This window comes from Peromyscus californicus, unplaced genomic scaffold (assembly GCF_007827085.1).
Source record: "Peromyscus californicus insignis strain IS unplaced genomic scaffold, ASM782708v3 Scaffold_7__1_contigs__length_154581171, whole genome shotgun sequence".
Classification (NCBI taxonomy): Eukaryota; Metazoa; Chordata; class Mammalia; order Rodentia; family Cricetidae; genus Peromyscus; species Peromyscus californicus.
This window is the reverse complement of record NW_026294595.1, coordinates 104,706,358-104,778,093: the sequence shown is the minus strand read 5'-3', so window position 1 is coordinate 104,778,093 and position 71,736 is coordinate 104,706,358. Positions and strand designations below refer to the sequence as shown.

The window sequence follows — 71,736 nt, the reverse complement described above, 5'->3', positions numbered from 1 at the left end:
TGGTGTTGTACTTGTTTAGGTCTTGGTTAGGCAGTCACATGGTGTAGCTTCCCCGTCATTTCTTGGAGACACAACTCACAGCAAACTTCCTGTTCTCCTAGCTCTCACAATCTCATTGCCTCCTCTTCCTTTATGTTCCCTGAGCCTTAGGTGTTGAGATTGTATTGCAAATGTACCAATTGGGGCTGGTCACTCCATGATTAGTTGTTCTCTGCAATTTTGCCAGTTGCAGCCTTCTGGAATGATCTGCATCTACTGCAAAGAGAAACTTCTTTGATGAGGGTTGAGGCTACACTTATCTGTGATCTAAGAATGAATATTTAGAATTTAGTTAGGAATTAGACTGGTTGTACCTTGTCATAGTGGTCATTGTGGTTCATAGGTGTCACAGCTGGGTAGGACTATTGATGGCTTCCTTTCCTTGGCAGCTCCGGCAGCACCTTCTGTAACTGTGAAACCTAGTCTTTAGGGAGGAGGCTTTCAGGTCAAATCCAGTTTGCATCCTCTGAGTCCTGTGTCCAAAGTGAACGGCATCTTCAGCAATAGGGACTTATCTTCAACTTCTTGTGGGCAAACAAGGGCAACAGTAATAGCCTATGTTGTTTTGGGAGTTTCTTAGACTCCCCTGACCAACAACTTAAAAAGAAGTTTCTCATGCTTAATACTGGAGTTTTGTTATTTTAGGAAGTACAAAAGAATGCTATTCTTTATGACTCAAATACCCTTAGTGTTATGTATCTCTCCTCCCTTCTCTTTCTATATTGACCTCCCTCTCACTCCCCCCATTTTCCTTGTGATGATTTGAATGAGAATATCCCCCATAGGCTCATGTATTTGAACACTTGGTTCCCTGTTGGTGGCACTATTTTGGGAGGTTTAGGAGGTGTGGCTTGGTTGGAGGAAGTGTGGTATTGTTGGAGGAGGTGTGTCCCTGGAGGTGGGCTTTGAGAGTGTAAATACACACTTTTCAGTTTGCTCTCTTTGTTTCATGTTTGTGTAATTGTGAAGGAGATTAATGCCAGTGAGATGAGGCCTGATTGCATTGGGAGGAAGGGACCGGTGCCCTCAGGGCAGAAGCTCACTCAGTTAAACTTCCAACTTGTGAAAAAGAGCCTAAGGTATTCTCTGCTCTTAGAAAGTCACCAAAAGCAAATGCTGCTGCTACCGTGATTCAGGGTGGACAGGGTTTGTCCCAAGCTGGCAGCTGAATGTGGCAGTGTTGTTCATGTCGGGCTGGCTTTACAGCCCTGGATGAGACTAGAGGAAAGGGATCATGGAATCTTCCTCTGTGGTTTTTGTGTTTATGGTTCCTCAGCTTGCTACTAAAACTATCATGTCTGCCTACTGCCCTCCTTCCCCACCATAATGGTGGTGGAATCTTATTACTCTGGAACCATCAGCCCAGATAAGCCCTCCTTTGCCATGGTGTCACGTAATAACAGCAATAGAAAAGTAACAAATACATTCCCCTTCATTTCACCTATGTCCTGCTATGCCCCTCTCTAGCACTCCTACCCTCTGCCCCGATGGTTTCTTTCTATGTTGTTCCTGGTTTCTGCAGTTCCTCCAGGATATGTACTCATACCTGATGATTTGGAGCTAAGGACCACAGATGAGAGAGAACATGTGACATTTGTCTTTATGGGTCTGGGTCATCTCACTTAATATAATATTTTCTAATTTTTTCTGTTTGCGTGCAAATTTTATGATTTTGGTTTTATTTGTTTGTTTGTTTGTCTTACAGCTGAAGAGTTTTCCATCATATGAATGTACCAATCTTCAAGACTGCTGTTTTTTCTTCCAGTGTATGCTTTTGCCATCATTGTCAAATACCAGGTGACTGTAGTTACTTGTACTCATGTTTTGTGGGGGTCTCTGCAAACACCAGGTTTGGAAGAGTAATGATCCATGTGAGGCAAGAAGGAAATCAGGTTCAACATGACTTAATTATCCATATATAAGTACAGTCCAATTTTGGAAAAAAGTTTCCTGATGACAATTATCACAATAAAGCTTAAGGTATGACTACATTGAAACTCTTTTGCAAAGTACACGTGTCCTCTTCCATAAGAATGAGTTCTATAGCTTAAGGGCCTAGCAGAGGATCTGGTGTAGTCTAGGTCATCATAGAGGTCACCATGCTACAAAGTACATGTAACATCTCCCCCAGGGATGGTGTACTGTCTGGTTTTGTGTGTCAACTGGATACAAGCTAGAGTCATCAGAGAGGAAGGAGCCTCAGTTGAGGAAATTCTTTCATGAGATTCAGGTGTAAGGCATTTTCTCAATTAGTGATCAATGGGGGAGCACCCAGCCCATGGTAGGTGGTGCCTTCCATGGGCTGGTGGTCCTGGGTTCGATAAGAAGTCAGGCTGAGCAAGCTAGGGGAAGCAAGCCAGTAAGCAGCACCCCTCCATGGCCTCTGCATCAGCTCCTGCCTCCAGGATCCTGCCCTGTTTGAATTCCTGTCCTGACTTCCTTCAGTGATGAACAGCAAGGCAGACGTGTAAGCCTAATAAACCCTTTCCTCCCCAACTTCTTTTTGGTCATGGTGTTTTGTCATAGCAATAGAAACCCTAGCTAAGACAGATAGGTTCTATTGATTGAGAAACAATCTTCAAGATAAAATTCTAGGGAGGAAAAGTCTGGCATAAAAATAATTGTCTGGGGGATTCAGGTGTGTCCTGGCCATGCAGATAGTATAGATCATCATTATATAGCTATTAACTACATATAATATAGCTATTAACTACATCCACTCCCAGCCTTCTGGATGGAAAATAGGCATACATCTCCTCCTCCATTGAGGAGACAACCCTGTGTGTTTAACATTCCTGGTTTCCCTGGTGCTTGTCTGTGAGCACTAGCGCCTTGGGCCTTCTACAAAGCTCGGGTCTTTGTGTCCCCCCCCCCCCGCCCCCGCCCCGTTAGTCTGTGTTTCTGCTTTTGTGCCAGTACTTCAGTAACACAGCTTCAAATCTGATGCTAATCCCTCCAGCACTGCTTTCTCTCTTTGTCTGCTCGCCCCCTCCACAGGGTTGTTTGAACATCCTTGGTCCTTTATGGTTTTATATGAATTTTTTTCTTCTATTTCTGTGTATGATTGGGATTGCATTGAATCTAAACTGCTTTTGATAGACTGGTCATCTCCTAATATTAATTCCATCGATCCATGACCATGAAAACCTTTCCATTTTCTAGTGTCTTTATCCTCAATTTCTCTCTTCAGAGATTGCATGTTTTCATTTTAGAGGTATTTATTTCACCTCCTTTGTTTGGCTTGTTCCCAGGTATTTGACCATCTTTGAGGGTATTGTAAGTGGGTGTATACCCATTACCTCTTTCACAGCAAGCTTGTTGGCGGTGCATACAGAGGCTGTTGATTTTTGTAATAGATGTATCCTGACACTTTGCTGAAATTGTTGGTTATTTGGAGATACTTTCCAGTGGAATTTTGGGGATCTCTTATATATAATATCCTACCATCAGCAAATAGAGATATTTTGGCTTTTTATTTTCCTAGTAGCATCCCTTTAATTTCTTTTCATGTAGTCAATTTTAAAATTTCAGTTAAATTTATGGAAAGTCATTATACTTTTCAGTTTTAATTTTAATTTCATGTATATGAGTATTTTACCTGCATCCATGTCTGTGTACTACTGTGTGCCTTGGAGGCCAGAAGAGGAAGTTGGATCTCCTGGAACTGGATTTACAGTTTTAAGTGGTCATGTGGATGCTGTGAATTGAACTGACGTCTACTGAAAGAGGAGCCAGTGCTCTTAACAACTGTACCAACTCTCCAGCCCTATACTTTTCAGCTTTACAACTTTTATTTGATTCTTGTTTATAATTTGTATTTCCATACTAATATTCTCTAGATGGTTAGACATTCTCCCTGTATTTTGCTTTAATTTTTCAGACATGCTTTCTTATATGTATAATATCTGATTAAAGCTCTTGTGCTGGTAGGTTGACTATCTCCTTTAGACTCATATTTACTGAATATTTTATTTCCTAGCAGGGTAAGTATTTTCCTGATTTACATGAATTTTATAATTTTTATCAAAAGCTGACTATTCCACTTAATCAGATTTATACCTTTTTTGACTGTGCTATTTTTACTTCTGCTCAGATGGCTTAGTGGTCAGCTAGTGATCAAAGATTTTCGTACATTTATTGAATAGTGTCTTAGTTGCCGTTCTGTTACTGTAAAGAGACACCATGATGAAGGCCACTTATAAAAGAAAGCATTTAATGGGGATTTGCTTACAGTTTCAGAGAGTTAGTTCATACCCATCACGGCAGGGAGCAAGGCAGCACTTAGGCAGACGTGGCACTGGAGAAGTAGCTGAAAGTTTCCATCTAATCCATAATCATGAAGTGTATGGAGAGAGAGAGAGAGAGAGAGAGAGAGAGAGAGAGAGAGAGAGAGAGAGAGAGGTCAAAGCTCACTCCCAGTGACACACCTCATCCAACAAGGCCACACCTCCTAATGCTTCAAAAACAGTTCCGCCAACTGGGGACCAAGTATTCAAATGTATGAGCACATGGGGGCCCTTCTCATTCAAACCATCACATATAGTAAGTCTTTCCATCTTTTGCTAAGAGGTTCACAGTTTTACAGCTCTGCTTTCACTTTTATGTCTGCTTGGATTTCAGATGGCAGAAGAAATAATCCGAGGCCTTGAAGAGAGTCCACTGAGATGATCCCATCAGAGAAACAAAAGGAAAAGACCAAAGAAAAATGTGACCATGTGACACTATTGAGCAGGGTGTCCAGGCCAGCCAGATGAGAGATACTGGGGATTGTTAGTTTTCTGTGCATATTCCCTCCCGTGTACATGCCACAGCCATAGATAGATGATATAGAAGATATATAGATAGATAAAGACACAGACACAGCTACAGATATATTTCCATTCTCAGGACTACGTTAGATCTTTGATTTCAGACATTTGATTTCTGAAATCCTACAGCTTTACCAGGCTCTTGTTTGAGTCAAGTGGCATCCCTGTCCCAGGCAGCTCCTGATGCTGAACAATTGCTGATGACTGTTGTGCGAACGTCCGGAGCATGGGGTGTTCCTGCAGAAAGAGCTCTGGCTCAGATCTGGTGAGGCCAGGGAACAGACGTTTCCAGATCAAACAAAACAATATCCTGCAGGGAACTTCCTTTCCACCCCTGCTCCCTTCTATGGCCGTGTTAGGAATTCTTGCTTGTGGTAAGCAAGCACTCTGCCACCGGGAAACTTTGTAACGCTCCACAATCTGGCTCCTCTAGTGGCCACAGGCTGCTGACTGTGGGTGTAACTACTGTGACTTCTGGGTTCTAAGGCTTCCATGGAGAATGGGGAAGAGAAATAGAGCAAGAAATAAAGCCACAAGTTCAGTTCTTTTATTGAGATTCAGCAAGATTTTTTTTTTTTGCTTGTTTGTTTGGTTATCAGGTTGTTACAACTTTGGTTAATTTCAAGAGTTTTGCGAATCTGATCCTGATGAAGTTTGACAGTGTTTCTATTGTAGAGGTCTTCATTACTGATTTCCATCTTCAGAGTGTGTGTTTTTATGGATGTGTATATTTCATTATGGAAAATTTCAAACATATATAAAGTAAGGGATAGGACAATACAGTCCTATGTACACATCTGTCTTAGTCAGTGTTTTATGGATGGGAAGAGACACCATGATCATGGCAACTCTTGTAAAAGAAAGCATTTAATTGGGTCTTGCTTACAGTTTCAGAGGTTTAGTTCATTATTGTCATGGTGAGAAGCATGGTGGCATACAGATAGACATGGTAACTGAGAGCTCTGTATCCAGATCCTAAGGCAGCAGGAAGAGGGAGCCACTAGGTCTGGCTTGGGCCCCTGGAACCTCAAAGCCCACCCCCAGGGACACACTTCCTCCAACAAAGCCATACCTCCTAAGCCCTGTTAAGTAGCTCCATGCCCTAATGACCAAGCATTCAAGTCTATGAGACTATGGAGGCCATTCCTATTCAAACCACCACACCATTTGTTTTAGGTTCTTTTCTGTTGCAAAAGCAAATGAAGGGCCAGGCGTGGTGGTACATGTCTTCAATCCCAGGACTTGGGAGTCAGAGACAGAGTTCCAGGCCAGCCTGGTCTATACAATGAGTTCTAGGCCAGCCAGGGCTACATAACAAGACCTTGTGAAAAGCATAAACTAAGCCAGGTGGTGGTGCCACCACCTTTAATTCCAGCACTTGGGAGGCAGAGGCAAGTGGGATCTCTGTGAGTTCAAGGCCAGCCTGGTCTACAGAGTGAGTTTCAGGATAGCCAGAACTAGGACTACACAGAGAAACCCTGTCTGGTAAAACCAAAAAAACAAAACCTAACCCAAACCAAACAAACAAATCTCCCCACCCTCAAAAAAACCTCAAGCCAAAATGAAAAAGCCCATCCCCGCCCCCCAGCATTGAAGGGAGAAAGGATTGATTTTGGCCACAGTCACATGTTACAGTCTCATTACTGTTGCCAGGAAGTCACCATGACAGGAGCGGAAGACAGCTGGTCACATTGCATTTATTGTCAAGAAGCAGAAAGCAATGGATGAGACCCTGTTGCTCACCTCTCTCTCCACTCATTGTCTGGAACTCAGTCAGGGAGTGCCACCACCTCAATTAACACAAGGTAACACCCCCCCCAATCATGCCCAGAGGTCCATCTCCAAGGGGATCCTAGATCCTCTCAAGTTGACCATGAACACTATCACAGCATCGAACCAGGGTCAACATGTATTAGTTATGATTGATTTTGTCTTGTTTTGCCTTATCCTGTGAATGCAGAGCCAGAGGCAATGGTATATGGAAACGTTACTAAGGATGACATGAGACAACCAGAGTGTGACACTGAGGTAGCTAGCCACTGGGAAGTCCTGCTGGTTGCCATGGAGAAGGCACCTTTCAGGATCTGACGAGGCTGTGTGTGCGTCCAATTGCATATGCTTGTGTGCCGTGCTGGGTCCTTGGCATTCTAACTAAAGTCACAGACAGGGAATGAGAGTCTAAAGCACGGGTACGAGGCTGTTGGGTACAAAAGCCTGTTCCTGCAGCAGTGACAGACAGAAGGACACCAAGAGAATTGGAGTGCTTGGTACCATCTGACTTCCACACCAACACCCAGCCCTTCCATGTTGGCATTGAGTGTGCAATTTAACAAGTTGCCAGTGTGCTTTTAGTTTATTCTTTCGGGCCTTGTGGGTCTCACTCTTGATTGCCCATTAAAGTCTGGTTTTGAGTCTAGCATTGGCTCCTTGTCAGGTTCTTCAGGGTAATTCTAGCCTGGCTCTCCCTCTGCTGGCTATCATGAATATGACAGTGGGCCGTCCCCTCTCCTTATCATCCTTGATCCTGGATACATTTTCTTGATGAATTCCCCCCTTTATTGATAATGTCGTGGCCTTCTTCATCTTCTGACTAATTTTGTTTGACGTCTACTCTATCAGATATCAGAATAGCTACAGCAGCTTCTTCTTTTTTCGTTTCTATTTGCTTGATAGATTATTTTACATGCTTTGACTCTTAGGCCCTGGGTGTCTATACCAGTAAGGTGTGTTTCTTGGTGAAAACAGAAAGTTGGATCCAGTTTTCTTTTTCAATCTGTTCAGGAAATCTGTGCCTCTTTATTAATGAGACGATCCATTTGCATTTAACAATGTTATTGACAGAAATTTACCAATTTCTGTAATTTTTACCTAATTTTTCTTTCTTTTGTTTTGTATTTATTTATCTATTTATTTGTGTATATGAGTCTTTCTCTTTTTGTCTCTGTCTGTCTTTCTGTCTGTCTGTCTGTCTCTCTGTATGTGTAAGAAGACCACAGGAGGATTATGTTGAAGGGAGGAAGGCTGGAAGGGTGGAGCCATCCAGGCCCTCTGACAACAGACAGAGAACTGCAGGATTTGGAGCTGCTCTCTAGGGTTTTGTTCTTGCTTTGGTCCAGTGTCTCCTCACTATTCCCTCACTGCTCCCTTTCGGAACGGTAATGTATATTCTGTGCCATTGTGTGTTGGAAGGTATGTAATTTACAAGGTGTTACAGTTAAGAGTTTGCCTGAGTCTCAGAAGAGATTTTGAACTTTAGATTTTAAACAGTGTTGAGACTGAAAGACTATGGGGACTTTTGAAGTTCAACTGAATACATTTTGCGTTATGATATGGCTGCAAGCCTATGGGCGCCAGGGAGTGGAATGTGGTGGTTTGAATGAGAATGGCCCCCATAGGCTCATAGGTTTGAATGCTTGGTCCCCAGTTGGTGAAACTGTTAGGGAAGGATTAGGAGGTGTGGTCTTGTAGGAGGAGGTGTGCCATTGGGGGTTGGTATTTGAGGTTTCAAAAGCTTGCCTCATTTCTAGTGTGCTACTCTGCCTCCTGCTTGGGGATCAAGATGTGAGCTCTCAGCTGTTCCTGTCACCATACCTTTGCTCTACCATCATGGACTCTGCCTTAGTTAGGGTTTTATTGCTATGAAGAGAAACCACAGCAACTCTTATAAAGGAAAACATTTAACTGGGGCTGGCTTGCAGTTCAGATGTTTAGTCCATTATCATCATGGCAGGAAGCATGGTGGCATGCAAGGCAGACATGGTGCTGGAGAGGTAGCTGAGAGTTCTACATCTGGATCGGCAGAAGCAGGAGAGACAGTGAGCCACTAGGCCTGGCTTGAGCTTGAGATCTCAAAGCCTACTCCCAATGACACACTTCCTCCAACAAAGCCACACCTACTCCAACAAGGTCATACCTCCCAATAGTGCCATTCCTTATGGGCCTGTGGGGGCCATTTTAAACCACCATAAACTCTAACCTCTGAAACTGTAAGCCCAATTAAATGCTTTATTTTATAAGTTGCCTTAGTCATGGTGTTTGTGATGGCAATAAAAAGTAACAAGACACCTTCCCACTCCTTCTGTGCCCCCCCCACTCCCTCTCAAATTCGTGACTTCTTCTTCTGTAAATATTATCGGTTTACTCTCTCTCTCTCTCTCTCTCTCTCTCTCTCTCTCTCCAGAGTCCCTTTAGTGTTGTTCATATGTACATGTGTTTAGAGCTGACCCCCTAGTGTTAGATAATCTATTTCAGGGCTAATCCCTGAAGAAAACTGATTCTCTCTCCTCTTAGCAATTATTGATTGCCTGTAGTTCTTCATCTATGGGGAGGGCCTTGGGAAATTTCCCTATCCATGCTGACTTGTCAACTGATGTTGTCATTATGCGGGTCTCTTTTAGGTGATTGAGTTGCTGAGATGTCGTGGCATTTCTAGCCTGTCTAGAAGACATTATTTCGCAGCAGGCACCCTGGTTCTCTGGTTCTTACAGTCTTTCTGTTTCATCTTCTATAATGCTCCCTGAGTCTTGGGTGTAGGGGTTGGACTGTAGATGTTTCAGTTGGAGCTGGGTACCCCCAAATCCCTTATTCTCTGCATTTGACCAGTTGTGGAGCTTTGTAATGATCTCTGTCTGCTGCAAAAAGAAGTTTCTTTGGTGTTTGGGGGTTCTGATGCCTGACTGGTTCCTGATTTTAGGGTTCCCCCTGAGAGGGGGGAGTGTTAGAGAAGAAATAAAGGCCCATTAAAAAAAAAAAGAACTCTTGTCAAGAGAATAGACACTTTGGCCTGGGTGGAAACCTAACGTTCCGCTTAGGCCAGGTCAGTCACCTGGCCAAGGGGCCACTCCTAGAAAGGTGGGCTCACCTTAAGCCATGCTAAAGAGATAGGCAGAATAATTTTCCTCTAATGAGATGATGTGCCTTTTCTTTCCTAAATTCCCACCCTCTCGCTCAGTCTTACAGAGCTCAGCCATGCCTCTTTGTAAGTCTGCCGACCTACCCGAATTACTCAGAAAAGTGTAACTTTTCCTTTCCTATCTCCGCATGACTTCTGCTTTCCCTGACCCTTGGGCTTCCCCAACATTTCAGACTTTCTTCTCTTTCTCTAAAGCTTCCTTCCCCACCATACCTGCTCGGCTGCCGTGAGCCTGACTTCCATGCTGACTCAAATGGCATGGCCTTTTCCCACATCTCCCCCGTTCTCCTCTGGGTAGCTGTCGAGACAGGTAGCTTGCTTCTCTTGTCTTGTTTGTTTCATTTAAATTCTAGCTGAAATGCCCTCAAGCTTAAAAAAAAAAGAAGAGGCTTCTTTGATAAGAGGTGACAGCTGTATTTTCCTGTGAGTATATTTAGAACATAGTTAGAAACCACATTGGTTTATAAAAACGACAGTAGTAGGTTCTCCTCTAGGGTCTATGACTTCTCCAGCCTTGGGTAGTTGGCTAGGTTTATGCCAGGCATGGATTCCCTCCTGTTGAGAGGGCGTCTAGTCCTATTAGACATCTGTTGGTTACCTCCAAGAGAAAGGCGCTACCGTCACACCATTGGGGATATCTTCCCTGGCCGGTCATTATTGTGGTTCATAGGCTTTGCAGCTGTGTAGAACTATTGATTACTTTTCTCCTTGGTATTGTGTGTAGCACTTTCCGATACTGTGGCAGCTAATCCTTAGGGCTTTGGGGTCGGTTCTAACTTTATTCCTCTAAGTCATGTGTCCGAAGTGTATGGTGTCTCCAGGAATAGAGTCTAAACTTCAGGATCTGGACAATGCAGCCACAGAGTTTTGAGTCGGTTTACCTTATCAGGTGTGATTTCCCACCTACAGACTTCAATCAGAAAGTGGTTTGTTTTCCCCAAACAGTAATGCCACTACTGCACTACTATCTGGTAGATCAGCATTTTAGCATGCATGGACCAGAGCTAGGGAAGGCTGCTGATGCATTTTCTCCTCCAGAAGTTCGCATAGCACCTTCAGGCACTATGTATGCCAGCCAGTCTTGTGGACATGTGTCTGGTTTTGATGGTGAAGAGTGTTTCTTTAAGGTAGTAGTCATAGGATCCTGTTTTCTTTTTTAAATTACATTGTATTTATTCATTTAGAGAACATGTATACATGTGTGCATACACCATGATACATGCAAGGAGGTCAGAGGGCAACTTGTGGGAGTCAGCTTTTTCCTTCACCACGGGAGTCTCGGGATTTGAACTCACATCCCCAGCCTTGGCAGCAAGTGTCTTTACCCACTGAGCCATCTTACCAGCCCCTGGATTCTGTTTTCTGATCCAATCTGCTGGTTTATATCTTTTGAATGAAGAACTGAGTCCATTCACTATTCAGGGTTCTTACTGAAAGGTGCATTAATTCCTCTCAGTTTTGATTTTATAGTGTGTACTGTTTTCTTAGTCCTTATTTGTTTAATAACTGTCCAGCCATCTTTTTTTCATTTCCTGTAGCCTCTTAGATGAGTTTATCGCCCTCTTCCATCTGTAGTATTTATCCCAACATCCTCCCAGTGCAGGCTTGGTCATAGACTGCTTTACGCTGCTTTTGTCTGTAAAGTGTTTCTTGCTCTTCAATTCTGACAGCTTTGATGGATACAGTAACATGGGTTTGCAGCTGTTGTCCTTTTTTTTTTTTTTTTTTTTTTTTTTTTTTTGGTTTTTCGAGACAGGGTTTCTCTGTGTAGCTTTGCGCCTTTCCTGGAACTCACTTGGTAGTCCAGGCTGGCCTCGAACTCACAGAGATCCGCCTGGCTCTGCCTCCCGAGTGCTGGGATTAAAGGCGTGCGCCACCACCGCCCGGCTTTTTTTTTTTTTTTTTTTGAGACAGGGTTTCTCTGTGTAGCTTTGGCGCCTTTCCTGGAACTCACTCTGTAGCCCAGACTGGCCTCGAACTCACAGAGATCCACCTGCCTCTGCCTCCTGAGTGCTGGGATTAAAGGCGTGCGCCGCCACCACCGCCCATCTTGACATCCAACTTTTTAAGTCCTGTTTACTTTTAGAGTTTCCACTGAGAAAGTTGCTTTTATTTTCACGGGACTTCCTATGTACATGACTTGGCCCACCTCCTGCCGCTTTAATATATTTCCTTTGTTCTGCATATTTAGGTCTCTTTCCTTCCTTTTTTTTTTTTTTTTTTTTTTTTTGGTCTTTTGAGACAGGGTTTCTCTGTGTAGCTTTGCGCCTTTCCTGGAACTCACTTGGTAGTCCAGGCTGGCCTCGAACTCACAGAGATCCGCCTGGCTCTGCCTCCCGAGTGCTGGGATTAAAGGCGTGTGCCACCATCGCCCGGCCTTTCCTTCCTTTTTTAAACTATAATATTACGCTGGGAGTCCTTTTCCTAGTTCTGTCTATTTGGTGTTCTCATACCTAGATGAACATTTCTTTCCACATATTGACTTTACCATCAGATATTTTTCTCCTTTGCCTATAATTTGCAGATATGGCCTCTCCATGCTGTTGCAAAGATCTTGTATATTCCATTCATACTTTAAAGTGTTTGCCACTGAATTTGACTGTACAATCTAATTCCTCTGCACTGTCTCCGGGCCTTGATATTCTGCCCCGAGGTTCTCCCCTGAGCTGCTTTTTTGACTTAGAGAATCTCCTTTCCGGTTTCATTTCAGCTTGGTTTTTCTTCAGTATTTCTGTCTCTGTCGAGTTCTATTTTCACATACTGAATTGATTCCCTTATTTAATTCAGCTGTTTGTGTTCCCTGGATTCCCTTCAGGAGATTATTCATATCATTTTCAAATCTTCCACAAGTTTATTCATGTCCTTTATGAATTCTTTGAACATGTTTGTATTAGTTCTTTCGGATTCTTTGTCTGGAATTTCATCTAAGTCACTCTATTGGGGAGCAATACTTTGGGGCTAGAAAAAATTGTTCTCAGGGGACACCCTGTCTTGGTTGCTTTTCATGTGACTTGTGTTTTGCACTGAGACTTGTCTGTCTCGGTGCATTAGTTTGCCGATTAAGTCTTTCTGGCACACCTACGTTGAATGAGTGTTCGGCTTGGTACTTGGTGTTTCCCTGGCTTGCTAGATCTTGATTCAGTTCCTGTTGCTTGAAGATCAAAGAGGTAGCTGAGGTGATCATGGCCAAGGGTGGGAGAACCACTGACCTCTTTCTGTGTGTTAGAAGGAGGTGCTCCATATAGCCTCTAACCTCACAAGCCAGAGTGCACCCAGGATGGTGGGGGAGACTGCATGGTGGGATGACGTCACGGGTCCTCCGAGTTCTTGAGCCTGGAGTACACAGAGCACAGGGAATGTGCACTGGGGACAGATAAGTTGCATGTCCTCTGACTTACCCCATTGGGGTGTGCTAGGAGCAGAGGGAATCAAACCTCCTCAAACCTCACCAGCCTGGATGCACTTGGTGCTGTACTAGTGTGCACCAGGGTAAAGGGGTACACTCACTCTTCTCACCCCATCAACTGGAGCATGTGGGGTACCGGAGCATACTGTAGGGACAGTGGGCTCTGAATCCTCTAACCTCATCAGCCAGGATGAACAGAGGGGCAGAATTGTACACAAGGTGTGATGAAGGAGCCACATCCCCTGGCTTCCCAGCTGGACTTTACATAAAGTGGCAGAAGTGTGTACTGGGGCAATGAGTGCCAAGCCCTCTACCCTCTCCAGCAGGGGTGTAGGTGGAGTGGTGAAATGTGTGTGGTCGGGGTGGGGGTCTGGAGTTCTCTAACTCTTCAGCTGAGATATACTCAGGCTGGAGGGATGGTCAAGGTTTCTCTTTAATGATATCCATTCCTTTAACAATTACGGTTGCTTTCTATGTCCTACACGTCTGCAGCCTTAAGCTCACACTCTTTCTCACCAAATGCATATATTCCATTTATCTGTACTCCCTGCATAGGGATCTAAGAGCAATACGCAACAACCATTTCACAGCCTGCAGAAAGCTCTGCCATGCATTTTCCTCCCCAGACAACTCGGCTTATCGCTTTTGAATTTATCCTCACTCAAATTTTCCAGACATGGGCAGAACGCAGCCAGAGCCTTTGTGAGAGTGTAGCATGGATGGTCCCTAGCCAGTTCCCAGGAGAGTCCTCGCTCTTCTCTGAAACGTCATAAGCCAGGCCTCTGCTGTCCCCATTTCTTTGTAGTGCTGAACTTCCACTAAATATCAGTTACTGTTCTTGTAGTGCATTAACAAATGAGTTTGTTTTAGCTTACGGTTTGAGGGTACAGTCTATCATGGCTGGGGAGGGAAGAAAAGGCAGCAAGAGCAGCTCTGGCTGTAATGGCAGGGATGTGGGACAGCTGGCCCTGTGTGTCCCTCATCAGGAACATCTCATCTCTCTACAGAGGTGTGCGGCGTGCTCTGTGCGGCTTTCCTTTTCTTTAGTCCGGGATCCCAGCCCATAGCTTGTGGCTGCCCGCACTCAGGGTGAGTCTTGACCCTTCAGTTAAACCTCTCTGGAAAGGCCCTCACAGACATGCTCAGAGGTGTGGTGTGTCTCTTAGGTGGTCCAAACACTGTGAAGTTACAGTGAAACGTAACCATCACACCCCCTTCCCGGCCGTTCCCCAGCACTAACCAGTATTTGGGTTTGTGGTTTGTGGTTGTTTAAGTACTCACAGTGTCATCTGTTTCCTACCTCTCTCCTACCACCCTCAAGACAGCTTCCCAATCGGCATGACCACAAGCTTGTAGAAAGCACGAAGTGTTGCTGCTGAAGCCCCAGAATCTGACTGTAAGCAGGGACTGACTTACCACTGTCATTCACAGAAGTCTTGTAATTTTATGGCCTGGTGATACCAGAAGGTCACATCATGCAGGATGAAATGTGCTGTTGTCACATTAAAAAAAAAATACCCAAATCCTTCTTTAGAGTTAAACCCTCTGCCCCACAGAATTCAAGCTGAAGCATAGGTCATCAGATTTACAGATGTATGTAATTATCCACTAGGAGGTGTCTCACTCCTATTTCTAAGGACTATAACATATTGGGAAGAACATGCTCCAATATATCCTCTGGGAGGAGTCGGAGAATGGAATGGTCTACTTTCAAACAACAGCAAATCCTCTTATATTTTCACATAGTTAAGCCGTTTTAATGTTAACATTCTTGCATGAAATACTTTAATGTGTCTGCATGTGTTCAAATATTGAAATTTTGTTAGAAAGAAAGATAATCTGTTATAGATTGGCTATAAATGACCCGGCCCAGCAGGTTCTTCTTCAGTGACAGGGTTCTGAGAGAGAGGACCAGGAGGGAGAAGGTAAAGAGGATAGAAGTTAGAGAAGATACAAAGCTTGGGACCGGGAGGTCTTGCATAAGCTTTGTCTTATGTCAAGCAAGTTTATTAAGAAGTATAGCATCTTCTATATTATTTCCAGGGGGGAAATGGGACCGAGACAGGGGAAACTATCATACAGTGGGACAAAGTCAGCATGAAGCTAATCAAACAGTGTTGCACAGGGAGACCACAGGGCATCTCCAGGACGTTGCAGACATGGACACAGTGGCTTGGGACTACGAACTCTAGCCCTGTATGGTGGGAAAGAGCAGAGAGGATTAAGGAAGCAGTCTGTCCTGGAGAAAGGCCTCTTCTTTACAAGGGATAATTCCTCCAATGCAAGTTTGAAGCTTCTCTTTGCCCCATGCAGGGTCAGGGGATGGGGACTTATCTGGTGGGTAATTTGGAAAGAACAAATAGATAGGAAGGGTTCCATTTTCTTTTGGTGTTCTTGGCTTCTCTGGGTTTCCTGCACGTCCTTGTCCGCATTGCCCATGTGTTGGGGGATAGAGTCATGGCAGCTAGTGGTTACCTTTTTTTGCTATTGTGATAGAAACTGTATGTATTACCTTAGTGAAAGTCCGTCTAGCTAACGGCCACACTTCCCAGCTGACCTGGTAGTTAACTGTGACCACGTCACTAAGTTCTAGCCAGTGGGATGTGAGCAGACATAAAAATGTATAATTTCAAATGTCAACTGCCGTACTATTTTCTCTAAAATTTTTATCTTATGTATATGGATGTTTTCTGTGTGTCTGTCTGTGAACCACATGTGTGCCTGGTACCTGTGGAGGCCTGAAGGGGGCGGTGGATCCCCTGGAACTGGAGTTGCAGATGATTGTGAGCTAGTATGCAGTGGCTGGAAATCAAACCCAGGTAGAAGAGCAGCAATTACTCCTGGCCACAGGGACATCTCTCCAGCCCTATTTTGTTCCTAAAATCATTCAGAACCCAAATAGGGCAAGAAGTTTTATATTCATTTCTTAAGACACCTGTGCTTGAGTTGGATAGACACCTGGCACAGATTTTTTTTTTAAATGCTATGTCCCACCTTGAGGGTGGGAAGCCAATCATCATACTGGTGCTGGTTTTGATGTCTCTGGCCCCTGTACAGTACAGAGTCTGGCTTAAAGTGTAATTGGAAAACACAGATCACCTGGCACTTGAGGAGTCAGTCTAGACAAGCCTCCTGTGGGTGGGTGGTAATGAAAATCTCTGGATTTTTTTTATCGCTGGGGCTGAGGCACAGTCTCTAAGGTGGAATGAATATCCCTGTCCCTAACTCCAGGTGAAGGGCAGGCCCCAGGAGTCACTGGAGAGAATGAGACAGAGTTTGCAGATAGAGATACAAACCTATCCTCCGCTGCTGAAGACCTGCTCTGCAGCAGAGACTTAGGGCTCCACTGCCCTAAGCCACCAGAGTCATGGCCAGGTGGAAGTCCTGGGGACAGCTTGGCTTGGGGAGCAAGTGTGGATACAGATTCTGTTGCTGGCCTTCCCCAAGGGAATCAGGGTGTGGGAGCAGCTGAATCAGTGGGACGAGGACAGTGTGGCTGAGCACAGCACGCTTGTTGATGTTTCCTCACTGGTAGGGCAGGGGATGTGAACCTCCTGGACAGTGGACCTGGACTGACGCCCTCAGGAAAGCACTTCTGTACTCTTCTGGGGACGTCAGAGACAGCGGGTGCACCTCTCGGACCAAAGCCACACTGCCTATGCCAGGCAGCATGCACTGCACAAAGTCTGCACTTCAACACCAGCTCACAAAGGAGGTTCATGGCCACGTGGTATCAGTGCCAGCAAAAGTGGACTTTTGTCGTGTTTTTATGACTTCTTCCCTGCTATAACTCTTCAAGATCAAATAACAAGAAGGAAAAGGAGGAAGGTGAGGATGGCTTCTCCTTCGCAAGGTTGGGAGAGGGGGAGCCCATGCTCACTGTAAAGGGAGCAGGCTTTGAACCAGATGTGAAGTGGCAGTTTCTGTTTAGAATGGACTGGTTCTTGAAATTTGGAAAAATAAAACAGAATGGCCTGAATGGGATTAGCCAGAACAATGATGGGAGAACTATGGGGTCTGCTTGGGATTATTTCTGTTGTTTGAGATAGGGTCTTACTATATAGCCCTGGCTGGCTTTGAACTCATGATCCCCGTCACAACTTCCCTAGAGCTGGGAATGCAGGCATGTGCTTAGTTGCTGGGGGTCATGTCAATGGGCAAATGCTGAGGTGTCATCTGAGTTTGTATGATCTGACTTGCTGACAACCCTGACCGCAGGCTAGCCCCAGGGGAGTGCTATAGTTCTGATGCAGGTTTTACTGAAGGCTCATGAACCAGACACCCAGTCCTCAGTGTGGCTATGTTAAGAGGTGAGGCAGAGCTTTGGGAAAGGGCTACTGGGCAGCCGTTAGGGGTGCTGCTTTCAGGAGGGATAAGCAGTTCTTAGGAGACCCTGAGTTATGAAAGTGGATTGCTACAACACAGAGGGACTGGCCTGGCCCCACTATCTGACTTCCTTTCTTACTATGTGACTTTTTCTTCTTGCCCTCTTGTTTGGGTATTGTCCAGCCTCAGGCATTTTGCTAGAGCAAGAGGAAGCAGACTAATGCAGCAGGGAAGAGCCCAGGGTGAGCAGAGCCTGCTCTACCTGAAGTTTACTGAAAGTGCTTACTTGGAAGTCCTTTCTCTCTCTGATGCATGCCCAAAGGTCCTATAGGAGTTTTCTAAGCACACACAGTAGGTTAGAGCCCGCCATGATGAGGACCTCCCTTCCAAGGCAACCTCATATAATTTGGACATTATATTAGGAAGTTTGAATTGGCTTGCAGTGTTTTTCTGTTTTTGCTCTTGAAGTCACCAAGACCAACACATTCCCTATGGACACCGATACACAGCAGACAAGGCCACCTCGTCCGGGCCCTTCTCTAGATGAGGTGACCTCAGCCCCTCCTCCTCCTTCACCACCCAAGGTAAAGAAGTCTGATGGAATTGGCATTGTATGATTGCACTCACTTAACATTTATTTTGACTGTAAGGATGGAATTGGCATTGTATGATTGCACTTGTTTAACATTTATTTTGACTGTAAGGATGGAATCGGCATTGTATGATTGCACTTGCTTAACATTTATTTTGACTGTAAGGATGTGAGTGCTGTGGTATGTGATAAACTACTCCTTGTATTCCATGGAGTCTGAGGGAGAGACAGCTATCCCAACTGCAGGCCGGGGATCAGCAAACAGTCCGGGCTGGCTTCTTTCCAATATATGTTGAGTTCCTAGGGTAGGTGCTGCTCTGTCCGCAGCATTGATGGGTGTGTGAGATCAACAGGGTTCAAGGGCTCACAGAATAGACATCTCCATGGGAAGCAATTGGGGAAATGTGCAAAAAAATGATCAAGTCCTAGACCAGGGTGGACCTGGCCTAGCTTGAGATAAAGGGGGTTTGGTAGGAGCTTGCTAGAAGTCCACGTCTGGCAGCCATGGGGACACAGAAGTCTTCTCAAGCTGGACAGTATAGTTTCACTCCCCAGGAGAGCCCTGTCTGGTCTGTGTTACCCAAGTTTGTGGGAGTGCCGCTGGGTCCTTCACTCGGCCACCTCAATGGACAGCATGGCTTTGATGGCAGGGAATCTGTCGCAGGAAAAGTCGGCGACCAGTTGCTTGATGCCACTCCGGGTGGGGAGAATCTCAAATCGGATCCGAGACTTCTCCTTGGGGCGCAGGGCTGGCACACTGATGGGGAAGGACACAGGTTAGTGTTGACGTGAGATCCAGAGGGCTCGGACTGCACGGGCCATATAGGACTCCAAGTTCTGTTCTCGTGGTGTCCGGCAAAGCTGCTGCTTCTTCACCTCCCTCTAGCTGCCTCTCTGATGACCTGGGTCCCTTCAGGTCTGTGACATCCAGTTGGGGAGGGGGCAGGGAGTCTTAGTGTCTCCCAAATACGCTAAGCCGTGAAGATCAGATTTTAGCACTGGCAATCAGGACTTTGATGTTTGCATTTGGTTTGATGAACTCCAAACCAAATGCAAATGCAGATCCTTGGGTACCAGGCCCCACAAAGAAGGAAGACTGGAGGCCAGAAGGTGCTCTGCCTGTCCTTTCTAAAGGCACACGGCAGGCCTTCCTGTCCCACTCCTGGCCATCCCCACAAAGCTACTTAGGCCTGGGAACTTACTCGATTTTGAGGTTGCCACGTAGCAGGCCGCTGCCCTCCACCATCAGCACACAGTTCTTCACTGGCTCATCCAGGGGGTTGGAGAAAAGCATCTGCACATTCAGAGGCTTCCGCACCTGAGCCTGCTCCAGCACCTGCAGGGAGGGTCCCTGAGTCAGCATGCTAGTGTGTGGCCCCCGCCTGCTACCCTGTGAGAGCTGGGTGTGATGATGGGGTGAGAGAGAAATATCGCCTAGGATGTAGGAGGGAAGGCCGTTTCATTCAGCCCCAAGTGTCAGGTGATCTCCTAACCCCCATGTGGGGCGCCAAGACATTACTATTATCCCTACACTGTGTATGGGAAACAGACCCAGAGGGAGACCTGTGCCGCCCTCTGTGACTGGAAGCAATGATGAGACAAATTCACAACCCAGCTCAGTTCATCCTGAATGGGCAGCTCCTGCTTCTGAAGACAGCCCACTGACAGTTACTGTTCTGTTCTTGAACCTCTGGGGTTTTTTTTTCCTTAAGAAAAAAAAATTATTTTATTTACTTTTAGTGTGTGTGTGTGTGTGTGTGTGTTTGTGTGTTTCTGGCCTTTCAGGAGGCTAGAAAAGGACCTCAGATCCCCAGAGCTAGAGTTAAAGGCCATTGTGAGCACCTGACATCATACTGGGAACCAAACATGGTAAGAACAGTATCTTTTAACTGCCATCTCTCCAGCCCCTTTATTGGTTGTTTCTTTTTATTTTTTATTTTTTTTAACCCTTAAAGCCATTCCTGGGCGATGCCACAGGTACTGAGGATAGACCGAAGACTCCTGAGGTGGCTCAGGTACAGGCTCACAGCCACGGTCCCTTGTGTGCTTGATCACAAGAATTGGGGCAAACAGGCCATTTTTCTGTGGTGACACCCAGGCTGCCAATTTCCTTCTCAGCTTTGGGAGCCCAGACAATTCCTATGTGCCACATTGTGGTCTTGGCAGGGCTCCAACAATGACCAGGCTGGAGTCACAGGGGATGACGGCACGATTTGGGGTCATATAAGCAACACAAACTACTTATTCACCTCAAAAGGTGGAGGCTGTCATTTATCCGATAAGCATCAGCCTTGAATCTGGGCAGATATAGCCAGCCAAGAGGGATAATTACTTATCTCTCCCCTTCTAGCTAGGAACAAATGTTATCATGGAAAAAGGAAGAGAGTGTTCTGGAAATGGATGTTGAAATTGTGTGACCGGCAGAAGCACACACCGGCTCTCTTTTCTTCTTTTGAGAGCCGATGGAGACTGCTGGGTTTGTGAATTTTGTTTTGTTTATTTTGTTTTGTTTCCCCTTGTCATTAGTGCTCATGGCTGCCACTGTATAGTGTCAAAGGCCAAGTTCAAACTCATTTGATAGCTTGGGAAACTCACGCACTGGGAAAAAGAAGGGCTTTCATGGTCCCAAAGCCTAGGCTATTTTTTGACAGACACTGTAACATATAATAATACATTGTGAGTAGGTGAAACATATTAAACACCACGATTACTGTAATTTCTCTCTTGGAACTCAAGGCATATGAAATAATTTGAAAAGAAAAGCATAGTTTTATGCTATTGGTGTATGATAATGCTACCTAAAAAGTACTTATTGCTGTTAAATTTATACATCTGTATATTTATTTATCTTTATTGTTGTTTATTGTTGTCTATAAATGCACTCATTTATATTTTCAAGTACCTGTTTCTTCATCTTCATGGTTATGTATTAACCCAGCTCTATAAATGCATCCAGCAGACTGGATATGGAACACTAGCCATGAGTTTGAAGGTTCTCACCCCTTTGGAAAAATATTCAGATTTTCTTTCTGATCCCATGCTCTAAGGTTCCATGTTAACCCATGTTAATTACCAATCAGTGTAAGATGAGACAATAGAATTTACCCAGAATATTATCTTTTTTATAGACTAGATTTCTTTTATGAGTTTAAAACTCTGATACTGCTCTGAGTGAACCACACATTGACTTATTTAGTGGACAAAATGTCCATGGTTCCTAGAAGCTCACAATAGGGGAAGATGTGTCTGAGAGAAGGAAACTTGGGTGTATCTTATAAAAAGACCCAAGGAAACTCGATATGGCCTACTTCTTGACTGCATGAAGTGGTAAAGATGTTATAGTTATCTTTAAAGATAAATTAGACATCATATGGAAATCTAAAAAATGTCGAGCAAAACTGAATATGATATATGAATAAAAGATGACTCTACGGATGTTTGAGGATTAGGGAGTGAAATGGGGAAAACTGACTTAATTTAAATGCTTATCGTTTTGGGGCAAAATGTTTTTATAGCTGAGCTGGTCACTGCCCAGCATTGTTGCCCAGCTTAGGGAGTTGGAGACAACACTCAGCTGTCCATCACATGGGCAGATGAACGGGGAGAGCTTCTTGGAAATGCCTTGTGAAGCAAGAGAGGCCGCACCATGCAGGGGTCATGCAGGGACTGACCACAGCTTCCCTCTGGAAGGGAGGAATGGCAGGGCCCAGTTCTGCTGCAGCTGTGGCCCCTGTTGGGCGCTGCTTCCGTTTTGTGACGGTTATGTGGTGAGATGACCCCAGAACTGCAGTAACACCTGCTCTCCCGGCATTGATTATCAGACAAGGGAACCAACTGTTACACAATGGTATGCTTTTAGCTGGGACAAATGTCTAGAATGTTCTGAGGGTGTGTCATTGGTGACCAGGCCTGACTGTGAAGACCTGTCAAGAGAGCCCACCCTGAGGAAGTGACACCCTGCAAGGGGAGTGTCTTCTCCTCCCTCTGACAGAGTTGGAACAGCCGACTCGGCGAAAGGACTTGCTCTCCTTCCATGCTGGTAAATAGTGGAGCCCAGATAGAAGGTCAAGGTTGGAACCACTGCCCCCCAATGACTGTCCAGCCCCTGAGGTGGGACCACCGCTGTCCTGAAGCACAGCTGGACCAAACAGGACAGCAAAAGGTTAGCTGCACAGGGAAATGGGGGCCTGCATCAGAGTGGACACCCCGGGTCCCCTGTCTTGACACCAGGGACCCTAGGAGCTATGGGCAACTTAGAAGAAATGGGACCAGGGCTGACACAGTTACCTGGATCCTATACAATGAGCATTTGGGAAACTGGCAGTGGGATTGTACAGGAAGAAACAAACACTATATACAGTACAGTAGGTGAAGGGTGGCCTGAGCCTTTTCTGCTTGCTTCCTGGTGTCTAATGGTGTTCCTAGGACAGGGCTGTCTGGGGGAGGCACCCCTCCCCATACTCTTACCTCCAGGGTCAGGGTGGGGTTGTCTAGGATGACATCCCTCTCCACCACCACCTCAGCCTCATCTGTCACCTTGCATACGGCTGTGATCCGGATCATGTTGTCTGCCTTCAAGTATCTCTCGTACTGAGAATATGCAATCTTCACAGGATGCTGTATTTCTGAAAGGAGGAGCGGGGAGTGCGTGGACTGAGGGTGAAGATGAGCTCTGAGCTTGTCCTTAGAACTGAGTTGGTGGTGGGTGGTGGACTGAGCTGGCAGGAGGGTCTGTATGTAGCCTATTTGCTTTCAAAGTCTTTATGGCTCAGGCCTTGTGGGGTTTGTGTATGTGTTTTTGTTGGTTTGGGTTTGGATTTTTAGCTGTGTGTGTGTGTGTGTGTGTGTGTGTGTGTGTTCAAGAATAGGGACCGAGGAGGTGCCAGGATGCAAGCCAACAAGCAGACTCCGAAAAGGGGGGACTTTGAAGGCTGAGGGACAGCTGCCCCTCCCAGACCTGGGAAATGCCAGAGGATGTTTCCTTTGAAGGGACGGGGAAGAACAGGGGTGCTGAGCTATTGCCCAATGGCAGCAGCAATAAGGGTGACAGCAGTGACTAGGAAGGGAGGCCCAGGCACTGGCACATACATGTCTCAGTTCCCCCAGTCGTCTAATAAGCTGCGGCTCTAGTGGGACAGTGTCGCCGACTTCCTTCCTGTCTGGGCGCCCCCTCTTCAAAGCTGTCCACACACTCGGAAGGCACAGCTTTAAAGACTGCGCCATGTTTCCTAAATCATCTCACTCCTCTAGTGCTTCCCAACAAAAACAACCTTCCATGGCTTCTTGCTGCCTTAGGGATGAAGTTCAGACCCTCAACTTGTCCCTGCCCCAACTGTGCCAAAAAAACACGTCACACTTTCTTATCACTCTACATATAAATCAGGGATGTTTCCAGCACACTTGGACTTGTAGATTTTCCCCTCAATGGAACTTCCTCTTCTGGCTTCTCTCTGGGCTCAAAGACCCTCTCTGTGGCGCTGGGGACAGGACCCAAGGCCTTGTGCATGCTAAGCTCACACCCTACCAGTGAGGCACGCTTTCACCCCACTCTTCCAACACTGCAGGTCGTGGGAATTTCTCCTTCTTCAGATGGTCTGGGCACTGACCTCCTTCCCACAGTTGCTCTTGGTGGCCTGGGGGGTAAGGCAGCTAGCTAACCAGGAGAGAGCTCCTTCTGCTTGTACTCCTAAGGGAGCTGGTTAGAGCTGGAGAAGGTATCCCTGGATCAGTTGACCCAGCCTTCTCAGTGGTCCAACTCTGAGGCTCAGGAAGGGAAGGAGACTTATCCAGAAAGAACCTGCGCATCGGGATTCCAGGACACCTCACCTGCCTCCTCCCTGCTTCCGTTCCACTCTGCTGTCTTTTCCAGAGGATTAAAATATTTTTTTCCTGAATATAGAATATTTCTGGCCTACAGAAACAGGTCCTCCTTGGCTAGAGACTGTATCTTTGGTAGAGATTTTGTCTAGCATTCAGGAGACCCCGAGTCCCATCCCTAGGTCTCCCTGCACCAAAACAAAAAGTCTCCTTTTTTAAGCATCAGAGGTAAATAATAGCAACAGTTTCTTCTGATATTGAAATTTCTGCTGGGAGACGAACTGTGAAGGGATGCTGCCTTTCAGTGGAGGTAACATAGATCAATTTCTCTTGGAGTTCTTTCAAGAGAGGCTGTATAATTAATCAGTTTCTATTAATTCCTGATGTGAAGCAAATAGCAACCCCACCCTTGTCAATCTGCTTTGTCAGCCTAAACTTTCCATAACAGCTCAAGGATTTTGCCAGTGTGGGCACACCTGTGTTCTAATCCCACAGAATCAACCTCCCTCTGCTCCACCTTGTTCCCATCCCATCTGTGCTGCCCTGGAGCAAAAATGAACCTCCCAAATGCTCAGATCTCCAAGAAAACCTGTCACTGTCATCGGGAGTCAAGAAACTACACTCAGACCTTGGAAGCTACAGGCAACACGGGGCAAGGAGTTAAGAGCCTGGGGTCTATCACAGGCCACCCAAGGCCGACCGACAAGGGGACTGGGGGACGAAATCAGGGTAGCAACAAGACCCAGCCAACGGGAGGTGGCATTGGGTTTAACATCAGGAAACCAAGGACCAAGATCTCATCATTGGCCCATAATCACTATGGCACAAGCAAGTCCCAAGTCTCTGAAGCCTTACGGCAGCCTCTGTAACACAGGTCTTGAAATCCACCCCGTTTAGAAGGTCAGATAAGGTTACACTCACTGTGGAAATTGTGCAGGGTAGCCCACACCTGCACAGGACATTGTTCTGTGGCTATGAACTACCAAAGCCTCTCTTCTTCCTTTTCGAGGGTGTAATAAATATGCAGTTAACACCACAATGCCTGGCTTTGCTCACAGGATTAGCAACTTCCAGACCATTAGAACTACGGCTTACCCATGGAGGCCATTCACTATTCTTCCCATAGTCACCTTGACTCACCCTGAGCCCAGCAGGGAACTTTCAGTTATCAGCCCCTTAGAGTTACTGAGTCCCACCAACGAGAGGCTGAGTTAGTTACCTTCCTCGGGATCCAAGGATATTGTGGCAGAGTCCTTCCATACTTCGTGGACAAGGGTGCCGTTGTAGACGATGGTCCAGGCCGTCATGTTCACTGTCACTGTCTTCCTATCTCTAGTCAGGTTTTTGAGTATCAAGGCCAGACTGACTTCTTTGCCCACAGCCAGCACACCGGTGACCTTGAACTTCCCGGAAATGCTGGGTGCCCCTTCCTCCCCTGCCAGATCTCTCACAGATGTTGGGTCCATAGATGCGTTAGGCTTAAGTTTGCTCAGAGCCTTTTGATGCACTCGTCTTTCCTCATCGGAACCTGTGTGTTGGCGAAAGAAAAACAGCTAAACAAGACAAGCTACCTCAGGGATGTGGCTGCGATTCAGACAGTGGACAGTACGACCCTCCTGGGAAGTGACCTAGAGCTAACACCAACACCCTTCTATATGCCCAAGCTGCTCCCAGCAAGTGTTGTAAGGTCTCCACTAACCCTTCTTAGTATGAGGCTTCTAGACCAGCCAGTCTCTGTTCCTTTTCCAATCAAGTCTACACTGTCAGGAAGCTGCAGGGAAAGCTGGGTCAGTTTCTGCAAACAAGTACTATGGGGTTTCATCATTTCTTTGTTTTAAGTTCGATTTCTTTTATTTATTTTCTCCCTCCCCCATCCCTCCCTCCCTCCCTCCCTCCTTCCTTCTTTCTTTCCCTCCCTCCCTTCCTTCTCCCTTCCTTCCTTCCATCTCTTTCTCTCTTTTCTCTGTCTTTGGATGAAAGCTCTTTTGTGAGACATGAAGAACAAACCGATCATTTAAGTACAAATGGCAAAACCAAGCTTAGGAGACTTCGAGTGACTCCATAAGCAAAACCAAAGTTACAAGAAAGAACTTCAGAATACTGCCCATGTTTCCCTGCCTTGTGTTCAGAGGCACTTTGGGAGTCAGGAGGCGACACTTTTGTCTGGGCAGGTCAACAAGAACTTCCTGTGGCTGATACGGTTCCCAGTCATGACTAGTCAGAAATTGCTGAGAAATTTGGAGTCGCAAAACTGCAAGGGCTAATATAAGAGGGTGCATTTCCTGACTCGGCCCCAGGCTACAGCGCTGCTGATTCCGCCAGCAGAGGCTGTGCATGGAGAGCGCTGGCGGCACCCTAAAGGCTGTGGCACACCAAGAACAGCACAAACAACTTCAAGCCCGGGCTAACTAAACAGTTCACCTCTGGCTCCCTGCCTTGACCTGAAGACATAGGTACCATAGGGCAGAAGATCCTGGCTTCCCAAGAAGATTGAAAAATGACCGTGCTGGCATTTGTGGGCCATGCTGGTGGCCTCGAGACTTTCCCCAACCAACTTGTGAAAATTTCAAGGTAAACCAGAAGGCTTAAGATGAGTGCTCTCCGAGTTAGTGAGTCCTTTCCATGAATTATGCAGAGTTCCTGGCAGGGACTTCAGAGGCGCATGCATCTAAGAGAAGCTGCTAACCAGGGGCTACTCTGGAGTTTGGATGAGGAAAGGGAGGGAGGGACTCATCTCTCGGGATCTGGAGCCTAGTCTGAGGATCCTCCCCTGTACCCTACTGCAAGAAGGTAGCTAGATTACCAGGCTTGGGAGCTCCTGGAGGGCCAGGTTCCTCTGGACGCCCTTCCATTCTCTAGCTGAGCTGTCAGTCCACACCCAGGGCTGAAGGCTGTGCGGAGCTGAACCTCTGCGCCTGGGACCTTGAAGCAGGCTTTTGCACAAGGATGTTCCCGAGCCTATATAGGTCACCCGCTGAGCTTACTCAAGACTATGCTTCCTGCTGCTGTTTTCCCACCACAGTATTGCTATTGTGTAAATGCTTAGCAACCCATTTTATGAGCTTTTCCTGCCTGGGGCCCTCTGAGACCAACTGGCATCATTAGGCAAGAAGATCTGGGTAACATCAGACAACTGCTCCATCCTGCTGTCATGTGTGAGCTGAGGTACAGCCAGGAGGAGGTTACTAGAACTCCAGACATGCAGGATCAAAGTCCGAGAGTAATATGGAATCTCACAGGCTCGTAAAGCCAGGTGAACGGCACCTGAACAAAACAGTCCGTGGAAAGGCATTATTCCAGACATCCAAATGATTGGAGATCACCATCCTAGTCATGAAGTCCTTACTGTGTGAGAAGCACTGTACTTTGCACTTCTGTGCATTTTTGTATTGCAATCCACCCCAAGAGAGGCACGGCTAGTCTCGTTTTACAGGCAAAGGGGCAAGAGAATCGGAGATCCTGCAAAGCTTGTTCTAAGTGGTAGGTAGGACTGAGAGTCATCCTTCTGTCCCGACTTATTTGTTTCCTGTTCTCCACACTTGTTTTACACCATGACATTGGAAATACCAGTCTGGCACCGTCCTCTCCAGTGATGCCATCTGCTGTGTTTTATGTACAGGGCACCTGGAGTAGGCATCCAGACGGTAGGCACCCAGAAAGTTGTCAGAGTCAAAATAGAGTCACCTGTTGTTGACCAGAACAAAAATAAATAGATAAATGAAGCTGGGAGGTTACAAATGGAGAGTCCTTTTGCATACATGCCTGATGGTTGCTCTGGCCAAAGACTGCCCAAGCCATGGGTTTCTACAGAGGCCACAAATGTAACTCAACACAAAAGAACCACAAGGACATCAGCCCAGCAATTTTCGGCTCACCCTTGCACCGCTACCACCTTAGTTATTAATCACCGTGGCCAAAAAGTTCCGTCTCACATCATCTGATGTGATCTTCTTCACTTCTGCCTCTGAAAACATTCTCTTTACCTCAAGCCCTTTGCACAGACTGACAGTTTTCTACGGTGCGTGTGTTCTTCCAGTGCTCTACCATTCTCAAATAAATGTGTTTCAGTTGTAGAGAATCTCACTGGGATGGTTTCGTTTTTTTATATTGACAGACTTAGGGTTTGGTGACTGAGGACAACTTCCAAAATGTCTATCTACCTGTATCAGGTGTGAATGCCCCTGGCTTTGGAGGATGTCTCCTGGAGTCAGTTTTCTCCTGTGAACTCTGGCCAACACCTACAGCCACTCACTAGTTGTCAGAGATCTGGTCTGGTTCTAGGAGCACTGTAGGCACATTTCCAAGGGCAATGTTTTTTTTTTTTTTGCTCCTCCTCCCAGAAATTGACTACGAAAATCAACCAAGTCAACTATTTCTAAGTACGCTGCAAAGAGTGAAATATCAACCCGCTAGAGAGCAGAGCACCTGTGGCCTGCTAGAGCAACTGCTAAATTACTCTGGGCTGTTTCTAAAGTTGAACTGCATCTTTAAACAGAGGGCTTTTGTTGTCATTGTGAACTCCTATACTCCTGCTTCCCAAAGCAACTTCTGAGTAACAAATCTAGGGGAGATAAGACAGCTTCAGAGCACATGGCCTTCCAAGGCAACTGTAGGAGACATCTGTACTACAGACTACTCCAGTGTGGTCCTGCTTCGGTGAACGGCATCCGAGAAGGTGATGTAAGGACCACACTGGAGTAGTACAGATGATGAAGATTTCAGGTACCATGGCATTAGCCTCCTCATATAATCGTACCTCTGGGCTTCTTAGGGGATGGGAACTGTAAATGTATATGGCACGAGCCTATATTCCTGAGTTTCTTTGTCTATTTCTTTGTTGAAATGGCATTTTCTGTCTTTGTTCTGGGAGATGAGGAAAAAGGACTGACAGAGAAATGTGTCCCAAAGCCCCGAGAACCATGCCTCTCTCGGTGATGTTCAATCATAGTGACATCAGTTCAGCTGTGCAGTTGAGAAAGGAACACATCTGGAGGGGGGGGGCTGGGCTTACAGCTGTCTGTGCTCTGTAGCTAACTGTCCTTGATGTTGCTGTCCCCATTGAAAAAAGCAGTTGAGCACTTGATGGTAGAGAGACCCCTGCCATTTGTGCAGAACTGACTGAGATGGGATGTAGGGGTGTTGGGTAGAGGCTTTTTTTTCCTTGCCACTCTCCAAGCTGTCCACCCATCACTGAGTTCCATGTGGCATTACTCTGTCAGCACCAATCTTACCTTCTGGATACTTATACTTGTCTGTGACATCCAAGCGAGAGTTGCTGCCCACAGCCTTGGTGCTGATGTATTTGCCGATGGAGTGAGTGTCCAAAGAATTCTGCTTCTGGCTGCCATTCCTGCTATTATAGATCCAAGTGATGCGGTCTGCATTCACCTCCGCGAAGATGAAGATCATGTCAAAATTCAGGTTTACATCACCTTCTCGGATGCCGTTCACCGAAGCAGGACCACACTGGAACACACCTGGTGGCCACGATGTAGAGTTTGGATGCAGCAGACCATGGCTGAGCTCATCCTCTCCAGCCTGCCTAGGAACTGACTCTGAGGGCCTGCTGCCGACATGTCAGTCCTCTGCCTCCACTCCAGCCAAGCTTCAGCCCTGACTGTGACCCTTCGGTATGGCACAGAACAGCTACCCATCACCATCATTCTGTTTCAAGTCCCTAGTCCAACTCCACTTAAGATGGGCTGAACTGTATGTCTGACACGTGTGTCACCTGAGCTGACCCCCTGATGTCAGCCCGTTCTGGCTGTGAAGTGCTGCTTTTCTAAATCACTGTAGCCCACAGGCTCACTGACCTTCTGTTTCTAGAAGTCTTTCCTGAACATCTAGTGCATGGGATCCCTTGCTCCTCTGAGTCCTAACCCCAACCTTCACTTTTCTCCTGCAGGGGTCAGCACAGGTAGATTATTTGGCTAGACAAAGATAGACATATAGAAACACACACACATACACACACAATCTATCTATCTATCTATCTATCTATCTATCTATCTATCTATCTATCTATCTAATCTCTATCCACATGTTTACAAAACTAACAAAAAGATGCACACATAACTTTTTATACACAGGGGACAGAGTGACCCAGATTTTTTTTAAACCATAAATCACAGAAAGTAAATTTGATATCCTGGCACAGTGGAGACATTCAGCGGGTCAACAGTTAGTCTTCTCAGTCCTGATATTTTACTTTATTCTCCTTTCTACTCTGTTTTGCTTTCACTTCTTGGTATGGTCACAATTCATTAACTCGATTTTATAACCACTTACAAGCTGCACTGAAAAGTCTGAAAAACAGTGGCTAGAAAATATCCGAAAGGTTCCCCTCCAGCCCCAAATGTCCAACATTCCACGTGTCTGTTAGAAAGGTCAGGTGTTATCAGGTAGGGTAAGGACATTAGGGGGACAGTAAGACTGAATTTTTATTCTGAGTCTTTTGATAACTATCTGAGCTACTCTGATACTTTCAATTATATATGTATATTGTTTATATATACAATATATATTAGCTTATACTTTTTCTTTACTCTGAAAGAAACAACTCAAAATGAAGGTAACAGACAAGACAGGCTTCTCTAGAGGTTAGAGGCAGAAGAAGAAAAACTCCAGGGAGCCTGAGATCCATCTTTGATGGGAGAGGAGGAGGTAAGAGACAAAAATGAGTTCACGGGTCTTGAGGAGGGGCGAGGCAGCTGGTCTAAAGGGGAGCCTAGCCAGCCAGAGGCATACAGGGGTGGAGGCAGCTGCTGCCATTGCCTTGGGCCCGTCACAGGAAGAATAACAGGACTGAATCCATGGGACTTCTACCCTGGGAGGGCCAGGCTGCTGGTGGCAGTGGGAGGAAGCAATGATTGACAAGGGATGGTGCCTTTTCCCTGTCGCCTAACACATGCCAGGGCTCCTCAGTGGTACCAACAGCTGGAAGGGCTGCAGAGCAGGTATCCATTTAAACAGCTGGAGGGGCTGCAGAGCAGGTATCCATTTAAACAGCTAGAGGGGCTGCAGAGCAGGTATCCATTTAAACAGCAGCGTGAGCAACACAAAATAAGGAGAACTCTATTTAAAAACAAACAAACAACCAAACAACAACACTTCATCCCACTGTGCATTATGGAGCTGGAGAGGGCTTTGGGTTACTTCTTCCTGTAAATGGCAGAGACAAGCTCCAGCAGTCCGGCAGGATTACCTTGGCTTCTCTCCTGGGGGGTGGCATCCAGCACCTGCCATCCACCGTATGAGGGGCCTAGGTCAGTCCGCACAAACCAGCCTTCATTCCAGACATGGAAATTCCTGCAGACAGAAGGGCATGTAACAAGTGAGCGGCAACACTACATCTCCAGCCGAACAACACAGCTCCCAGAGCCTCCCTGGAGGTGTGCACTCGGTGCTAGAGATTCCAATGATGTTGGTGGGCATCATCTCCCTGAAATCCTCCAAGGACTGTGAACTGAGGCACAGAGACACAGAGCTTGGGTTGACCAAGGAGAGTGAGGGGTCTGCTCTGAAAAGTAAGACTTCAGGGAAAGGAACCCAATTTCATGGATAAACTGCTCACATGACTGGGTGAGCCATGCGTGCATGAGGCAGACCAAGTAGCCCAGCAAAAATGATGGAATGGAACAGCTCCCGCTGTACTGAGGTCGTTTGCAATCCAGGTCCCCCAAGGCTTTTGCTAGCACAGAGCAAGAGAATACAGCCATATATCACATGTAGGGTAAAGTCAAAGTAACGAAACATACAAAGGACCAGCAATTACATGAATTTAGCCCCAACAGAGAAGACAGCCACATGATGGAGTTGTCAGGCAAGGACTTCAAGCGACTGCAACCAGAATCAACGACATAAAGGGAAATAAGTTCACAGAGAACAGAAAGAGGGGGACTTCTGGCAGATAAATAGAAATAGTTTAGAATAAACAAATGGAACATTTTAACTGCAACCTCCCTGATATCTGAAATTGAATAATTCAATGGACGAATTTATTAGGAGAATAGCTGTAACAGAGTAAGAATAAACATATGTGAAGAGAGATCTGAAGACCTCTTGGATTATCTAGTCTGGAAATGGGAGAGCAAAAAAGGTCACAAAAAAACCCAATAAAGTAGAAAAATAGGTACAGCATATATGCAGACAGAGACTTACCATATTAGTTTTAAAATATTTACACATTAATAAAAACAAAAAGAAAAGAAAAACATGCCAATAAAGAGCGATGAACACAGTTTTCATAAGCCGTATAAATGATGACTGGACATATGACAGTAGTTTTAACCTCAATGCTATTAAAAGAAGATTAAAATGACAAAGAGAAACGGTAACAGCCTTGCAGATTCTGCCTGCTAGCCTAGCAGAGATTCAAGTCTAGGCTGGGGGCCTTGTTCACTTCCAGTTAAGAAAGCAAGTGTTACTGCTTAATACTGGTGGGGACTTAAATCGGTCTGACCTTTGCAGAGGGCAATTTGGCAACAAGTATAAAAATCTCTAGAAATCTGCATACTCACTAAGCCAGTATTTCCACCCTGAGGGATTTCTCCAGGGGAAACACTTCTATGAATATGCACAGTTGTCCAGGCTAAGGTGCTGCATGCCAGCATTGCTTGTGAGAGAGCAAGAGTGTTGGAGAAAAAAGGCGCCAATAAAGGAATAACCAGATAAATGGTTGCACAGCTGTAAATAGAATATCACACAGCTGTGAAATAAATGACGAGCAATGTGAAGGTCGTACTTAGCAAGGAGAGGTTATCTGAAGTAGAGCATCAAGTAGGAAAATCAAATGAAAGCTCTGTGTGTGTGTGTGTGTGTGTGTGTGTGTGTGTGTGTGTGTGTGTGTGTGTTGCACAGCTGTAATCCTGAGATACCCAAGCAGGAGCCTATGAACTCCAGGCCTGACTGGGCTACACAGTTACACACACACACACACACACACACACACACACACACACACACACACACACACACACACAAACCCAGCAAACAAATACTGCCTCCAAAACCCAACCCAACCAACCAACAACAACAAAACAAACAAATCAACTGGCAATTAGATGTTCTAAAATAAAATGAAAGCAGAAAATTAGTTACAAAATCAAGTTAGATAACAGTGTGTACATCTACACACGTACATGTGTATGCATGGATCTTTTTCAATGAGAACTACTTGGGGCTGGCAAGATGTCTCAGTGGGTAAAGGTATTTGCTAGGCAGCCCTGTAGACCTGAGCTGGATCTTTGGGAGAGTCTAAAGGTGGAAGGAGACAGTAATTCATTGACCTACACATGTGCTCAGTGTCACGCACCCCATCCCCTATGAACATACACAGAGTAGTAATAAAATTACTAAAAAAAAAAAAAAATTGTAGAGGAATTAAGGACTTAGCTCAGAGGTAGAGCACTTGCTTAACAAGCCTGAAGTCTCGGTTTGGTCCCCATCATTGGAAAAAATTGGACCTAGTTAGTCTCTAATATTTCAATTGTGTTAGCCAAATTAACAGTTTATGGTATATACAATACATAGAAAACAAATTTTACATCATTTTTGTAGTGTTTCATTTTTTTAATCATGAAAATTGTTCATTACTTGCATGATTAGAAAAGAAATGAATATTTAAAAGATTATGTATACTATAAAAATGGCAATAGCCAAGATAGGGTGAACATAGAACGTTAAGTATTCTAACTGCCTTCAGTATATTTACTCTTTTTTTATGTGTGGTGGTAGGGATCGAACCCAGGACCTTGTGTATGTTAGGCAAGCACTCTACCATTGATATACAGCACCGCCCTGTATTAACTCCTTTAATTCATGTCTCTAAAAACTGGAAATAATTACCATCCCTTTTTGACAATTCATAAACTGTGGCACCAAGAAAAGTGATCCAACATCTTACATGGGGTAAATTTGAATTCAAGTATAAGGTAGAGAAAATGGGAAATAAATGCCATAGTATTAGTAGGAAAAGGGATAATAGTTTAAACATATGGTGGATTATATTACATTTAAAATAATTTTGATTTTGAAGGATATTCAATGGCAAGGAGAGTATGTTTATACGATACTATTTGCTCAAAACTCCATGATTAACTGGGGATGTAGCTCATGGCAGAGTGCTTGCCTAGCATGGGCATGATCCTGAGCTCAGGGCCGGAGAGACGGCTTGGTGGGTGAAGGCGATTGCCGCCATGCCTGATGACCTGAGTGCCATCCCTGGAAGCCACATGAGGAAAGATCTGATGCTCACAGGTGGTCCCTTGACTTTCACATGCTCACTGTGGCACACATATGCCCCCACATGTAAACATACATCCGTACATACACAGACACATGCTCTCACCAAGACGTCTTTCTAGATCTGGAGAATGTGCTGCTCAGAGGCTGGTGCTACCTCTGAGTCTTGCACATCACCCAGTGACTCCATTTTTACTCCCTAATCCCTGCTCTTTGCATGAGGTTATAACGACTCTAGTACAGTCCCTGCTTTGACCTCTTGGCACCCAGTGTCCCAGGGCAAGTGCTGAGTCAAGCTTGCTGATTTGAACTGCTTTGGAGACAAGGCCACTCTAGCAGCCTTGGTGACCTCTTTGCAGATCACGTGGTTAAGGGTTTTTAGGGGCAGGAATCCAAAGGCAGAGGTCTGTGTAGGAAGCCAGGGGATGGGCCACTGCAGAAGAGAGGAACCACCAGCTCTTTGGACACTCCACTCCCTAGGCAGGGCAGGCCAGGGCAGTCCCCACCTGCCTCCTACCTTGGAGCTCTGCAAAATCTACAGGTAGGGTCCTGTCTGTGACTACAGAAATTAAGAGGGAGAATGAATAGAGAAGAGAAGCTTGGTTCATCAAGAAACCTGGGGCAACTTTTCCTAATAATTTGATTGAGCAGTCTCCATAGTCCTCCCCTTCACAGTGGCCCAGCAGGAAACAGGGTTAAAAACAACAACAACCCATCAACATTAAGTTCCCTGGTAAGTAAGTATCCAGCCCCTGAAGAAAGCAAAGGCTCCTTGTAGACAAGAAAGCTTATCTCTCTTAGGCCAACAGCACCAGTGGGATGGCCTGGGGAAAGGGTGTATTCCACTGGAGGCTGAGTGTGATTAAAAGGAAACCCTGGAAGAAATTGCAGAGGATTCCTAACCCAGCCCTTCAATTTATAGGTGGGAAATTAAGTAAAAAAAAAAAAAAAAGAAAAGCCGAGACAATAAAAACAACACAAAGTAATTCAGCAACTTGTGGTCAGTGAGAGTGTCTGTCTGTCTCTAGCTGCTCATCTTTAGATAAGTTACAGGCCACAAGGGGCTGGCTCCAGGACCCCCTTGGGTACCACACTGAGGTGCTCAAATCCCTTCTATAAAAAGATATAATATTCAACATAATCTATATATAGCATCACATTCTTTATATCATTTCTAGGTGACTTATAATGCCTAATACAATGTAAGTGTGATATACAGGTATATGATATTGTTTAGAAAATAAAGAAAAGGCTTATTGTGTTCAGACAGACAAAATCACGGTAGGTCTAATTACACTTCCAGTTCATCCAGTTGAGTCTGTGAATGTGGAAGTCATAAATACAGAAGGGTTGGCTTTCATTCTTGGTGGGAATCTCTTCTCTCCTCTGTAAGATGACTAGGACCCTCCCTCAGATTCTAGTCCTAATGTTCTTTGTGTTAATAGAAACCTATTATATTTCAACTCTAGCTTAGCCACAAATTTACAGTGTGACTTTGGGCAAGTCATTTTTCTTTATGGCACCCCTGAGACATGTTTGGTCTTATTAGGAAGTGTCACTTACTGTTTCATGTGAGCCAAGGAACCCAGCTTTTCCACTCAAGTGGCTCAGACAGCACCCAACCTAACCAGACCCATGCCCCACAGCACGGCGTCCCGCCAACCTCCTTTGGAAAAGAGCCGGATAGGAGTGTTGGGTTTCGCAGACTTTAATGAGGGATAATAGCAACAGAATTTTCTGGCGCTCTGTAGTTTTCAAATCTGCCTGAGTTCAAATCCTATCTCTACCTTCTAGTTATGTCTTTTGGGAAAGCTATTCAATCCCCCTCAACTGTAAGCTGGATCTGAAAATAATAAAATAATAACAGCTACCTCATGATTTGTGAAGTGTCAATGTCAGAATACTCTCGGCATGCAGCCATGCATCAGCTGCCATTACTGTTGCTAAGCAACTCGAATTGATCCTCACCTTCTGTAACTCTAGGCTTGTATGGACAGAAGTTTAAATTTAAAGCTTCCAACATTCATGACGCAAAGATTTAGACCCAAGACTTTCTGCCTAAACTTAAGCAGTGCTTATTATAACAGGGAAGTAATTCTGCTCTCCCTGGGTGACCTTGATGTGCGGGTCTGTGGAGGGCACAGCTAGGTCTCATACCAAACTCATGGCCTGAGAATAAGAATATGGTTGAGACTTAGAAGAGCTGGCAAGAGGTTTGAATGATAATCGAGTCCTAGACTGACTCTTAGGCTTCACTGGTGGAGAAACTTGGGAACAGAAGGACAAGGGGGCGTGCACAAGCCCACAGCAGGTGGGTAGCAGAGCTGGAAACAAAGCTGGGGACTCCCTGTTCTAATACCATCCAGGCCTGGTTCTCCACACACAGCTGTCAGGGAGTGGGGTGGGGAGTGGATATCATTCCCATTGCCTTCTGGGAAGGGATCCATAAAAGTAGTTAGGAGAGTGCGGGCGACAGGACCCACAGGAATAGTCTGATTCTAGATCTGGAATTTTCCCTTGCAGCCAACGGAATGACGGTGGAGCCACCCAGCTCTGTCTCCATCAGGCCCTACTTGTCTTAAAGGTGATTATATTTGGAATAAATTACTAAGCTGGCAAGAAAATAAATGCAATGTAAAAGCCCCACCTTTTTGTTTTATTGAAGGCTCTCTGGAGGATTCCTTCCCTGGCTTCTCACATGGCTTAATCTGAATCACTGACCTGGCGATCACATACTGTGCTGGGTTGCTAAGTAGCCACACCTCATGCCCCACCCAGTCCCTTGTCCCCAACACTGCAGTTAATGCTTCCAGTAGAAGAACCAAGTCTTAGGCTTTCTGGTCTCTCTGCAGTTCCTGGTGTGCAGGGCCATCATGGATAGCCTAAAACAAGAGACCTTCCCCTAAAGATGAGTCAGACTGCCCTCCTTTGCCAGCTGTCCCCCTCCTGTAGCAGAGTGTGTCCCCCAATATCAAAACTGACCATGAGAAGATTCCAGACACAATAACAAAGCAAAATTAGGGAAGAAGAAAAAAAATTTTCATTTGTGGGAAACTAGAAAGCAAAATTCTTGTCATAAGTATTGATGTCTCTTGAGAGAATGCTGTATATCCGCAAAGCAAGGAACAAAATCCTAATATAAGCCCCTGGGAAACATCCTCAAGTCATGTGACTATAGGTGAACTATATGCACTCACTCTCCTGTAGAGGGGAGGGGGTAATTTGATTAGTTCGGCTGACGACACAGGGTTCTTTATTTGTATTAACAACTTTCCCCAGTTTTTTCTATTTTTTGTTTCATTTTATTCTATCAGACTAAAGACAGCTCAGAAAAGTTGGACCTTCTTATTCTGGAAATAATAAATAATACATTATATAAACAATCTCAAAAAAATGATATCTGCTATAAAGTTTATCTAGTCACGTGGATACTTGTGAACAATTATGCATATTTGTCCTTTGAAATTGATCTAAGCAATGGATTCTTGACTATGTGTGTGGTACCTTATATAGAGAGACTCACAGATATCCATGCATACATACACCATTTTCAATTGATAACAACTGATAATAACCTATCATGTGGTATAATCTTGAATGGTTATAATCATATGCATGTATTATACACACACTGCTATAAGTAGTTATACATTTTTAAGTTTTACATAACCTACTTCTAGCCAGCATCTATTATAAATTACATATATCTGTGTACATATGTGTACATATGGCTACATGTGACAATGGCATATTTATGATTAGAAATATATGATGCCTAAACATATATGTTTTCTTATTTTCACCTGCAACCCAGAAATACGTTTTCATTCTGTCAGCTAAGATGCATAATAAATGTATATAAGATATGAGAAAATGTATTGTTTTTTTGCCATCTTTAAGAAAATAAGCTAGGCATGGTGGCACATACTTATAAATTTAATACTCAAGAGCTGAGGTAGGAAGATCTTGAGTTGAGGTTATCCTTGGTTACAGAGTGGTTCTCTGTCTCAAATTAAAAAAAAGGAAATACAGCCGGGCGGTGGTGGCGCACGCCTTTAATCCCAGCACTCGGGAGGTAGAGCCAGGCGGATCTCTGTGAGTTCGAGGCCAGCCTGGTCTCCAAAGCGAGTTCCAGGAAAGGCGCAAAGCTACACAGAGAAACCCTGTCTCAAAAAAAAAAAAAAAAAAAAAAAACCAAAAAAAAAAAAAAGGAAATACAACAAACAAATAGCACTAACAGCAACCCCTCAAGAAGGAAAAAAAATCTTAAGTCATATGGGTTGCTTGAATTGAGATAAATTGGTATTTTTTTGAAAATCAGTAGCTTCAAGTTTTAACTTCTCAAGTGGAACCAGGCCTAATGGATGCTATAAACCCAAGATGAACTCCTGGAATTCCTGGCTCTGTTCTCCCCTGGCATCAGACCCTTACTAGAGCTGCATTGCAGGTCCTTCAAGGTACATGATCAGCATGGGAGGCGTTTCTGCTCTCAACGATGCTCTGGCTCACATGTCACTTTCCTTCCAGTTCCAGTGTGGAGCTGAGTTCCAGGGGAAGGTGGGAGAGGTGCTCAGACTTGGTGCTCTATGCCCATTGAAATGGTTGATTACATACCATACGCTGTCACTGCCTTTCTCCAGGGGATTTCCCATGGCATCGTAGTACACATCCACACTGAGGTTGCGATCTGTGTCATGAGCTGAGTTGAAGTTGGTGATCACCCGAGAGGGAACCCCCAAGCACCGAAGCACTACAAACCAAGGTCAGTGTGAGGATGCTGGTTGTGGTGAAGATGGCATGTTAACATACCCCATTACTACCCACTGACCCATAAAAGGCACACCACACCCGTATTACCTGTGTTGAGGGTCCCAGCAAAGACCCAGCACTGGCCATATTGGACTGGCCTGAAGCCAGATTTTTTCCAGTTCTTGAGGATCTCTACACTGCCATTCCAGGTCCTTGGGTCCAGGCCACCAGCATAATTGCCACTCCAGTTCCCAGAAAGAACACCGCTGTCGTCATTGCTATTGATCTGTGCAGAAACACCCCCCACATCAAGTGAATCAATACCATGTCTTTCCTACAGGAGTGACTCACAGGATTCAGAACACGGGTGGGAGGTGAGGAAGCCATGGAGTCTTGAGTGCACTTTTCTGTCATGAAAACTGTAGCAAATCTCTAAGGGGAAGTGGGCTTTATGAGTTTAGAAGTACTTTGTTTACTGGATCATGTCTGATCGCTCCTGAATGACATCAGCTCTGTACTGCAGGATGACACAGAAGGAGGAGATTCCACAGTTTGTCGGCAGCAAGACTGGGCCCGGAAGTCCTGTTTGCAGAAGACAATGGCTGTCTGCTTGGGGGTGTGGGTGGTGTCTGTTGTTTGAACTCTGTGTGTGTGTGTGTGTGTGTGTGTGTGTGTGTGTGTGTGTGTGTGTGTGTGTGTACCCGTCTTCTAAAAATTACTCTTGACCTTTAACATATAAATTCTTAGAAAAAAAAACGAAGATGAAATATTGTCATTCCTTTCTTCTTCACTCATTGATTAATTTGTTCATTTATCCATTCAGCTTAAGCATGGTTCTAGTCTAAGGAGTACAGCATTGACAGAACACTGGATGAGGACTCAGGAGGCCTGTGCTCTCTTTTCCCATTTCTTTCAGAGACATACATGAAGTACTCAGAGATGAAATGATTCAAAGGAGGCAATGTTGGGGTTCATCAAGTCATCTGTGGAGAAGGGGTCAGAGATGAAGTGAGACCGGCCTTCAGTGGACAGTTGTTGAAATTGATGACAGGTATGTAGGGACTTGTATATTCCTCTCTACTTTTGTACAGGCCTGGATTTCTTCAAAATAAAAGTTATAAAAGAGAGTTGGGGATGTAGCTCAGTAGTAGGTACTTGCCTAACCTGTGGTAGCTCAGTAGTAGGTGCTTGCCTAGCCTGTGGTAGCTCAGTAGTAGGGTACTTGGCCAGCATGTGTGCAGCCCTGGGTTCAGTCCTCAGCACTGCACAGACTCACATGCACGTTTCCACACCGCCAGGTGAGAGAGGAGAAACAGTTCATAAACACTACCTGTCTCTTGTGTCCTTGGGGATCTTGGGAGTCAGTTTGTCTCCCTGACCATTAGGCTTTCACATTCCAGTACAGGGAAAGGGAAAAGGAGATGCCCCAGAGGTACCTCTCCAGCTGTCCAGTTTTCAGAGTCCATTCAACTTTGCCATTTATCTCAACTATACAGTGAGAGGCTGAACTGAGACCTCACAGATTCCTCGACCCATCAGATCTGCCCCTGCTCTTCAGAGCCTATGAGTGTACCAAGGCTCAGGACAGTGGACAGCAGATGACACAGAAGACCCAGGACAAGCCACCAGCCTTCCCTAGCCCCCAGCCCAGAGGTGAGCTCTGTCTCACTTCTAGTGGTACCATGAAGCTAGGGTGTTCTTGAACGTGGAAGACCAGCAGCTCACCAGCTCCTGGGTCACAGGTGCTTCGGGGTAAGGTCACTGCTGGCTCAAAGCCGAGGACTTCAAAGCTCTGCATAAGCCATAATTAGCTCCCGGCCTGACCCAGCCCAACAGGAGGGTCTGGAGAGAGCATCAGGGAGGCACGTCTGGGGAAATGGGCTCTGAGATAGAGTGGGTTGGCCCTAGGCTGAGAGTGAGTCAGCAGCTGCCAAGCCAGCTGGCTTCAAGGCCAGACTCACGTACTCTTATTTGCTGGCAGGAAACTTGGCTTCTTAAGTGGCCCTGAACTCCAGTTTTACTTGCCTCCACTGACTACCCCTTTATCCAAGCTCCCTGCTTTGCAAGGTTCAGCCCAGTCCCCCTCCACTCCATTCTCTGTCTTGGCTATTCTAGGCCTTGTGGGTCTGGTTCTAAGCTTCTCTGGGTCCATCTCACTTCTTTCCTGCAAGTCTTTGTTCTAGAGAAGTCCTCCCTAATTAAGCTAAGGCTAGAGCATGCCATCCAAAGCCTGTTCAGATTTCTAGCAAAGTAACTGGGCAGCTTGGGGAATAGTCCAAGATGTGCCTAAACCATGGGCCAACAGAAAAAGACATTAAAGATATTTCTGGGTGATCATTTAGTTCAAGAAACTTAGAATGAAAGAACGCACTTTGATTGGCAGCCTTCTTTGGAGACAGAGCCCCACTGTGAAGCTCGGACTGATTGGGAACTCATGATCCTCTGGCTTCCTCAGGCTCTACCCCATCCAGTGAGCTTTACATTTTTAAGCAGGTAGATCCTCTGTCTGGTCACTTTTTGATGGAGACATTCTGTGTACACTGAGTACAGAGCCATGGATGCCTCCAGGATGTGTGTGTGTGTGTGTGTGTGTGTGTGTGTGTGTGTGTGTGTGTGTGTGTGCATACTATGGTGGGATAGATTTCTCATGGATAGTTCCATGAGAAAGGAAAGAGGCTCAAAACCTTGTTTGACTCACAGGGGCGCACCGTGAACAGGTCACATTAGCCCCTCTCTCTGTCTAGATAATGAGTAGGGTTATCTGCTATCCTCCTCTTGAGACAAATGGGGGTTCCATGCTTCCAAGGAGGTGCACATTCCAGTCTCACTGGGCACATACATCCCTTCCTAGGAGGCCTCACGATGGTGCAGGGGGCTAGCTTTTCATCACATTCTGGGGAACACCTAAAAGGTGTGTTCCCACCCCATCTACTACAGGCCTTGCCATATGGCAGAAAAAGCTTGGAAACTAGCTTGGGTCTGTTCTGTCTTTGCTTCTCAGTCACCACATAAATGTCAGGCAAACTCTTTAATGTACAGGAGTTCCATGTTCTCTATTGGCAAAATGGGCAAGGTCACAGGTACCAAACGCACTTGGCAAGGCTCACACGAGACAAGGAGTGCATGGGTCTGATATGCAGTCACATGGCAACATGGTAAGCAGTACTTGCTATCAATTCCTATTACTTACCATGGCACTCAGCACCCGGCAAACATATTTAGGGTCATTTCTGCGGGCCACATCAGTGACAGGGTCACGACGGAAATTCAGACTCCTATCCAAAATGGAGAGGCTGATGTTCAGAATGTCTTCTTCAAACTGTTTATAATGGGAAGATGAAAGAAATGACCCATTTTGTTGTTGTTGTTGTTGTTATGGTTGTCAATTATGGGAACAAGAAGCACAATGGTGAAGACCACAGGACTGACTCGGCCCTCTCGCTCTGTGGCCTTCAGAGCTAACAGCTATTGAGGGACAGCTACTGTGCCCAGTCTTTACCCAGCAACCTCACCAGATCTCTCACTCCACATGAGCCTGGACCCACTCCACTAATGTGATGGGAGATAACACAGCACAGTCCACTCCCAGCATACCCCACTAAGGTGAATGGGAGATAACACAGCACAGTCCACTTCCAGCATGCCTCTCTAAGGTGAATGGGAGATAGCACAGCACAGTCCACTCCCAGCATGCCCCACTAAGGTGAATGGGAGATAGCACAGCACAGTCCACTCTCAGCATGCCCCTCTAATGAGGGATAGCACAGCACAGTCCACTCCATGCCATGGACTCAGGAACAAGTCATCCTTTCTAGCCTTGGTTTCTCCATCTGTTTAATAATGGATCTAGTTTCCTTTGTGGCTCTGACTGTGATCTTGAGATCATTTAGATTCCTGGCAAACTAGGTATAAAGATAAAATGTGTGGCTGAAGACATTCTAAAGCTATTTTTATAAAATAAGACACACAAATTGTTTCACATGCTAGCTCTTGTTGCCTTAAGTCTTCAAATTGGTTTCTCCTTCTTCCTGGAATGTCCTTCTTGAAGACAGCTAGCAGCCTTCCTTACCTCGTCAGGTTCAAAAGCTCCTTCCTAAGAAAGGCTTTCACAAACTATCCCACCAAAGAGAGCCCTGCTCTCACCCTCGGGTGTATGATATGCTCTTACCCTCATTATTTTCTCCCTTTTAATGAAGTCAATACATAGAGTCAACTTTGACACTCGCTGAAGTCAGCTACACAATGGAACCTGAACCGGGCAAGAGTGCACCTCCCCACCAACTCCTGGGCTTCCAGGTACCCTGGCTGCCCAGATCTAATTCCTTTACTTACCACCTGGAAAAATTAAAAGAGAAAAGATACTCCTAAACATTTCCTAAGTTGAGAAAACCCGGGAACTCACTGAACTCAGGTGGTAATGCAAAAACCAAGGCCATGACTTTGAAAGGCCAAGTACACACAATGATGGAGCTTCACCACATTTTCCTGTGATGTGCAAAACAGAAGCTCTATTATGTCCTGAGATCCTTTGCTGGGCCTTTTGCTTATTTGTGTGTCGTGGCATCAGGAATATTTCACTTCATCAATTTAGTAATGAGTCCATCTTCCCTACTAGATTGTGACTCCTTTGAAGCAGAAAATGTATTCATCTGTATCCTTAGTGTTCGGCTTAGGGTCTAGCGCAGAGCCGATGGTCAACAAATGTGTTCCAAATGAATGAACAGGAAATGAAGGGCAGGAAAATGAGCAAGCCTGCTAGAAGCCCTGAGCATCTTGTGTATTATGGGCACAACCCTAGCCTTTTTATGGTCCTTTTACCTGTCCAAAGTTCCAGCCAACCATGCCAATCCGATTTGTGCTGCCCACGTAGATGATGCCAGAGTCCTCCTCAACATACTCTTGTCTTTCAGCATTGTTACTCATAAAAACATCATCCGCTGTTTGATACACACATACATACACACACACAAGGAAGAACACAAAAACAAAAAGTAGATACTGTAATGAACCAATGAAGTAAGTTTTCCTCCCACTCCTCAAGACTGGCTCTGGGGTTAGAGCAAGGGTCCCTTTGGGCCCATCCTCAAATCTATACTGGAGAATGCAGTCTTGAGCTATGGTGCTTGTAGCTCTCACTGTGGGGACTCAGGCCGTAAGGGGAGGTTAGCTAACCTAAAGTCTAAAACTTGGACTCAAGAATGAGATATTCGCTCCTTCAGATAGAAGGGTACTGCCTCATTATAGAATTTTACTGTAGCCATTGTCTATTATAATTTATCACACTGTACAGTACATAAAAGCTCACACAAACCCCCACAGGAGCTAGCCCCAGAAAAATAACAGCATGATGTACACTTAATGGGGACAAATTTGAGGCTGAGAGAGTGTAACCGCCTAGAGTCACACAGCTGGGTGAGTACAGACCTTCTGACCAGTAGCTTTTCTGCTCCTCCCACAGCCCACAACCTTTCTCCAATCAGATCTAAGCCTGTAAGGAGCACATCTCAACCATCCTTCTTTTCCACACCCACCGCTTCCATCAGGGCTGTGGGGAGTGTGGTGTTTAGAGACCTACCTTGCAGCCATGGGTTGAACAGCAGTATGAATGTTCCGAGTTTCTGAGAGGAGACCCTGCCGTTGGAGGAGATCTCAACATTCATTGTGTACCATCCAATGGGTGCATTGGCGGGGCTGGCGATCACAATGACCAGATTATTGCCTTCGTTGGCCTTGAGTGAAGCATTCCAGCCACTTCTACTTCCCCCAGAGACTGAAAAAACAGCCTTTGTCCTGGCTGACTCTGAGGGCTGGGGACCTGTCAAATAGAAAATGAAGAAGACAAAATTGTGTTGGGTAGGTCCTGTGGAGAAATCAGACTCTGATGACACTGTGAATTCCTTTAGGTCAGTGGTTCTCAACCTATGGGTTGTGAGTCACCTCTAAGACCATCAGAAAACACAGATATTTACATCATGATTCATAACAGTAGCAAAATTACAGTTATGAAGCAATGAAAATAATTTTATGGTTGGGGGTCACCACAACATGAGGAACTGTATTAAAGGTTCGCAGCATTAGGAAGGTTGAGAACCACGGATCTAGGACTTCATCCAGTAAAGCATCCCATCACAGGGCTTGAGGGAACATGTAGGCCACATCCTTCTTGATTTGAAGATGATAAGTCTCATGCTTAGAGCTACATAGCCACCAAAGTCAACCAATCAATGACATAACCCAAAGCCCTATGACTCTCAAGGACAACTCAGCTGTATGCATGTGCGGAGGGGGCAGAGCATCGTTACCTGTGGAAACGATGAAGTTCAGATCATCTCCAGACTGAAGACTTCGGTTGCAGAATATTACCATCTCCCAAGGTTGTCCTCTCCGAACAATGAAATCCTGGCTGGAGAACTTGTCTGTGTGATGTGCTCTTCGATTCATGGGCATCTGCCAGTTGACATTTTGGACCACTAAAGCTGCAAGACAGAAATCAGAAGCTGAAGTCTTGAGGGGTAGGGGAGAAGTGTGCAGCATACCAAAAGGGCATCCATGGGTGGAGGAGGCAGGGTAGAGCTGAACTTCTAGAAGGAGTCACATTAAAACACAAAAAGCTTTGGTTCTGCATAGCAGGATGATCACCACTTGTTTCCACCCAACCTTTCTGTATTCAAATACTCCAACGATGCACATGACCCAAGATCGCATAAATGCTCTGCCTTTCAGATGCCCAGGCTGCTCCACACACTGTTCCCTCTGCTTGGAATCCCTCCATCCACATGGTGACTTGTCATCAGGCCTTGAGGAGTAGGCCTAACGCTCAGGGAACTGTCACTTAACCAGCTAGAACTGTGTCAGGAGAGACTGAGAAGACAGCATGGTGGGTGAGGTCCTTGCTGTGAAAGCATGAGGACCTGGGTCCAGATCCTTGGCACCCACAGAAACAGTTGGGAATGTTGGTGTGCAGCTCTAACCCCAGCTAGGGATGGAGTCAGGCAGATCTCCAGGGCTTGCTGACCAGGCAATCTAGACAAAACAGCAGCTCCAGGTGCAGGGAAAGACCTTCCTTGGGAAATACGGTAGGGAGCCTTGAGGAAGGCATCCCAACATCAGCATTTGGTGTCCACAGACAACACATTCCTGAGCACAATCTCAAACACAGTGCACTCCCTGGCATGTACAGGAAAGATAGAAAATAGAGGCGATTTCTCCAGCACCCGAATGCATTTTGCCACTCTCATATCCAGCCAGCATTGGCTTCTATATGCTTTACCCCTACATTTGCAAAATCCTTGGTGTTGGCCTTGGATGCTAGAAAGACCAATCAGGACTTTAAGCAGCATTGAGAGGCCTGGGGACTGGGGAGTACTAGCGGGAGTGACTTTCAAATGCTCCTGGAAAAAGTGCTCCTTAGGACAAATATCTCAAAGGCCACCCTCCTCCACTTCTTCTCAGATGATTGTGGAAGCAATGGAATGAAACTACATAAGGCTTAGGAGAGATAGCCCGATAAAGGAGGCATTTAGTTCAGACAAACCTGTGGAGAAATCTTATTCTTTTGAGTTATGACTGGGATGCTATATCACTCATTCCCCTGCAAACCAAACTGGTCTCTGTTTTCATGATGAAATACAATTTTGATGAGCATATGATGGAATATCCCAGTGTCAGAAATCATCCCAATTTATATGTGTTGACAGACTGTCCATCAGGATAATACATCTTCTTGATCTTTATATTCTGATGTCTAGCACATCACTTGAATGATTAGGCACACAAGTGAATGAAGTAGTATGTAAACAACAAGAAAAACTAACATCAAAAAATAACTGTCTTGGGGCCTAGAGAGATGGCTCAGTGGTTAAGAGCATTGGCTGTTCTTTCAGAGGACCCAGGTTTGAGTCCCAGAACCCACATGGAGGTTAAGAACTGTCTGTAACTCTAGTTCCAGGGGATCCTATACCCTTCTCTGGCTTCTGCAGGCACTGAACACACAGGTAATACACAGACATGCACACAGGCAAAGCATTCACACACATAAAATAAAAAGAAATAAGCACAAAAACCCCAAACAAACCCAACAATCCTGTTTTGAATATAGCTCAAAATGGAATCCATACAACAAAGTACATTTGAAGTATTCCAAGTGTGTGTGTGTGTGTGTGTGTGTGTGACCTATTATTTGTAAGGCACTGTTAGACACATTGGAGTAGAAACATGTGAAATGTAGTTTGACTTTTCAAAGGTCTTCACTAGTGAAGAAGTGAGGCAAGGAAAAGCTGTAGTGAATGATGGCATGAGAAGCATCCATTCCCTTTCAACTAAAGGGGCGTGGGAAATGCAGTCAAGAGGGTTTTTTTTTTTTTTTTTTTTTTTTTTTTGTTTTGGTTCTTTTTTGGTCTGTAGAGACTAGAAAAAGCTTTCCTGAAAATGATTGACCTTAAAAGAAAACATAAAAATGGCACAAAGGTATATGAAGGTATACCGGTACTCAGCATATCTAATCACCAGGGAAATGTGAATCAAAACCACAGTGAGATGCTCTTACTGTGGTAGGAATCATTCCTATCAAAAAGACAGAGGACATGATATGAGACGAAAGACAAAGAGGTTCCAGAGGCTCGAGAAAGTGAGGCACATTGTCTGTCCAGAGCAGAGCTCCTGCCCTGAAGGGAGAAGGAGAGCTGGAGAGAATGGGGGGCCTGGGATAGGGGCTTCTGCCGAAGCAGCTCAGGCAGATGCTCCCTTTCTCTGGTATGGTGAGCCAAACGCTGCTTTCAGAGAAAAGAGTTTTACAGTGTGGTCTTGCCAGTGGATCAGGGTGCTAAATACTCTTTCATTCATATATTCTCTCATTCATTCATTGATTCATTCAATAAATATTTATTGAAAGAATACGTTAAAGCATTTTGCACAAAGGGACATTCCTGCAGTGTAGTGTCATATGGAGACAGTTCAGATCCGGGACATTGTCTGGCAGATGTTGAGATGTACAGAACTTTACACAGCCAGGGACTAAGGACTAGTCTGTTTAGGGCAAGGGTCTCTGATTTTTAAAAACCCTGCCTCCTACAATTTTGCTCACTACCTCTTGAGCATCCCAGATTCTGAGAAGTGGTAGAGCTTTGCTTTTTCTCTTGTTCCCAAGAAAAGAAGGGCTTTTGCCAGGCAGTGGTGGCGCACACCTTTAATCCCAGCACCCAGGAGGCAGAGGCAGGTGGATCTCCCAAGTTTGAGGCCAGCCTGGTCTACAAAGCAAGTTCTAGGACAGCCAAGGCTACACACACAAAGAAATCCTGCCTCAAAAAACAAAAAAAAAAAAAAAAAAACAAACAAAGAAAGAAAGAAAAGAGAAGGAAAGAATGACTTTGTGGGATAGGTAATCAGACCTCTTGAGCCTCCCTGGGTTTCTTCATTCCCCAAACGATGCATGACCAAAAGGTAAGGCTCACTCTGCTAGACCATGAGCTGTTTGGGAGCAGAAAGTGTATTCCAGATGGCCCTCTGCTGAGGACAGGGGTAAGGAAAAGGTGTGGAGCTCCACATTTATGGAACATCTGCTCCCCTCCAACAGGTCTACCCTCTTCTATGTTCTACTAATGGTTATGTGCTCTGTTGTAGCTGTGCCTTCCTCATTCATTCACTAGAGTCCAGTGCCTTGTGTTTGGAAGGTAAGATCAAGACGAGACTGAACTTCAGGGCTCCTGGGCTGTAAGGACCCCATCCTTCCCACCAGGGATGCAGCAGATGGGTCAGATCCAGGGTGATTGTGGTGACGAGGATCAGAGCATTAGCTGAAGCTTACTGGACTTTGATGTGCTTGCCGTCATCCCAGGTCTTTACATGCCTTGGCCCATTAATGCTGTGAGTTGTACTCAGAGTCACCTGTTTTACAGATGAAAGAGCCAAGATGTGGGGAAGCCTTGATCATAGTTACTTCATTCCTGAGAGGGTACTGTAGGTACACAGTCCTGAGAGTCATCCTCTCTGCCTTTCTTGACTCCGAGTATCTGCTCCCCATGGGGGTGTGGTGAGACACTCGAGGCTTCCCTCAGCTCAAGGAAGAAGGAAAGGTGGACTCATATTTGTCACGAGCATGCAGTGTGTCAACTGTTGACAGCACCCACGATGTCTACCATCTGACAACTGAAAACAAGCTCAGGAGGCGGAGCATCTTACCCTGCACCTAGAAGTCAGCAGAACCCGGGCTAGGCTGTGTGACACCATCAGAAAGGCAGATCTGGTCTCTGCCTTTTCCTGGCATAAATCTTCTAAAATATTTGGAATCTTGGAAAGGGTGGGTGTCTTTTTAAACTAATAAGATGACTGGGAGCTTCCGACAGCCTCAGGATAGTGGCTGGTTGCCTAGGAAACCAACCACGTGGTCAGAGGGCTGGAGCTTTCAGTGCCATGACCTGATCTGATGGAACCATCAATGACCGTGGTCATCATTAATCATTAATCGACTCTGTAATCAATCAATGTTTATGTAACGAGGCCTTCATAAAACCAGAAAAGAGAGCTTGGAGAGCTTCTACGCTGGAGAATATCAGAGCTGCTGGGTGTGTGTGTGTGTGAAGACATACCCTGCCCTTCGCATCTCTCCATCTGCCTGGTCCTGAGTTGTGTCCTTTGATAATAAAGTGGCAATCTAGTAAATACACCATTTTCCCGAGTTCTATGGGATATTCTACCTTTGATCATGAGTGAACGATCCCCCTCCCAATTTTGTAGCTGGTTGGTCAAAAGCAAGGTTGTAGAGGCAGCTGAGAAACCAGCCAGTCTCCACTTTGTTCCTAGGAGCCATTTTGAGTCTGTAGCCAGATTAAGTCTCTGTCCCTCAGAGCTGGGCAGCGTCCTACCCCGTAACCATGAAGTGTTCTGTAACAAACGCTCCAGAAAGATTTCCCCACCTGCTTCATAAAATCTTAACTGCCTGGCATATCTTCTGTAACCATGCTTATGCGCAAAATCTCCCACCTTTTAGGTTTGCCCTGTAAGGGGCGGGGGCTTAGGAAACTGGCTCCGGGCTGGTCTCACGAACCCCACCTTATGGGGAGACAGCTGCCGATCCAGCTCTGATGTGTACAGGAATAAAGCTTTCTTTAATTTGGCAATAATCTGGGTCAGTGTCTTTCTTCTTGAGTCTGTGGGATTAACACAGCCCAGTGAAACTGAGCCCTTAACCCACAGAGTCTGTGCTAACTCCAAACAGTGTCAGGATTGAATTGAGTCCAGCCACAGGGCACCGAGGTGGTGCTGGGAGAGAACTGGCTGGTGTGGAAACTTCTTTTGGTAACTAGAAGCCTCAAAAGCAGTCTAGAAGGAAGCAGTATTTCCTTTCCACCAGATCTTACTGACTCTACCCTGTCACTGTGTCCCAAGTTTTTCTCTTGGGAATAGGTCCCATGTAAGACTCAGAATCCAGAAGCAAGTGAGGGTAAGAGGTCCTCAGGGTGCACTGTCTACCCCCACCCCGACATTGTATCCTAACACACAGGGGACAGTGAGTATCTGCAGGGGAAGAAACATGTTCTTAAAGGGCAATCTTCAGGGGGAAGTGAATGAACAGGAGCGGTCTGCTTTGCTGTCCCCGAGGGAGCTGCACAGGAAGGCTATGTGTTCACAAAGCCTCCTCCCACTGGCTGCCTCTCTCAGACCTTGTCCCACCCATGAACCTCTGAATCATGGGTACCAAGGGCCCTTGTATGCCCATCTCGTTGCTCTCAACAGAGCACTTTGTCTATCTTGCCAGAGGAGTAGGAAGGGAAAGGAGAAGATGTCAGCCATCTCAGGGTCTCCTCAAGCTGGAAGCTCGTGAATACGTTTTAGTCTCAGGGCTGTTCCCTAAACCAGTTTGGGTGAAGGGAAGAGATGAAGGGTGAGTCTCATTGGCCTGAAACTGACACATCAAGTCACACATGTAAACATCATTGCAGGAAAAAAGGAAGGCTGGGGGTATAGCTTGGTTCAGGGCACTAACTAGAAAGCCCCGGGTTAGAGTCCTGGCACTGGAAAATGGGGAAAAGAACCCGAGAAACAACTCACAAGCTTCTAAGCTGCATGAAGATGGGGAGGGCCGGAGAAGGCAGCTGCCTCCAAGCAAGTGCCCTGGTGTCCCACTCTGGGCCACCTCACAATCCGCACTAGGCTGGGTTACTGCTTGGCTCCAGTGTCTCAGCTCTCCCCTCCCACCCCCCAGAAGTATGTCACCAGCGTCCCTAATGGGGAGACTGCTAAATTCTATCCCAGTGTTCACTTCTTCCTCCTCTTCTACAATGAAACCCCCAATTTAATAGGCTGTGCATTTCACAGGTCACTTCGGCTGGATGCTCATGAATCATGTCTGACCAGTGAGTGACTTGTAGGTCAGAAGTGCCAATGAGTCTTAAAAAAAATTTTAATTGCAGTAATATGCATACAACATACAAACTAACATTGTAAGCATTTTAAGATACATTTCTGTGGATTTTAGTATATTCGTATGTTGTGTGACCTCTATCTAGCTTCCAAAAGAGGCCTGTGGCCTGTTATAGTCACGCCTCACTTCCCGCTGTCTCCTGACAGCTAGGCTGGTTCCTCCTCTGGTTTTGTCTGTTCTGGACATCCGATATAAATGGAATCACACAGCATGTGGCAGTCGTTAGGTCTGCCTTCTCTCGCTTGTTACAAGGCTTTCAAGGCTCCTTCATGCTGTAGGGTGTATGGACAGCTTATTCTCTTATGGCTGAACCATATTCCATTACAGGAATACATCACATTTTCTTTACCTTTTACTCAGCTGATGGACACAGGTTGTTTCTTCATTTTGGCTGTTGTGAAAAGTGCTATTATGAAGCAAGCATTTCTTTGAAGTTCTATCTTCAATTCTTTTGAAGAAGACTTTGGGTTCTGAGATAGTCTCACTACATAGTCTAGGAGGGCCTTGAAGGTACGACCCTATTCTACGTCCACAGCCCTTTGAACACGCCCCATCTCGCCTGAACTTTTGATCCCCCTGCCTCAGCCTCCCAGCACTGAGATGATGTCACCTCACCCTTACCATCACACCCAGCCACAAAACCTCTTTAACAGCAGTTGGCAAATGTGCTTGGCCTATTTTCCTCCCCCTTCTTCCACCCTGCTGTCTGGGGTGTAGAGTGATGTGGATCGGGCTTGCAATAGCCATCTCAGATTACACAGGGTCACACGTGAGGGACAGATAGCAGGATGTGAGGGCTGGGCAGAGCCTGCGCTCTGAGCACTGTGAAGTTCCCACCCCTTCCCGGGTCTACCTACACTCAGATCTCCTGGAAAGAGGAAATGAACTTCTGCGTTGTTTATTTTTCTAAGTTGTTGCTTTTGGGGAGGGGGGTCTCACTATCATTTACAAGTAAGTCTAACCCTGAGACCCTGTGATTAGATCCTTTGCCCATCTATTCTGTGGCTCACACTTGGCAGGGCAGCATGAGAAGAGGCCAGACTGTGGAAAGAGATTGCTATCAGCTGCACCGACCCTTATCAGCCTAGCTCTAAAGGAATTGCTGGCAGCAGACAGGTGAGAATGTCTCGGGTGCTAAATGTTGGGCTGAGAAAGGGAGCTGGCAGGATGCCAATGCAGCAGGACTGACAGTTATGGGGCTGCCCGCCCCCCACACACTTGTCTGGACTCTACTCCCTATTATGCCTTCTTTAGACAAAGATGTATTTTTATATTATAGATTTCTAGAGTTAATGGGAATTATAGTTGTCTTATTTTTTTTTGTTTATGTGTATGAGTGATTTGCCTGTATGTATGTACGTCTGTGTACCATTTGGGTGCCTGGTGCCCTCAGAGGCCCAAAGAAGTCATCGAGTCCCCTGGAACTGGAGTTATGAATGGCTGGGACACCGTATGAGTGCTAGGAAGTGAACCTGGGTCCTTTGCAAGAACAAGTGCACTAGACTTCTGAGCCAGCTCTGCAGCCCCAAGTAATGGGAATTCTAAAAGTTATTTAGCTGAGTAGATTTCAGTATAGAGACTGCACTAAGAAATACATTTTAGTGTTCTCTTACATTGATCTGTAACTGAATACCATTACGCACTCTAATATTTTCTCGATTACTTCACCTTACAAAAATATGCTGATCACAATCCATTAAACTGATGTCACAACTTGAAATGGATTGCAATGGACATCTTGGAAAATAGTGATAAAATTCAATACAATTCCCATATTACATTTCAGAAAACTGAGTCCCTCACCCCCACCCCCAAATAGCAGAAGTGACCTACTAAAATCACAGAGCAGTCTAGAAGCTGGGCTAGGCCTGGAAGCCAGGTCTCGGATACAAGTCACCAAAGCACTGAGTCACTCCTGGTGCCACTCCCCCAGGCTCCAGGGCCTGGCAGCCACACCTCTGGCCCCCAGGACTCTCTGCCCAGCCACATTCTCCTCCTTTCTTTGCAGTCTGTGTCCATTACTTTAAGCTTCTCCCGACGTTCAGATACCTTCAAGTTCGGTGCAGCAACATGGCAACATTTCCCGGCATTCAAGGCCAGGGTCTGTTAGCAGACAGAGGAAGGGGCTGGCAAAGTTCCTTGGGGTGAAAAGTAATCAACCCTGGACAGGCTGAGAGGCCTTGGGTAAGGACCTCAACGTCTCTGAATTGCGCCTCAACAGTGAAAAAGGAGCAGTGAGACCCCATCCCCCCCTCTTCTAAGGGGACCTCTACAGGCTGGAGAGCACAGGTGCCTCAGGACTTCACATGTAACAGCAAACCAGCGCAAGGTAGGGGCAGCTTCAGCTTTCTCCGGGCCAAGCACCGAGCACCGGGCTTGCATCTTTTAACACTCACAAAACCCTGCGGCGTTGTACCAATTTACAGATGAGGGGATTTGTAAATTCAGCTGGGTGAACTCATTTCTCTCACATCACAAGCTCAGACAGAACCTAGACCCAAGTCCAAGCTGGAATCCAATTTTCCTTGACAAAAATCTGACTCCAGGCTGCTAGCTGCAGCCAACCACCGTGGTGCTGTGGAGGCTGGCGGAGGAAAAAGCACCAATCACTAACCGCAAGCCACTCCATGCCCACACATCATGCTGACGGGAGACTCCCCACTTTTCCTTTCCGAAGAGCGAAGAGCGAGCTTGTAATCTCTCCTGACAGGGACTTCAAGCCTCCACACACAGGGGAGTCACCAGGAGAGTGATGTCTTGATCCAAGAGTTTCCCAAACCAACCAAGCCAGGATCTCCGGATTAGAAGCATCCCTGGCATTTAAAAGCAGCTTTCTTGCTGATTCTAAATGTGTAGCCGGGGCTGAGAATAGTTACCTTTCCTGCTTGTCAAAGCTCCTTCGCACTAATGAGTGGTGCAGCTGCTCCATGGGGGAGGCAGGGGAGAAGGTCCTCCCTTCTCCCAACGGAGAGAGGCTCAGGAAGGGGAATACAGTCTCTTTTGGAGTCCATCTCTCAGCCCAAGAGACCCATCTCATTTTTCCTTTCCTCCCAAGCGACAGAGAAAGAATTTCTGAACTCCTGCACACACCCAAGCCTGGCATGTGGGCCCCGGGGAGGGGAATGACTGCCCCATGTGCACATCACAGCCCTGCAGGGTAGAGGCAACGTAGAGAAACCACTGTAGGTGAACAAGAAGAGTGCATGGACCCAAGGACCCTGGGAACACGGGTCAGAGCTGAGGAGGAGGCTGGAGGGACACGTGCTAGGGAGGCACCTGACAGAGCGGGTCCTCTGGAAATCACCTGGGAGTAGAAAACCGATTGCGTCTCATGGGGGGTTTCGTCTTTTTAAAACATAGAATATCCTTTATTTATTCTTTGATGACTCCATACATGGAAACAATGTGTCTTGATCATACGCACACCCAGTATCCCCCTCCCTCTCTCCCTTGGCATCCCCAACATGTCTCTCTTTCTCATAAGGTTTTCTGAAGATTCCAAGGCAAAGAGGAAAGAGGCTCACTACAGAAGCTCCAAGTACTAAGAAGCTGTGCTAATGAGCACTGCCTAGGCGAGGATAATCCATTTTAGAGGTGAGGAAAGAGACTGACGGGGTAAGGAATCTGTCCAAGATCACTAGAAGGGACAGGGCTGAAAGCCAATCCCTTCAACAGTTTGAGCGGCCTGGAGGCCAAGTGAGCTCTGCCTCCGATGAGGAGGGAGCAGACGCTAAGAGAGGTGAGGGAGGCCGTTGAGCCAGGGCGCGGGGGTGGGGTGGGGTGGGGTGCGGTGGGGAGGTGGGGGTGGGGTGGGGTGGGAGCTGGTCTTCAGCGCCAACACTGGGTGGGCTGGAGTCTCCAGAGAGGGAGCCCAGAGGGATGGTCTGCTTTTCAGGGGGCACAGATATTTCTCTGGTCTAAGTAACTGGAAGAAGGATGTGAAAAGAGTCTTGGGAGTTTGTAGATGTATCCAAAGAAGTCAGGAGCCGAGGAGGAATCCCTGACTCTTCCTTGGAAAAAAGTGACCGAAGTCCTGGTTCAAGAGAAAGGTCTGGGGGCTCACCTTCAGAGAATTGTGTATGAGCTCAGATCTGGACACAGACATAGGAGAAAGGCACCATGGTGCTGGGGATTTGGTTCATTTTTGCTACCAACTTGCTGTTTGACCTTAGTAAGGCTCTACCTCTTCCCAGGTTTCAGTCTCTTCCTGGCAGAAGATCCGTGTACTAGATGACAACTACCATTCCCTTTTAGTTTTTAGTCCCAGAGCTCCTTTTACTAGCATTCCAACCATGCCTGCATTCCTGAGAGGGAATGGGTGGCAAGACGTGAACATCCTCATCTGGAGATTTTCTCAAGTGGCCATGTCCACCTTCCACATCTGGATTGGTACTCTCCTGGGCTCCTAACCACCATTCACTGTACTTTACAGGTCTGACTCATCCCTTGTTTGGGTTTGGCATTGCTGGCCGTCAAGGTCCAAGGCCGCTCACCATGACAGGCAGTAATTAACAGGGCCCAAATCCTCGACAGTAACCACGGAGTCAAAAAACCTGCACGTCTTGTTCCTTTTGGGGTGCCTTCCCTGGTGCTGTTGGTAGGGACAGCCAGGATCTCGCAATATGCTTGCTGTGCCTGCTACCGGGCTTCCGCACAGCAAGTCAAACCGGGCAGTACACCAGAGCTGCAGGACCTGTAGTTTACTTAGGAGCATTCCAGCCCATGGTTCTCAATGCTCAGCTTCCACGTGTGTCTCTCATGTGCTGTGAAATTTGCTTTTCTTTGTCCCTGCTGCTGACAACTGGTAAAAGTGTACGGAGAAATGCAGAATGCTATCTGGCTTGATTTTATCTGTAGCAACCAATGTGTGAAAGCAGTACTAATAAGACAGAGCTTGCCCTCAAAGGGAATGTGACCCCCAGCCACGTTGCACATCCTGCCCATCACTCCATACATTCTGGTCATGTTCCATCACTGGAATATTCCTGAGGAACCCAGCAGGTACTCTAGAATAAAGTCACCTCTGAACATAACCCAAAACACTGAAGCCCGGCTTTCAGAGTCCCCACGACAGACAGCTGTCCCAACTGGCTACTCTGCCAGACCCAGAGGGCAGCATGGGTTTCCCACAAGGACCTGCTGGAGAGACACCACACTCACCACTCATGTTCGGCTTCTTCTGCCTTTCCTGGGGCTCCTCTGGGAAGGACAGAGATGGTGTGGGGAGACAGGCGCCAAGGATTGCCTTACCATTTATAGGAGCCTCTCCTACACACCCCAATTAGAATTCTAATGAGGTGGGCGAGGCACCAGGTCATTCCTGTGGTGCCTGTAAACGTTTCACTTACAACATACCCGTCACCCAATGGAAGGTCATCACGCTTATGCAAGACAGGCTTGGAAAGAAGAAAGGAGATGAAAGAAAGTCGGATGGTTTGCTCTCATGATTCTTTGGTTCATTCACAAAGGTGAGTGACTTCCTGGACCACAGCGTTTAGGAAACCTGTCTGGAGCCGATGCCGGGAAGTCTTGTGTATTAAGGACGTGTCTAGAACTTAGCGACGTCCTTTCTCGCTGTACACATATGTTAGGAGGGCTGTCTGCCTCCACATGCCACAGTTCATGTGCTCAGGGTTGTGCATAACAGAAAGGACATTTTGAGGCTGAAAGCCCCCAGTTCCACTGCTGTCTGGGCCGTAGGTCGTCCTTCAAATTTGAAGCTTGGAAGCTTTGTTTAGGTTTGAGGATCATCATACCCACACTCTCACCTCACAAGGATGAATTAATTCAACATGATTAGTCCAGTGGAAAGTGAATGTATGTGTCTCACCATGAACTAAACCAAAGGTCGTTTGGAATCAGAAAGCAGTTAGAATCCAGGTCAGGGGGACCACAGTCTTTTTTCATGAAGCACCAGAAATAGCCATTGACTTTCCAGTTCCGCCACACGCTCTCTCTAGGACTGTAGGAGGAGTCATTGGCCTGTTTTTTGGCTCCAGCTCGTACATCAGTTTTAAAATGGAGATTAATTGCTGGAGAGATGGTTCAATGGTTAAGAGCTTTTGCTGCTCTTCCAGAAGAGCAGAGTTTTGTTCCCATCACCCATATCAAGTGGCTCACAACCACCTCCAGATGTAGTTGGCTGTGGTGGGGCACAGCTGTAATCACAGTTCTTGAGAAGTTGAGGCAGGCAGATCACAAGTAACAGGCTAGCTTGGAAAAAGGTGTGTGTGTGGAGTAGAGCTCATTTACTGGGTATCAGCACAAAGGACCTGGGTTCAATTCTTAGCAATGCCCCCCCCCCAAAAAAAAGAAAGAAAGGAAAAAGTATTGAGGGTTTTAAGATATGGCATTTAAACACTATCCTGTCCTTTAACTATCTACTGCATGTGTCTCCACCCCTAGACTGGAGGTACAGGCTATATGTTATTAATCTTCTCCTTAAAACCTAGATGAGTACTTCATACATGGTGACAGCACATACCTGTTTCAATAAAAATAAAATAGATCATTTTTATGAGTGTGTGTGTGTGTGCCATGCACATGTGTGCATGCATGTACGTGCATGCACATGTGGAGATCAGAAAACAGCTTTGGGGAGTCTGTTCTCTCCTTCTGCTTTGCTGAAGCAGGGTCTCTCTTGTTTTTGCCATGCTGCCGCTCTAGGCTAGCTGGTCCTCCAGGTTCTGGACAATTCTCTGGCCTCTGCCTCCATCTTCCTGGGATTGCTGATATGTGCCTTCATGTCCAACCTTTAATGTCAGTTCCAGGGATGTGCCAAGTACTCTAATCTATTGGGCTATCTCACTGGCCCCTGTTTGAAAACACCTGTCAGTCAATCATTAAAGGATGACAGCAAGTACCATCCTTGTAGTGGTTCCTGTGGCCAAGCACTGGCCGGTGCCTTCATATGTATTACCTTTTTCCGTTTTCACGTAAGTACCCGACATGTGTTCTATTATTGTCGCTATAGAAGAGGGGGGCAAGCAGATGATGAACTCAAGGCTATGCAACTGTAGGACTGCGACCCACATTCAAGTGACTCCAGACCTGGTTTGCTCAGCCTCTGAAGTCACTGCCTAGATGATGAGAAAGCTTGGCCTTTTTAGGGTCCCGATGGTTTTTGGAGAGGTAGCCTGGCACTTATTCCTGGACGGCCAAGAAGAGAGCAGAGGTTTCAGAGGTATCTGGCAAAGAGCCTTGAATCCTGTGTAGAGGATTGAGGCAGTCTCCAGCTGTGGCACCAGCTGTGACTCTCAGGGAGGCCTTACTTATTCAGGATCCATCCTACCAGGAGCCCTGAAAGTTGCTGTGTGAGCCACTGTAGCGAACAGATGCGGAAGCACTCCACGTACTCTTGAGTGTGGTACAAGGAGAAGGAAGAGTTTACTTACTAGTACTAGGATTTTTGTTGGCCCTGAGAACCAGGAGGAATTGGACCCCAGGTATGCCTTTGAATAACATGACAAAGTAACCTGCAGAGATGATAAGCAGGCGGCACTGCCCTTGGGGAAGAGCCTGAGGTGATACAGACCCGGGTCCATATTCTGGTTCTGTCAAGTCACCTCACCATTCAGAGCTTCCGTTTCCTCGTCTGTAAAACTGAGGCAGAATTGTTGGGAGAATTAAAGGAGTCATAAAGAGCTTAATTGGCATGTCCTCTGGCACAGCCCAGTACAAGAAGTCAGCGCTGAGATTATCAGAATTATTATTATCCTTAAAGAATTGCACGGTTCCGAGTGTCACGAGTTTTGCAAGGGGGCCCGCAAGTGTCTATTCTGACGTCTGGTCATAAGGTCTTCCCTTGGACCAGCCTTTACCCCAGTGTGGCAGATGAAGACACTGGACTCAGAGACCCAGCTGCAAATCCGGGCTCTAGAGCGTTCCTGCTGTGTGGCCTTGGAACACTTTCAAGCTAACTTCCGCAGCCCGACCACACATCCTGCTGAGCTGCAGCGAAACCCAGAACCACCGTGTAGTCACTGCTATGAATCTTCCCTGAGACATTGTTTGGGCCAGTTTCCCCCTGTCCCCTCTGCTGCTGGCCAGCCAGCCAGCAGCCCGGTAACTCACCAGCAGCCAGCTGGAGCAGGGAGTCTGCCCGAACCTACTGCTGCCTTGTTGGAGGATTGCATCATGGCCACCGCCACAGCCCCAACCTGCAGGCAAACTGTAATTGCTAGCTGTGTCACAATTTCAGCTAAATGATTTTCAATTCAGGGTTGAGTCAGTCAGCTCTGCGCAGGATGAAATTCCTGCTTGACCACACTCGGCAGCTCAGACACCAGGTAAGACGGGGCACGCAAATGGAGGCTTTTAAAAAGAGGAGTTCATTGATCACTTGCCTTTTTTCTCCCTCTAATTAAGGGATTTGGGGTGCTGAAGATTTCACAACCCACAAAGCACAGGCTCTGAGAAGTTGTCCAGCCCAGATGCATCTTTAACACAAACTACACACCTAAGGCCCTGGGAATATCACGGTGGACAGAAAGACTTGAACAGCCAGGAGACCTGGACATATGTGTGTATCTTCTCTATCAGAGAGGGGAGCTGCACCCTGAAATCTCATTAATGTGGCTGCACCAACAAGAGCCGAACCACGACACCACCAGTCGGCATGCTGACTGGGATGGAGGAGCTTTCACCGGCCTTACCCCTAGAAGAAGAGCTATAGGCAATTTATTCCTGATGAGAGGGAGAATTCGTTTCCTCCAGAGACGTGCCTCCTAATTGATTATCCAGTAGAGGTGGTCAAACCTAAACACACACACACACACACACACACACACACACACACACACACACACAAAATGAATAAGTATATAAATTCAACTTGCTGAGTTTATTCAGTGCTCTCTCTCTCGCGCGCTCTCTCTCTCTCTCTCTGTAAATATAAGAATTTAAGAGGGAACATAAGGTGGGGACATGGGAGGAGAAGAAGGGGAAGAATGATATAAACACAATATACATTTATTAAAAAATTAAAATAAATTAAGAAAATGAAAAATAATATTTTTAAAAGAAAGAACTTTTGGAGTTCATTATTATTAGTTACTACCCATGCTTTCAAACCCCTTTCACACAGAGCTTGGCTGCTTCTCTGCTGGGACTTGGTGCTGGGACTGATGGCGCCTCTATTGCCTGTAGCCCTGTGAGTTCCCTGTGGGTCTGTTTCCACATCCGGGATGCTGGCCACAGACACACTCACGTGAATACATAGTACATAAAGAGCCGTCATCCACAAGTCTTGGGGATAATATGGGGTGACTGGTTTCCCTTCCCGTGACGAGGAAGAACAGAGTGAGGATGACTAGACAAATGAATTCCCCTGTGGCTGCTGTGGCCACCACCAGGATCTATACCTGTTCTGTCCCCACATCACTAAAGTGGGGGTCCTGAAAATCAAGGGAAATCAGACCAGCAAGCGGGCGCGCAAACAGGTCTGTGCTCTCTAGGGAATGCGACACTCCACTCCATCTCTCTCTCAGCCTCTTCCTTCCTTCTCCCCTTGAATTAGAATCCCACCCTGCGGTTTAAAATAGCCAGTGAAATCATACATCACCATGTATGGGAGACAAAGAAGCAAAAAATCTAAAAGGCTCCTTCTCACTGTATTTGGGGCCTGGTTCTTTGAAACAGAAGTTTGGCTGAATCTGCTAGCACGATTAAAAGCTGTTTTCCTGAAGAAGCTCCGGGGTCCCCACTCATTGATCAGAATCCTACACTGGAAGCTGAAACGGACACAGATTAAAGTTGTCCTGGCGATACTTCATGGTCAAAGTTATGTTGGCACATAGTGCCTATTTGAACTATGGTAATGGACATCACACAAAGCCAGCTGATTTAACCTTTATTTCAGTTGCCTAACCAACTCAACTGAGATTTATATAAGGGCTGCAGAGTTCATCACACAGAGTATAAACCTTTCTTCTTTCTTAAGAACATAAAAAGCATATGGACTCTTAATGTTTCCTTTGACTGAGCATTGACAAATGACAAAAAGAAGCAGTCCTCCCCAGATGGTCCCCCCGCACACTGCCCTGCCCTGCTGCACATCTCATGACAACTCTAGTCCTGGCCCTCACACCTTTGAAAGCAGTCTATGTGGGGAGTCTCTGGAGCGGCCCCAGGGCTGACCCAACATCCCTTAGGAGCTAGCTCCCCGAGGGCTGGTGCCTACACCAGCACAGATCCTTCCCAGTGTGGAGGCGATGCTGCTGCTGCTATGAACTGGAGCTAAAGTGTATCGAAAGGAACAGAAAATTCATCCTCAGTATTACTGAGATTTGTCTCCTTAGAACAGTGCTTCTCAACCTTCCTAATGCTGCCATCCTTTAACATAGTTCATGTTGTGGTGACCCCCAAGCCACACAATTATTTTTGTTGCTAATTCCTAACTGTAAGTTTGCTACTGTTACGAATTGTAAAATGTAAATATCTGTATTTTCTGATGGCCTTAGGTGACTCTTGTGAAAATGTTGTTTGACCCCCCCAAGGGGTCCTGACCCACAGGTTGAGAAGCACTGACTCAGAACCTCTGCTTCAGGTCTCAGAGGTTCTTACCACTCCTCGACTGCTCCTCAGTTGCTCATGAAGACAATGAAATGAGGGTGCTTTTTCCTTTGTCTAATAGTAACCACATCCCTCCACGTGTCTGGAAAACATTCTTCTCCCATCCCAGACTCTTCTCTTTTCTACGTTTCCTCACTCATTCCTGAAGATGAGTCGTGTAACCCCTGCAGATCACGATACATGCCTTCCGAGCCTTTGTGTCTCTCCTAATGTCTGAGTTCCATAGTTTGGAAGCCAGGCCTTCTAGAATATCTTCATATAAATTCCTTCACTTTCTGCTATTCTCACCTTCAAAGTTTGGTGTGGAATCAAATGACTTATACCACAGTCCTTGTAAATGTCAAGGATCATTATTTGTTCTCGTCCTTTAGAAGTTGCCCTGTGTCATGTCAGGTACCCAAGAACATATACTTTAAATCTGTTAGTGCCATTTCTGGGAGAATGATTGGCATACAAGATACTTCTCCAAGAGGGGGACAATATACATAAACACACACAGAGAGAGAGACACACACACACCACTGTTCCTGATGTCTAGTTCTGTGCTAAGAGTTCCATATTTGTTAGCTTCCAATGCTCCCTGGGAAGCACTAATCCATTTCACAGCTAAGAAAGCAAAGGCTTACAGAAGCTAACTGCTTTGGTAAGGTAAGGTGGGCCCATCAGAATCTGCCTATCCTGGGTCCTCCCGTTCAGTGAAGCCTGAACCTTAGAAAGGCTCCCACCTGGCCCTCCATCCCAGAGACTGATGCTACTGATCTTGGTGACAACATTAACTTTCCAGGGATAAACAGGAAGGTAGAGGTCCTTGGGATTTGATTCCCAAAATATCAACTTTAATATTTGCATCCCAATTTTCCACTTCTGCTCAAACAAACACAATTAAACAAAATCTTGTAGGAAGAGTAGGTCTCTGATAATCCTTTCTAAAATAACCATGTCTATGCATATTTCTTTGCCTGCTGCCATGAATTTTAAACAATGTCTTTACTTGAAAAGTCAGGCAAGAAGCAACAGAAATTTTGAAGAGGAGGTGTGTACCACTTGTAAGGAATTTCCAGAAAGAGCAATAGAAACCGGTTATGGAGATAAGGGAGAGTCAATTATTAACGGGGATGCATTTGAGACAAACCACGAAGGAGAAGACCATGGAGGCATCCATGCCAGGTCAGTGAGGGAGCATCAGAACTGCACTGGCCGCACAGGACTTTGTGTGGAGCACACCGTGCTTGGGGTCAGTGAGGAAGGCTGGAGAGGCTTGGCTCCACTTTCTGTCCCAACGGTCCCCCTAAGTTTTTAGACCTAGAGAGTAAAGCAATGTATGGAGCTCAGCTCACTGCAAGTCTCTGTCGGAAAGACTGACTTCTTGTGGGTTGGCTCCATTTGTGAGCATGGGCAGGAAAACCAAACAGAAAAGGAACTGCAACCCACAATGGGGGACCAAGTTGTATCTTAAGAGCACACTAGAAAAGCCAGGCAATGGTGGTGCACACCTTTAATCCCAGCACTTGGGAAGCAGAGGCAGGCAGGTCTCTGAGTTCCAGGCCAGCCTGGTCTACAGAGTGAGTTCCAGGACAGCCAGGACTACACAGTGAAACCTTGTCTCAAAAAAAAATCAAACCCAAACAAAACCAACCCTTCAACCCCCCACCAAAAAAAGAAAAGAAAGGAAAAGAAAAAGTGTACACCATAAAATGATGATGACAGGGGACAGCTCACTGGATTATGCTGATTTTCAGGAAGAAAACAGACTAGAGGCCATCAAGCTCAGCCTTTCACTTTTCTGATAAAGGACCAAAGCCTGCAGATAAGCGATTCGCCTAAGATCCCAGAATGGTGACCTGCTGGCAGAGCCAAAGCGAATCTGTGCAGGGCTGTTCCCTTTGCTGGTCCCTTCACTTCAGCACCGACACTAAGACCAGCGCACCCGGAACCAACTGCGAGAACTGCGTCTGCTATGCCCCTTCAGTTACTTCCTGCTTCCGGCCAGAAACTCCCAGGCACCTTCACATATGTAGTATGAAATGAGACATGTTTTCATTACATTTATTCTTTGACAGTTTTGTGCATGTAGATAAAGCAATCTGATGATGCTCACTCCACCTTCTCTTAGCCCCTTCCCACCCCTCCATCTCCTCCTTCCACCTCCTCCCTCCTCCGTCCTCCTCCACCTTCTCCCTTCTCCCTCCACTTCCTCCTTCCCCCTCCACCTCTTCCCTCTACCTCCTCCTTCCTCTTTCCAACTCAGCTCCCCACATTTGTGTCTTCTAATTTTGTTCTGTTAGCCACTGAGTTTAACTAAGACAGTCTGTGTGACCATGGATTTGGAGACATCCGATTTTGATGTATCTTTAACAAATAGAGAAAATTTTAGAGTCTAGAATTTGTGTAACCAAGTACAAATATTTTATATTCCCTCTTGCTTTGCTGTGTCTACAACATTTCTGGTGTCTACAAGAAATATGCATAAATTATGTATACGTGGAGAGAAGTAAGGTTTCAGTCCTCTTTTTCTGAGGAATGATGAATGAAATAGGGTCCCGCCTTTACTGAAATGATGACCTGCAAGAGGAAGGCGAGTGGAACGCACAGAACACAAATATACAGCAGGGCAGAGTGAGGTTTGCCTACTGAATGTAGTAAAGACTCACAAGAAAGAGAACATTTCACCAGGACGTAAAAGATGTACGCTAGCAGGAATTGGAAGAAAGAGCCGTCTCGTTAGCATAAAGGTAGGAAGAAAAATCTGAGTGCATCCGTGGAATGACACGTGGAAGGGGCCCTACAGCACATGACCAGCTCCGTCAGCCGCCTTCCAGACCTAGCATGCCATAATACTTAATTTTCAGTAGCTTTTGAAATAAGGCACCATGACCAAAGGCACAGTGTCTGTATTCGATCTCATCACCCAGGAGATGAGTTAAGTAAAAGTCAGTTCCTCTGCCGCACCACTCTTGGGTACAGACCCGAAGAATTCCAAGTTGGCACACAGTAGAGACACCCTTCCCGCTCATGTTCACTCAGCACTACTCACAGAAGCCACATCACACAAGCAGCCTCGGTGACCATTTCTAGGCACAGGAGACACATATCATATACATGAATTTTAGTTAGCCATAAGTAAGAATGAGATTATGTTATTTGCAAGAGAATGGATGGGAAAACATGTTAAGTACAATAAACCAGAGTCCAAAAGGCAAACACAGCATATTTTTCTCATATGCAGAATCTAGATTATTTGAAAAAGACATGCATAAAAGCAGAAGGGGGCCTCTTTGGGAGGAAGGACAGAGAAGAGGAAAGGAGACAGAGAAGGTAAAAAGGAATATGATCAAAGTACATTGTGTACATATACAAAATGTCATTGCAGGACCCGTTATTTTCTACCATATTTGCTATTAATTTCTTTAAAGAGTTTAGCACTAAAGAAGTTTGGGCAGTGAACTTGGTGCTAGGAGCGGTTCTTGCCTCACTGGACAAGTTCTCTACCACTGAGCTGATTTGCCAGACAGTGCGTTAATTTATGGTTGGGAAATCTATTGTCCGCTGGATGCATTTAACTGGGAGTCTTCGTCTTCATCAGATTAACCCAATACTACTTTGAATACTAGTTCAAAGCAGGGATTCCCAGGCTTGTTTAGGTCTTAGTTTCTTTCATTGGTAAAGAGAACCATAAAATAATGGAGTCATAAAATTTAAAGGGCTGAAGCTTGTTCTGGCACAACATGGATCTTCCTGACAGGATGACAATAACTTCAAACCAGAGAAGTAATGTGTGAGTGAGGCTACAACCTTGTCCACTGGACTAGATCGCAGGAAGTAAGGAGATGTTTGGAGAGTTAGCTTTGTCCCCTTCTCTGACATGAAAAAGGTCTAGAAAATCCAAACAAGGCTTGCTCCTCACAATATGGCAACATTCACGGGGCCTTTGCTGAAGGAACAAGAGAGGAAACAGAATTATTAATTTAAGTCAATTACAACTCAGAATAAATAAGCTCCTGTCTTCTCCCAGCAAGCCCCCAGCACCCAGCTTTTTATTATTATTATTATTATTATTATTATTATTATTATTATTATTATTTATTTATTTATTTATTTTCCCAGTACACTCTCTGGCCCAGATTCTGCTCAACATTTGGGGAACACAGAAGCCTTGCATTAGTTACCTGGGGATTTGGGGTCTAGTCAAGGCTTGTCTTTAACACACCTGGAGGCCTTGGGAGATGCAGGGTTCAGTTTAATTCAGAAGGTGTCAACCTTTTCCTCAGCCATTATCTCATCTACAAACCCGCAGCAGTATCTCTCATCAGACACAGTGATCATCAGTAAACATGGCCACCTCTATCCAGTCCCAGTTCTTAGTGAGAATCTCTGAACAAGATGATCATAATGTATTTTGTATCCCCACCCCACCCCACTCCTAAGTTTTAGGATTCTACATTTAAATAAGAGCCTTGAAAAATAGACATAGATGCAGTTATCCTTGTATACGATTTGATAATACCTGGACAGACTTAAAAGAAGATGCTTAGTTTTCTCCGGGGAGAGGATCTAGGAACCTGATGATGAAGAAAACTATAGTCACTGGTTTTGTTGTTTGTGTTTGTGGTACTGGGGATTGAGCCCAGGACTCCACACAGGCTAGCCAAGTACTCTAACACTGACATATGCTGCTAATTCTTTGCTATTTGAGGTAGAGTTTCACTATGTGGCCCAAGCTGGAGTACGACTTTTGATCTGCCTGTCTCGGTGTCCCAAGAACTGAGAGTACAGGTATGTGCCATTATGCCCAGAGTGCTTGGGGAATTTCATATGACTGCATATCAGAGTCACAAAGAGTGGATCTTAATCATGCAAGCATTTTTATCTCTCTTCTAAATGAAACATTCAGACAGGCTACCCAGGGCTGGTATGTGGGTATAGGGATTGCTTCCAGTTCTAGCTGGCTTTACCTGGCCTCAAGCTCATGGTTAGTGCACCTCTGGGTGACACCCTGTGTTCCTGGCAGGAAGGAAGAAAGGCAAAGAGCATTGCCATCTGGTTATGTAACGAGCTATCTGGAAGGATGCCTCGGCCTCCTCCGGTGAAGTTCACAGCTTTGCTGCGGCTGAATGCTGCTGCTCCCCCTCAGATGCGAGGGGCTGGGAAAGAGAGTTGTCTTGCTGGATTGCCGCCATGCATGCCATGCATGTCCAGTGCAAAATTAGAGTCTTATTAGTACTAATAGAGAGACGGGGCATAGACCTGGTGGTCCATAGTGTCTATCATACATACGTTGTCATTTCAAACAGTGATGTGGACAGAAGAAAGCCTTGAGAACAAAACTCACAGCATGAGAGGTGACCATGGGAACAACAAAATGGAAAACTCACCAGGTTCCCAGCACAACCACCATGAAGTAACCTGAAATGCCTTCTAAGGCCATACAGCAAGCACATGAGAACAAACACATATATCTAAGGATCTAAGGAGATCTACTAAGCCTTGGAGGGAACAGCAAGCGCTGTACCTTTTAGTCCTGTCCTGTCCTGTTCTCCCTCTGCTCAGCTGACAAAGCTCCGCTCCAGGCAGCAGGCTCTCCTCCACTGTTCATTGCTCTGTGTCATGCGAGGGCTAAATGACACTCTCCATCTCCAGCATGTCTTCAGCTAACAGGGTCTGGAGTTTTGGAGCTCTTTGGCCCATGGCTTTTGCTTTAGTTTCGTTCTCACAGATGAACCTGTTTTTAAAGGAGACCTACTTGGTTCTTCTAGGGCTGGGAATCCCCTCTAGGGCTGGAAATCCCTGCTACGACAGAAAACAGAATTGGACGAATAACTGAGACATCCAAGATTAGGTACTCTGTTCTCTGGGGGAAGTCACTGTCCCTCTCTGGATATCCATTCCTCCACAGGACAAAGAGACGGAGGATCTTAGCAAATAAAGACATCCCACACTGTGCCGAGAGCTGTGATCGACCTGCTGCCCCTAGACCCCTCCTCTCTCTTCTTCTCTTACTCCTTTTCCCTCCCTCGCTCTTGTTCTTTCTAACTCTTTCCTCCTCTCCCTCCCTTTTCCTGTGAAGAGTATTAACCACCTGAAACTCTCCAGAAGACATGCTGGAGATGGAGGGTGTCATTTGGTACAAGCTGTTAGAGTTTACAATGCCCCCATCAAAGCAAGAGAACTTGGGGCAAGAACGTCTCGATGGGGACCAAAGACCTATGCCTGGGAGAAAATGGAAGCAACAGGGGTAATTTATACACACACGAGGGCTTCAGCCAGAAGAGCAAGGACTCGCACACACTGAAAACTTTGGTTTTCTCCCCGGCTTCTCTCCCTTTCCCGGGAATGGAAGCACAGGAGGGGTTGTGACCTCCTGCCATGTGCCAGCCCCCTCTTGCCTTCCTGGGGATTCTGAGCTTCCGAGACATAAGCCATTTGCCTGCGTGTCCCCTTATGTGCACATCTGCTGTGCCCTTATTTGTTAAATATTCCTTCAAATATTATTTCCTTTATCAACTTGCATATCCACTTTAATATAGCAATTATTGATGTAAGAGAATTTGTTTTGTTAGTTATTTGCTAAGGCATATGAAAATAAACATGTTTGGAATGGAAAAGTATTCCCATCTGAAACCTCAATGTCTCACAGTCTGGGACCCGTCAGCAAGGATTCCTCCAATCCTTGCAAACTATTCTCCAAGGTGGGGATCATTATTATCATCTCACACAGGAAGAAACTAAGTTTCTTTGAGAAATGAAGTAACTTTCCCAGGAATACAAAGGCATGGAAGACAGAGGAAGACTCAGAACCACTATTGTCCTCCAGACCTGTGCTACTTTGTTGGCCCTGTAATGGAGAGGGAGTGGAAGAAAAGGCATACAAAAGCAAGATCAGTCTGCAGGGCCTTGTTCAGCACTCACAAAGACCCAAGCTCCAACATCTGTCTTCCCTCCCTTGTAGACTCCATGTGTCTGTCCCCTCAATAGTCATGCCTGCCACCAAGCCAAGGCTTTGATGGGCTTGTCAAGCTCTGGCTTTGTTTCCCAGCCATCTCCCACTATGGATGTGGTCTGTTCAGAGTTGCTAGTAGCCTTCTAAATCCCATCCTTTCAGAGTCCTAACCCAGCTCCTCCTGAATGTTTGCTTTTTGCCTGGGCAAACACAAACTTGGCCTTACATGGGGCCTTGACCATATGTAGTAGGTCATGGGCATTCATTCTGGAACAAATGGAAAGCATTCTTGCAACTTCTCCTAATCCCCAACAGTACCTGGTTGCCTAGCACAGATGACTCACTTGGTTGATAAACACAAGCAGGATTCTCTGCCACCTGCCCTTTGGCCTCTTCACCTGGTCCATGAAACCAAGAGAACATCAAAGGGTCATGTGAGGGCCTGGCCTTGGCTTACCTCTCTGCTCTAGTCTCCCCTGACAAGAGCTGGGTCTGAAGCAGCAGAGGGAGGGAGGTGGAGAGGAGCATGACTAACAGCAGGGAAGCAGGTGTTTACTATGGTAGGGCCTAGCGCGCATCAACCATTGTCATGGATGCTTGAGTCTGTTACCTTACTTAGCACCATCGACAGCTTGCCATCCCAGCAGGTAGGTATCACCAAGCCCACCTCACAGAAAAAATCCTGGGGAGGAAATTGAAGGGCCATGCCCAAGGCCACACAGCTATTAAAGAACAGAGTGAAGATCTGAACATGGGTCTACCTAACTCTAAAGTCCACAGTCTCCATCCATTACCTCTAGATGAGAGAGGATAATCTATAAAAGCATTTCAGAGTTATCTAATCCAGTGTTTCCAAAGATGTATGCTCTAGAATACCAGTTTCTTAGATTTGAAGAGGAAGAGGTCAAAAATCGTTGGAGGAAGTTGGTTAAATGCAATCAGATGTCTCCACTGTAGGATTTCTGAGTCTTTATGAAGTCCATTTGAGTCTCCAAAGATGTAGCATGTCTCATGGTCCACATCACCCAAGGAGATTGTTTATATGCGAAACCACACACACACACACACACACACACACACACACACACACACACACACACACAGTGTTTTACAGAATAGTTTGGAAAATGCTCATTCTTCACATCTCTTTAGGTATAAAAAGGAAGGAGGAGGAGGTGTGCCCAAGTAACAAGATAATCCAAAGTGAGGTATTTCGCACATATCACAGCTTCATTTCTGTTCTGCTTGTCTGTTTCCATAGATGATGCTCCGTTTGTTGGTCATTAAGAAGAAGGTATACCTGCCAGGCACCAGCGTAAACAAGACATGATAGCAACCTCATAGCAGTGTGTAGTTGGCATTGACAAGGCCATAGCCTGGGGTTAGGGAAGCCCTCTGTGGGGATGAGTGGGTAGATGTTTTCTGGCCCCTGTAATGTGCCAGCATGCCTTTTGGTAATCTGAGATACCTTCTGTGTTACTAATGCATCCATCACAAATAGCAAGCCATGGTCTGGTTCCAGTCCTATCTTCAAAGTTCTTTCTCTTACGATAGTACAAGAAGCGACTGGCATATGTGTATATTCCTCCGACTTCTGTTGACATTGGATGAAACCTCCCTGCAATGGGGTGGGGGAGGGGAGGCAGGAGGGGACAGCACAATTCCTGGAGTGTCTAACCCCAGAACCATCACAGAATGTAGGGGCAGAAAGAGATCTTGGTGACTCAGCAATCCAAACCTAGGCTGTAAATGAACCAGGAACACTGGAGGAACAGGGCTTGCTGCGGTTTCCTGCTTGGAGACCCAGCCTGGTTGATGTACCTGCTGTACTCATTAGTCTGCTGTTTGACGTTCAGTGTGACACCTAAACCATTTGAAGTGAAAAGTCAAAATCCTTCTACCTGTATGTAACTTTGTGGTCTTGGGTAGGTCACTCCCCATCTCTGGGACTGTTTCCTTCCTCTAAGAAGGAGGAAATTGGATTTGAGCTTTTCTCTGACTCCAGATTTCTACATGTGTTCCACTGGAGAGACCAGCTAGTCAGAAACTGTCAATCTGTAGATGCTGCGCGGCGCCCCCATCTTGTCCACTCACTGGCCATACGTTCTCTGAAATTACGTTCCATACTCTGAGGTCTCAGATGGGTGGGACTTGCTGCTGGGAAGGTGCAGCTGAAAGCTAACATGCTGGGACAAGAGTCGAGAGACGGGATAGTCGCGTTAGCTGCCATAAGGTTCTGCAGTGTCTGTTTGCGTTTCTGAGTCTTGACTCAGAAGGCGTTAGCTGTTTCTTTTTCTTCTTTTTTGTCTCTTTCAGATGCTGGACAGAGCCTAAATATGCTTTTTCTGGTACTTCGGGCTTCTACAGTTTTCCTCTAACGCTCGCCTCCCTACCATAAGGCTGTGTGTTCACCGTGCAGCTGATCTCCATACCCACCTGACTCAAACAAGTGCACTCTTCTTTTTTTTTCCCTCCCCCTTCTCTTCTCTGTCCTCCTCCTCCAGGCAATGTTGAGATTTGCAGGCTGCCTGCCCTGGGAGTTTTCTTTCAAACTCTGATAAGATGGTTTGCTTTGAATTAACTTTGGGTTTGCCACACTTAAAAAATTCAAAAGAGGAGTGGCTTGGTAGGGTTGCTATGTAGCCTTGTGGGGAGGAAGGGAGAGTCAGCTGCCCCCACGGAGGTTTCTCAGGGGTGGGGGGAAACCCTTTCTCTGCTGGTCCTAAAGTTGCTGGGTAGACCAAGACCTGGAACAGCGACAACATTAAGGTGTTGAAATCGTGCTACCACTTGGCTTGACAACCTAGCATAGCCTCGGCGGTCTCTTCATGCTCCTCTGATTTGTGGACAATAACTTTTAAAGGAATGGTTCCAGAGGAAGTACCTCTTCAGACTGGAACATCCCTGGGGTCCAGCCT

The 71,736-nt window shown here is 46.0% G+C and overlaps 1 protein-coding gene across 2 annotated transcripts; it reads right to left on the bottom strand.

The window, feature by feature from the left end:
* Positions 1-18,080: 18,080 nt before the first annotated feature.
* Tgm3 (transglutaminase 3) lies at positions 18,081-45,338 on the bottom strand. 2 transcript variants are annotated; one of them, XM_052722826.1, is made up of 12 exons: positions 45,194-45,338; positions 44,467-44,706; positions 43,710-43,828; positions 42,082-42,210; positions 39,000-39,177; positions 38,757-38,892; positions 31,105-31,208; positions 29,132-29,377; positions 25,120-25,428; positions 22,551-22,708; positions 19,286-19,419; positions 18,081-18,840 (listed from the first exon to the last, which is right to left on the bottom strand). In XM_052722826.1, the coding sequence occupies exons 1-12, from the start codon at positions 45,336-45,338 to the stop codon at positions 18,693-18,695; spliced, it is 2,046 nt and encodes a 681-aa protein (XP_052578786.1). In that variant the 3' UTR covers positions 18,081-18,692. The 2 variants fall into 2 exon arrangements, 1 of the variants encoding a protein (XP_052578786.1); XR_008214830.1 differs by lacking the exon at positions 22,551-22,708 and having other exon boundaries at positions 18,725-18,840.
* Between the last annotated feature and the right edge of the window lie 26,398 nt (positions 45,339-71,736).

Excerpts from the sequence above, each read along its gene's own strand:
- Tgm3 (XM_052722826.1), bottom strand. The coding sequence starts at position 45,338 with ATGCCCATGAATCGAAGAGCACATCACACAGACAAGTTCTCCAGCCAG. Across the intron at positions 42,211-43,709 it reads TTGGCTGGAACTTTGGACAG|TTTGAAGAAGACATTCTGAA; the intron begins GTAAAAGGACCA and ends CATTATAAACAG. Across the intron at positions 18,841-19,285 it reads CGTGGCAACCTCAAAATCGA|TGTGCCAGCCCTGCGCCCCA; the intron begins GTAAGTTCCCAG and ends CTTCCCCATCAG.